Raw genomic sequence first — 70,665 nt, forward strand, 5'->3', positions numbered from 1 at the left:
TTCCCTAGAAGGGGGTGGGGGAGGGGAGGGGGGAGGGAAGATTCTCCAAACACACCTTTCTTTAAAGGATTTGACGCATCTCTGCTTTTCCCCAAACAAAACGGAATCAAACAAGAAAAATGCTTGCCCCACCGATGACTTGCTAATGGCCAAAGGAAGTCACACCTTCCCAAGGTTGGCACCTGGACCAAGGGACCACCTTCTTAGCGTCAGCGCTTCCAGCCCCTGGCGCACGTGGTCCTGCCCTGAGCCAGCCCCACCCACGTCCTGGGGTCAGGACACCCTGAGTGTGACAGAGGCACCACAGGGAACTTCCTGTTTCCAGAAGCACAGGGGACCGGAGGTGGTGCTGCAAGGCCCCTGGCCGGTGCTCCCTGGGAGGATGACGTCGCTCGTTAAGATGTCACTTCCCGTCTTTGAGTGCACGGCTTCTAACTTCTTGGGCTTAAATCACAGTGTCGTTTCACGTACCAAATAAGTAAATAACAGCTTTAGGCTTTTAGAAAATAAAAGTTGTGTTTATAAATTTAAAAAGTGAATGTTATAAAAAAAAAAGTGGGTAAACTTTTCTAGCTGAAAAGTCACTAAAGAGGCATCAGCAAATAAGTTGTGTGAACCTTAATTGAATTCTAGTTCAAAAAAATATCTAGGAAAGACATTTGGGGACAATTTGGGCATTTTCACATGCAGGGGCTAGGAGGGAGAGTTGGAAATTATGACTAATTTTTAGGTGCAACGGTGTACTGCGGTCACGTAAGGAAACACTCCTGTTAGGAGGCAAAGCCTTCAAACCTCCTAACATTTGTAACAATTTCAAATGGTTCTGGAAAAGGAGAGGGAGAGGGAGGCAGAGACAGAGGGGGACAGAGAAGGAGAGGCAAGTTTTTAAATAATTAGTATGACCACACTTGGGGGTTGTGTGTGATGGGGGGTCCGTGCCCAGGGTAGCTGGAGGCCTGGCTCCCACAGGTGAGTCAGGGATGCCACCACATGCGGAAGGGGAATCAACACTCATCGAAGGAAGGCCGGCCCCTTGGGATGTGGACACGGGATGGGGCACGTGGTCAGCATGGGAGAGCCTAGCGGCTGGGCTGCATGGGGCCTGCATCTCCTGCAAGCGGGGCTGGGGGCGGGCACACCCCTGCCTGGGATGAGGCATCAGGGGACGGAGACTATGGAGGGGGCCCTGGGGCTCCCAGAGGGGATATGTCCTGCCCAACGTCAGGAGCCCTCCCTGACTGCCAGAGCCTCGTGGTCATTATTGTGGTCACGTGTATCAACTGCTCGCTCCGTGTGCTGGAATCTTACCATCCACTGGGCTAGCTCTGCTCTGTCCCCCAGAATTTTCTTTCCTGTGTGCTCTGATTCGGCGTGGCCACAGCAGGACATTTTGTGCTCAATCTGGAAGGCTGTGCCCCAACGCACCTTGTCCCCCGAGCCGTCTCCTGGGCCACGTGTGCGCCTCGCTCCTCTGGAAAGACACCAGCCAGTCGTTCCTTCCGGACTCCTGTGGCGTCACCAAGGACCTAGAGACAGGGCCAGGCCTGTGTGGGCTCCAGCCCTCCCTGCATGTCCACAGGCAGACCCTGGACACACAGGTCCTGGACCGGGGGAGGAGAGCAAGACCCTTGGCGCCTTGGGCGCCGAACTTAAGGAGGTACCAAAAAAGCCCTCAGCAATCCAGATAGATAATATTTTAATGCAATACATTTGAAGTCAAAATTAATGCCAAAAAATCCATGATGAACAGATATCAACATTTTTAAAGAAAGACAGGATCAGTGACGGCCAGGACTGCAGCTGTGCCCAACCATCTGAGACCCTGCAGCAAAAGGTTACATGAAAACATCGGGGATCCGGGTCCCACCCCGTCAGTGAGCCCCCTCTCAACCCTGCTACCTCCGTCCAGTCACCACTCCAGCGGGCTGGGCACACACGCCAAGGGCCCAGGACCCGCCGCCCCTGCACCTGTCGTGATGGGGCCGGGCCCGTGTCTAGGAGGTGGGGAGGGAAAGGCTGCACCGCCGGCTGGATTTAAAGTGGGTTTCATTTATTAATCAGCCGAAAGCCACACGAGGGGTGGGGCTCGTGGAAGCCGCGTGCAGTGTGTGGCCTGTCCGTTGAGCTGCTAATATAAATTTGCTCAGCTGTGACACACACAGGGTTGTTCTGGCTGAGAGAAAAAATAAACACCGGCCCATCATTTTCTTGCCGATGGAGCTAAAACTCTCCCGGGCCCACTGGAGTCCACAGGCAGAGCCGGCCTCCTCCAGGAAGATCAGCTGTCCCATCCGGCTCTGTCGCTCCCCAGCCACAGGACCTTGGACAAGGCAGGGCTGCAGCTTCCCCACCTCTGGGTGGGGACAGAACCCCTGCCCACTCGGGGCTGGGAGCTGTGGTCTGAAGAGGAGGGGCTTGGGCGGGGGGAGTGGCCTGAGCGCGTGGCTGCACCCCAGGAAGCCTGGACTCAGGGCAGGCAGGCATCGTCTGGAAGGAGGGGAGCCCGTGGCGCCCATGGAGCAGGTGAGCCAGGGGCGGGGTGAGTGGGGGGCAGAGGCACGCGTCCAGGTGGGAGACGGTGAAGGCCAAGGCAGGATGGAGGGATTCTCGGGGTCGACAGACAGGAGCCACAGGCTGGAATTTAGGACATTCCGGAGGCTGTGGGCCTCAGTTGGGGCAATCCTCTCTTGCCCGCACGTTATTTTACAAGGCAATTAGGCACGTATCTGATCGGGGACTCACATCTACATTACATAAAGAACTTGTACAACTCAACAGTAAAAAGACAAACAACTCAATTTTAAAATGGGCAGAGGACTCGAATTTCTCCAAGAAGACATACAAATGGCCAACATGCACACGAAAAGATGTTGAACACCATTAGTCATCGGAGAAATGCAAATCAAAACGAAATGTGACACCACCAGGATGGTGATCATCAAAGTGACAGGTAAAAACAAGTGTTGGCAGGGACATGGAGAAATTGGAGTCGTATGTGTGGCTGGCAGGGATGTAAGATGACGCAGCCACTTTGGAAGACAGTCTGGCAGTTCTTCCAAAAGTTAAACCCAGAGTTCCTACGTGCCCCAGAAATCCTACTCCTAGGTATCTACCCAAGAGAGATGAAAGCATGTATCGGCACAAAAACTGTACATGAATATTCATAGCCGATTCATTCATAATCATCGGAAGGTGGATTCAACCCAGAGGTCTGTCAGTGGGTGAGCAGATAAACAACATGTGGGCCATCCATAGAGTGGAATATTATGCAGCCACGAAAAGGAGTGAAGCACTAATACCTACAGCATGTGTCGGTACACGTGACGCTGAGTGAAAGAAGCCAGACAGACACAAAAGGCCGTATAGTGTGTGCTTCCCTTTATATGAAATGTCCAGAGGAGGCAACTCCATAGGGACAGAAAGCGGACGGGTGGCAGCTTAGGACCGGGAGGGGGGAGTTAGGGAGTGACCGCCAACGAGTAGGAGGTTTCTTTTTGAGGTAATAAAAACGTCCTGGGGCTTCCCTGGTGGCGCAGTGGTTGAGAGTCCGCCTGCCGATGCAGGGGACACGGGTTCGTGCCCCGGTCCGGGAAGATCCCACATGCCGCGGAGAGGCTGGGTCCATGAGCCATGGCCGCTGAGCCTGCGCGTCCGGAGCCTGTGCTCCGCAACGGGAGAGGCCACAACAGTGGGAGGCCTGCGTACCGCAAAAAAAAAAAAAAAAAAAGTCCTAAAATTGATGACGTTGATGTTTGCGCAGTACTGTGAATATACTAAAATCCACTGAATGGCACGCTTCCAATGGATGAATTGTATGGAATGTGCATTTTTTCTCAAAAAAGCTGTCACGAAAGAGAAAACTTTACAGTTCATCCTGTATTTGTTATTGTTATTTTGGTGTTACAGAATTTCATCGACGACTACATACAAAAAGACGCACGGGGGTGTGAATGGATGTTTAAATCAAGTCTAATTCATTTTTCAAAGGGAATTAGGTCATCTACGTCTCTTCCAGGACTCAGGACTCCTGGGTTTGATCCCAGCTTGGACGCTGACCGCATCCCCATCCTTGGCTGTGGGACAGGGCTGCTCCCCGCACCCCCCTGGGCTGCCAGGAGAATGAATGGCGATACGATATGACACCCAAGTCAAGATGCTCACTGGAGGCGCCCCCAAAACTCAGCCCCATCAGGACCCACACATGGGGGCCAGCCTGGTTTCACGGAACAGGAGCGGGGGCTGTGGAAGGTCTGCATCACCCATCCCAGCGAATTACTGAGTCACTAACACGGGTAGGAGAACGGGGTCTTCCCTGGACAGGCTGAGCACTCGGGGGGCTCCCTGCCTGCCCCCACTGTCTCCCAGGGACTGTAGTCATGGTGCCTCTGTCCCTCATAGGGCAGCAGGTGATGGGCACACAAAGGATGCTGGGAGAATCTTGGTGTTAAGAGCGTGATGGTGGCTGAGCTTTCCCTCTGCCTTCTCTCAAGCTTTTGCTCAGACAGCTAAGAAGGAGACAAGGACCAGTCAGGCTAGTGACTCCACAGCACTAAGGGCAGCCGTGGAAGAAATAATAATAACAACAAATAATAATAATAATAAGAGTCTGGGGAGAGCACCAACTTGAACTAAGTGCTTGGCCTCAATCCTCTCCCCAGCAGGACCCTCAGTCCCTGACTCACCCACCCCCCCAGGCCCACCCCAGCCCCACAAGGCTCCTCGTGTGGGATGGCCCCCTTTTCCTGGCACCTGTGTGCCCTCCCCCACGTCTGCCTCCTCCGAGAAGCCTCTCCTGATAGACCCCACCTCTGGCTGTCTCTCCCTCCCCTTTGCTGGTGCAGGCGCTCTGCTCATTCTTGTTCTAAAGAGGGACTCGGGGCACAGGGAGGCCTCTTCAGGGGTCCCTCAGTCCAGGGACGGGACAGGACGGCAGGCAGCCATGGGAGAGGCGTGGAGCAGGGAGGCTCCCTGGCAGACACTGCTGGGCCTGGAATCTAAGACCTGGAAGGTGGACAGGCCTAGAGGGACAGGTGGGTGGTGGGGAGAGGGGCCAGGAGGGTAGCAGAAGGGAGAGGGGGGTGGAGGGGGAGGTGTGTTCAAGGTAGAGGGACAGCACACGCTGAGCCCTAAGGGAGCCTGCAATTCCAGGGGCCACAGGGGGACAGGATGGGCTGAGGAAGGTGCCCGGACCACCTGGACATGCCCAGGATTTGGTCCCTGCCCTGGATGCGGTGGGGAGCCACCACCCCACGTGCCTGTGCACCCCTGGCCCCCGCCATCAGAGATCACAGCATCTGTCTCTGCAGGAAGCCTGGGACGTTCTAGAGCAGCTGTACTGGAAGAAGCCAGGCCTGGGCCTCGGGTGCTGTCAGGTGGGAGTGGCCGGGGTCCCAGCAGCCCCCTCCTGTCCCTGGCCTGGGACGCGTCAGGCCGGCCTTTCCGCCTTGGAGTCCAGAGGCCGTCAGCAACTCAGCATCAGCGCCTGCGTCACGGGCCGCAGGGACCTCCCAGCAGTTTCTGACATACTTACTCGGACTAAACTTATTTATGTTTGTTTTTCCCTTTCCGGTGGTTTCTGTAAGCACTGGTGATAGATGGGTACGTGTTGATGGAATTTTCAATCTGCTCCCCATAAAAAGATTATATTTTCACTACTTAATTGCTTTGTGTGGTGTGTGCGATCCTGGTGTGATAATTACTGAAGGAATAGCTACGGCCCTACAACGGGTGGGGGAAGGACACCAAGGGACCCTCGGTGCCCTTCCCGCCGTGTCCCCCTCCCCTGCCCGTTTTCTGGCTTTCCAGCCTTGGAATGAGAAGGTTCCCAGGCTGGAGAGGGCGGGAGTTGGGGAGACACACAAGGAGTCCTCAGATTCGCTCTCTGGAGTCTGGAATTCTCACCAGAGGAGGGAGGCTCCCCCACCCCCGCTTCTCGACACAGGGATGCACAGCCAGAGATGGTGTGAGCACAGACACATGCACACCCCTGGTGGCCCTCCTCAGGTTGGGGTCCTGGATGCCAGCAGATCTCCTGCACTGGGCACAGGACCTGGCTGGGAGCTGAGGATGTGGGGCCACACCGAGGACACACTCGGGCTCAGAGGGCTGCCCGGGGACTATTTCCCGAGCCACAGACCCCGAAGGACCATACGCGGAAGAGCTCGTCTTGGCAGGAAGCAAGGCCACGGGCAGGAACCCGGAGGGCAGACCCAGGTGAGCCCTGGTGATGGGCCGGAGCCCTGAGAGCACAGGGCCGGGAATGCGCTGGGGGCTCGGGATGCAGGATGGGGCCACACCTGTGACGCCCACCCGCATGTGGCCGGGGACAGACCAACAGGACCCGGGGCAGAGGCTGAGGCTCAGGTCCCTCAGCCTGGCCTCACGCCTCCAGTGTCTCACTCAGCTTCCCCAGACTCACTTCCTCACCTGGAAACGTGGATTCAAAGGAAAATGATGATTTTGAAGAGGACCAGCCCTCCAGCGCTAACTCCGTGCCCGGCCCCAGCTGAGCACATTACACACATGATGTTTTTTAATCTTTGCAAAAATGCTAAGAGGTTGGCAGGCCTTACAATCATCCTCATTTTGCAGATGAGAAAACTAGGCCCAGGGAAGTTAGGGACTCGGCCGTCAAGTGCTGGGCCAGGGTTCAAACCCGGGCAACTGGATCCAGTCATTTTACTGATTGGATCCAGTAAACGTATATCAAATTACAGGAGGGCTTTGCAAACACTACGCTGCCTTCCAGAAGTGAAGGCTCCTCGCCTCCTGAGCTCTGAGTCCCAGGATGTCCCCTGAGGCTAGATTCCTCCAAGCCTCCCTCTGGTATCACTTCCCACCTAACTGCCAAAAAGCCCAGATGACTCCCCGTTTGTTTTCAGCTCATTAAAACGCCCAGAGCACTGGGATTGAGGGTCCAGCCCGGCTGGGAAACACCCCCCAACCCTGCCACGTCCACAATGTGAATGCAAAAGGACCCGGCACCCATGGCCCTGTTCACCCCCTTACCCCACCCCCACCCTAGTTCAGCAGCCCCGATTCCCCGTCACCAGCTCACAGGCCTGCCAGGGAGTTTCCGGTGCGCTGCTGGTGAATAATTTATCAGTCATCCGTGAGCAGGGGCAGGACATATAAATATCTATAGATATGGGCATGGCGAGCACACACGCCTGTGTATGTCTTTAAACCTTGTAAACCGTTCCTCTGATCTAATCGGGCATAAATTACCCGCGACGAAGGTGGCAGGTCTGCTTGCAGACGGTCCTTTAAGTCCCACTATCTCCACTAATAGCAAGGCTGCTGGTGCGCAGGCTCCATCCATCATGATTGTGAGCGGGTTGCTCATGTTTTTGCATGCAAAAGAGAAAAAAGATCCCTTTCTAAACATCACCATGCGCAAGCCCAAGTCTGGGCCTCCCGGGGGGTGCAGATTTCCCTCCTGCGGCTCTGCTCTGGGGATGCTCTAACTGCAGTGCTGCGTCCAGGCAGCCCGTGGCCTCTGCGAATCCTCCTTCTGGTGCCTGTTCCTCGCTCCTGGCCCCGAGCCCTCATGCCAATCCCTGGGGTCCGCCAGGAGCCCGACTCTCACACCACAGGTCAAAACGCCCCATCCGCTTTCCCAGGCCGTGGAGCCCTATGCCCGCCTCCAGAGTCCACCTGCCGCTGCCAGTCGGGGACATCGCTCCCCGAGGGAAGGCTGGGCCCTCTTTCCCCGGACCTACAGGAGATGCTCCGTGAACGTTCCTCTAAGGAGCACCTGCCTGGCTGAGCCCAAGCAGAGCTGGAGACTCACGGGCAGCACATCCCCGGGAGGGAGGGAGGTGCGCCTTTGCCTGGGCCACACCTCCAGCTCAGCCTGAGGCCGCTAGGACGGCTCTGGCCCGGCTCTTATCCTGGGATGGGGGCCTGGTGGTAACTACGGACCGCAGGCCCCAGACTGCTCACAGTAGATGGTGCCCCCGAGCCAGGCGTTCAGAGGTCAGGTGGCCAAACGAGACATCGCACAGAGGAGAAAGGCCGCCTCCCTCCGGGCCAAGCCCGAGTCACGGACCCGCCCTGGCTCCTGATACGCACGTGGGAGGTGAGGCCACCGCACCCCCTCCCCATCCCAGGAGCAGCCAGGAGCGGCAGTGTGACCCCAGCTCCGTCAATCACGGCTCGCGTGCCTCGAACCCTCGAACCTCACTCACTGTGCCTCAGTTTCCTCATCTATGAAATGGGGATAATGATCTAATTCAAGGGCTGTGCTGAGGATTAAAAGAAGTTAACACACAGGCAAAGCACTTAGGACAGTGGGAAGGGTGTGCATCTCACAAGCGTTTGCCGTTATTATTATTAATTATTAGTATTCAAGTCCAGTCCGCTGCTTCCTACAACAGGACATGCACACTCAAAACTCCTTAGAGTGAAAATAGCACATTTTTTCACCCTGCCACGGGGCAGGGTCTGAGCTGTGCTGCTCGGGCACTGGGCTGCAGGTGACCCTGGGTTGCCGGGGCTTTGGAAACTCGAGTTAGCCTCCTTGGCTCCAGCCTCTATGGCATTAGGATGCGGAAATTCCATCACGACGGTGCAGTTGGCCCGGCGCCGCCCCAGGAGGAGCTGCACTGCCGTTGGCACCTCCACGTGATACGTGGTTTTAAAAGAACTCTTGTTCTCACCATCCCAGTTGGACAGGTCCACACCCTGCTGACACTGCCTCCTGCCTCATTTTGAAACGGACCAAAGTGGCCCCGGATTCATCACTCCATCAGCGAAGTGCACTGGTGGGAGGTACCTGGTGTGACGTCAGCCCCAGGTGAGCCCTGCGGAGCCCTGGTGGTCCTGGTGGGTCCTGGTGGGTCCTGCAGAGCCCTGGTGAGTCCCAGTGGGTCCTGGGAAGTCCTAAGGAGTTCTGATGGGTCTGGGTGGGCCCTGAGAAATCCTAATGGCTCCTGGGGAATTAGGAAGCCCATGAGCGTGATGAGGATAGAACCACAGCTTGAAGCCCCAGCCTAGGGCTTCTGCCTACAGGTGGGAGATCTATTTCGTTACCCCAAACACCCCCTAAAGAGGCAGAAATTTGACTATTTTTAAAACCCAAGCTCCAAGGATGGGGAGAGGAGGACAGGGGCCAGAGGGACAGCAGATGGATAAACGCCTAGGAATGTGCAGTGCCCAGACCCCCCTTCGCTTCCCAGGCCCCACGCCTTCTTTCTGCCCCATGTGTGAAGTCCAGCATGGGGAAGGGAGGTGGTTTGGGTTCACACCTCTGCCCCTTGCGATCAGATGGTGGCTCAGGCCACCAGCAAGGAGGTGGCAGAGTCAAGCTCCCATCCCAGCCGGGGTAGCCCTTCCGTTGAGAACGTTCGCTAGTGATCCGGCCAGAACTCTTCCTTCTGAGTCGCTGTGGTCAGGGCTGGGGTCGGTGACACTTTCTCTGGATCCCAGAAGGAGGGGCGTTCCAGGAAAGAGCACTGAGATAATCTGTAGGGGGTCCACCTTCTTCCATTAGGGAAGCAGGATGCTGGGAGCCTCCCACACGTGGGGGAGGGGACTGGTCACCCCACTGCGCATGCCCACACCTGCCCCAGGGTGTGGCACGCAGTAGGTGCTTGTGTGAGTTTCCCGGGGCGGCTTAGACAACACAAAGTATTCTCTCACAGTCTGAGGCCAGAAGTCCAAAATCAAGGTGTCGGTAGGGTTAGTTCTTTCCAAGGCCTCTGGCCTCTCTCCTTGGCTTGCTGCCTCTTCACGTGGTCTTTGCTCTGTGCACATGCGTCCCCAGTGTCTCTTTGTGTGTCCTAATTTCCTCTTCTTACAAGGACACCAGTCAGATAGGATTAGGGCCCACTTTAATGGGGTGTGCATCTCACAAGAGTTTGCCATTATTATTAATTATTATTAATAATATTTGAACTTAATTACCTCTTCAAATGCCCTATCTCCAAGTACAGTCATATTCTAAGGTTCTGGGGGTTGGGGCTTCAACATATAAATTTTGGAGGGGACAAAATTCAGCCCATAAGCTCACTCAATAACTGTCTGTTGGATAGGTGATGACGACGACGACGATGACGATGATGATAAACAGTCCCCCTTTAGTGGACACTTGATATGTGCCTGAGCCCCAGGCTAAGCACCTTATTTACCTCACTCATTGTCTCCTCAAGTCTTAAAGAGATATCACCAACCCTCTTTCCAGATGAAGAAAGCAAAGCTCAAAGAGGACCAAGAATTTACGGAAGGTCACTACCAGGAACCAGAGACCGGACAAATCCAGGCCCATCTGAGTCCAGTCCCAGGTCTTACCCATCATGCTGGAATGCCTAACACTCTGGGACACCTCCAAAAGTAACAGCCCCAGCTGCCGACCCACTACCATAGCCTAGCACTGTCCCAGGTCTTTTATATCCTTCACTTCATTTAATGTGATCTTCCTAACAATTGTGTGAGAAGGGCATCCTTATTCCTTTTTTACAAATGAGATAATTAAGGCCAGAGACATGAAAGCATTTGACTAACTGCTTAAAAGATAGATGGAAGGATAGATGGGTGGATGGATGGGTAGATGGGTGGATAGATCGTTGGATGAGAGATGGATGATGGATGAATGGATGGATAGATGGATAGAGGATGGATAGATGGATGTTGGATGGATGGATGGATGGATGATGGGTGGATGGATGGATGGATGTCTGGCTGGGTGAATGGATGGTGGGTAGATGGATGGATGGATGGATGGTAGATGGATGGGTGGATGGGTAGATGGATGGATGGATGGATGGAGGGTGGATGGATGGATGGATGGATGGTAGATGGATGGGTGGATGGGTGGATGGATGGTAGATCGATGAGTGGATGGGTGGGTGGATGGATGGGTGGATGATGGAGGGTGGATGGATGGATGGATGGATAAGTGCCCCATCAGGTCTGTATCCTAGACCACAAAGGAGGGCAGGGCTATGGAGCTGAGGCTGACAGCACCACTGGCCAGCCTGCAGTGTCCCTGGCTCAGTGCTCCTGGCTCAGCAGGTCTTCTGGGACAGGGCTTCATGAACTGTGATGCAATTGTAACGCAGCCCGAACATCTCAATGACACGGTGGATATCCATGCTACATGGATATCCATGCTACATGCTATATGGATATCCATGCTACATGCTATATGGGCACGGTGGTGCCCATGCTACAATTTGAGTTCCCTGGAAGAAAGGAGCTCTTACATGGTCACAAACGAGTCCAGCTCACCAGGCGAAGAAATGGAAGCAGTAAGTCCTGGGTCACGTTCACCTGCGCAAGAGCTGGGCACAGCCATTTACCGTGGTTGAGTCATGAGGTTGTTTTTCTAGAAGCAAAAGACATCTTTCAGCCTGACTCCTCCCGTCTGTTGAAGGAGATCTTCCGGATGCTTCAAATAGCTGAAAGTAACCAGGCTGAAATGAACGTCTGTGAAATTGCAAGGTTGTTGGTGTGATGGTGGCAGGAACCAGCTGTGCCATGTCCCCACCACGTCCCCGTCAGCATCTAGAACAGGGCCTAGCCCAGGGTTGGCACCACTAAATGTTTGCAGAAAGAACGAGGGAAGCAGCAGCCAGCCCCGTCCTCTGTGCCCTCGCCCTCCTGCCCATGACCTTTTCTCAGGCACCTCCCATTCTGTGCTGCTGTGGTTCTGCAGAGCGGGCACCCCAAGTGGGCTTCCTTCAGTCCCAGGGTGACAGGGACAACAAAGAGAGGGGTCTTACAGTCCACCTCTGAGCGGCGCTCACGGCTGCCAAGACCCCCTTATAGGGGGTAAATCTGAGATCGCCCTCCTGGTCCTACACACAGGCTCAGGAAAAGCTCCGTGCACCCAGTTGAGAACATGGGTCGTGGCGGCTGAAGGGGCGGGGCAGCCACAGCACAGATGAGCCTCGTCAGAGACAGGCATCAGGAAATATGGGGGGAATAAAACCATATTTGCGGCATCTTGGACTCTTCCTTCTCGAACTTACTCGAAATATGTCGGTATTTGTGTGATCCTGGTTTAAGGTCTGCTCCCCGGCTGTAGCTGCCCAGAAGTCCTCGTCTTTGCTTCTCCCTGACCCCCCTCCCCCAGCAGCTGGCCCAGAACCTGGCACTTAATAAACGTATGAGGCTCAATGAGTAGATCGTGAAAGTACGGATGAATTTTGTGAAATTTATCACTAGCGTATAAGGTCTCAAGGGCAAAAACTGGGCATTTTCCGTCTCAAAATCACCACAGTTTGGTGTAGTGCTTGAAGCTTGACACCCCGTAAATGTTTAGATTCTGAATTTTATTTAAATTTAACTGACTGGCCTCGTAGAGGAAAGGAGGACATATTACTCATAACTGAAAAAAAATAAGAAAAAAAAACTTAAACAAAAATTCAAGAGCCCCTGGCTAAGCAACTGAGGGGGGACATCCGGAAGGGAGGGTTTTCATAATTCGTATCTTAGAAAGCCAGACTCACCATTTCCTCCACTTGCTCACGTTTAATTCAATGGTGAAGGATTCGCATCTACTAACAGAAGCAGCCCCGCCGCCTGGCTCTGGGAAACCGAGAACGCTTAGCCAGGGGCTCTGTGGAGCTCCAGCACCAGCCGGAAACGGGACGGGGTCGAGAAGGACCCTCAGGCTGGAGGGGAGATGCCACAGGCAATTTTCTGAGCCACGACATGAGTGGATCCTGTGAAGACAGAGAGCCGGTCCCCCAGGCCAGGCACCGTGGAGCCCCTCCAGCTTCACTGAGGGTGTGCACGCCCATATGCCCATGGTGCATGTGCGTGGGTGCACATGTGCACAGGTGTGCATACGCGACATGGGTGTGCATATGTGACGTGGGCACATGCATGCGTGTGCATGGATGTGTACTGTGTGTGCATATGAGCGTGGTTGGGCGTGTGTACCTCTGTGTGCAAGTGTGGGCATGGCCATTGCGTGTACACACGTGTGTGTCCAATCCCAAACCCTAGCCAGAGCTGAGCTTCTCACCCACGTCGCACAGACTGCCGTGGTGCCCCTCCTTTAGGCGCGGAAGACTGGCCCAGGGAAGGGTTTCATCCAGAGACGGAGCCAATATACAGGACGGACAGACTTTTACGGGGCAGCTTGGATGAGGAAGGCAGAGACCAGGTTCACAAACTTGTTTTCTGTGAAAACACACAAATTTAAGTCTAAACAGTACCGAGAGAAAGTCCAGAGGTCTTTCTGCCAAACCTGTCGTCAGACTACTTCTGGGCGGTGGGATTCAAGATGACTTTCCTTTTTCTCTTCACTCGCCTGCATTTTCTGTGTTTCTGCAATGGGTGTGGGCTGCTTCAGCTACTAGTTGAGGTTCTAGGAGTAACCACTCATTTTAAGAGCCTGTCCAGGAATGTCTCAGGAGCACAAGCAGGTGGGGGTTCCGGGTCCAAGGCGAGGCGTTTGTTGAGTGACTTTTCCACATGCTTTCTGCACGGAGTCTCACCTAGATGGGGACGGTCACGTCCACCACAAGGAGGACAGGGCAGAAGTGCTGGGAGGCCACTGCTGCCCAAGACCACAGGCCGGCAAGAGGCAGGACCTGGACTCAGGCAGGTCTGTCTCCCAGCCTGGGCCCTTGGTGGGTCCCCAGGAGGCTCTAGAAGTGGGGGATCGGCCCCCAGGGAGCAAGGCATTAAGACGGGGACTGGGGTCCAGCACACTGCCTACCCAGACACGCTCGCTGCAGCTTGGCCTCGGACGCCGCCGGCTCTCTGTGAGATCCCAGGGTCCCTGACGGGTGCACGCCCACCCACAAGGCTGCACAGGTGCGGGAAGCGGAGCCCCAAGGTGGGCACAGGCCTTGAACTTCTCCTGTCCAGAAGAGCACTGGACATTCTCTCTCACAGGTGCCCAGGGTCTCCCCAGGTGTAGACCAGCTACCAGGTGGACACCCCCCAACAGACAAGGGGAACAGAGGGCTTAGAAGGGCAGACCCATCCTGGTGCCGCTTAGGGAGAAGCGTTGCTGCCGTCGGGGTTCCTGTCGCAGAGCCCTGGAGGGCTCTCTGCTCTGCTTTCCTTCGCTCTTTCCAGAATGAGTTCCTTCTTCCCTCACCTCCTCCCACGGTCACATCCCTGTTTTCTCCTCCACCAAACCTCTGTGGCTCCACCTCGGTGACGCAAAGCAAACCAGAGGGGATGGATTTTATGATCCTAATAAAATTTCAATGGATGTCATATGAGTCTGGGAGTTTCATATCTGCACAAACCTTTGTCTCCATTGCGTCAGAAAATAAAAAATAAAAAGCCTGCTCCCTGTGGCTCTGTAGTCCAAACACCGTAAACTCCAAAGACTAAAGAGAACACGCTGGCGAGGCCCCTTCCCTGGTGTGGCTACAATGGCAAACAGGCCTCTGATTACATTTCCTGCTTGCAACTGGCGAATAAAATATTTAGACAGTATAAGCTGAATGTTCCAGGCCCAGCCGGCCCGCAGCTGTACTGCTCCGTGCAAATGGGAAGGCAGGAAGACAAAAAAATTTCAAATTAAATAAATGCCGGATAAATGCAGATGTATCGTTTTAAAAATTCATCAACACTAACACCCGGTGCAATTTATTTGGGTTTCAATTTATTTGGGTCTTTTCTTTTAGATGAAAAGACCCATCTAACGTCCTGAAGAGATGGCATTTAAGCATGAATTTTTGAGAAATCCCATTTCCCAGTGCATGAAGTGTGTCCCAGCAAGCCCCCGAGTGGGGGACCCCCGAAGTCCCTTCCGAGCCTGACTGACGGACAGAGGGGTGACAGCCAGCGTACCCCGTGGCAGCGCTGGGACCCGGGAGTCCCGCTCAAGCCTGAGCTCTGCCTTGCCCACCTGTGATCCCCCGGGCAGCCCCGGGAACACCCCAGGCCTCAGTTTCTCCATCCGTAGTGTGCGGGTTCAGCAGGAAGCAACCGAGGGTCATGGGGGCCTTGACCGCACCCACACAGGCACCCATATGGCACAGTGCTGGGTGAACGGGCATCCCGACAGCGTGACCGCCCCCGGGAGGGGAAAGTGTGCTTTGCAGGAGGCCACATCAACCGAACTGGGCGCAATCAGGCTGCACTTCTGGGAATTCCTTCCTGTTTTGCAAAAAGTGGAGCCAAGTGTGGGCCCCAGGGGAAAAGATGCTGGTCCCCAGCATCCAGCGGCCGGAGGCAGTGGAAGATGAAGGACCGACCTCGGGGGCCGTGCGGCAGGCGCCATGCACACGGTGACAAGCCCGTTCCGAAGCCCCATCCGTCGGAGCTGGAGCCTGTTCCCAGGAGACGCCGGCTCCACTGGGAAACCAGCCAACTGCTCCCCGCAAGGAAGTGTCTCTCTGTAGCCACTAATGGAGCCCTGCGTGTGCAGGATGCCGTCGGCAGAGAAGGGCATTTATAACACCTAACGCGGGGTGGAAGGGCTCAGCCACTGCACAGAGCTCGGGAGGTGGCTGCTGGCAGGGGATGGGGGAGCAGGGAAGCAGTGAGGAGCCCAGGACCCCCGGCAGTGACAGGCACTTATGGGTCTAGGCGCAGACAGCCGGCCAGGGGCCCAGATGAGCAGGACACCAGGATGGGTGGCAGGTGGAGGGACCGGAGGTGTGCAGGGGCCTGGCGGGGACACCCGGCTGTGGTCCATCATGAAGCCCCTCACTTTTTCTGGACTCATCCATCCACACTGTTCCCACCAACCGGGGCACCAAGGGCTTCAGGGAAGGTGCGCAGTGGGCAGGAAGGGAACGAGAAGCTCACCTGGCCGGTGGGCCGATTCCCTCAAGCTCCAAGCAGTGGGGGCCTCCAAGACGTGCCGGGGGCCATGCTCTGCCCCCGGGGGCCTCTGTTTATCTTCTGTAAGATGGATAATTACGGGCCCCCAGGGACTCCCTCCTGGCTCCGAGGACACTGGCCTGGCCAGGCTGCTTAGCAACAGGCTTCGCCGCTACCACCCTCCTCCTTCCCACCAGCCACGGTGGTACCCAGGGCTCAGAGCCTAGGGCAGGGTCTGCACTCCCCAGCATCGCTCAGGGAGCTTCGGTTCCACAGAAGGGGCAACTCCTGCGTCTGATGGAGCTGAGGATGGCATGGACTCAGGGTCCCCGTGCTCCGGGCCAGGGCAGCAGCCCCCCGCCACACTCCCTGGGGCGTCCCCACCAGCCCCTAAGGCACCTCTGTGTAGATGGGGCACCAGGGCTCCCACCCCAAGGGGCCACACCGAGACATTCGTGGACCCCAGCACCATCCCCGCTGTGCCTGACGGGTCTGTCCACCCTGCCCCTATCCAGCTGCCCAGCCGTGGCCTGGGGAGGTCCACCAGCTCACTCAGAGGACAGCATCACCCAACGGCCTGGGCCACGCCCGCTTGCTCATGGGCTTGCCAATGCCCCGGCCGCTGGGTCTCCGAATGGACAGGGGGTCGGGCTCATCTGGTGGCAACATCTGTGCATCTGCACCTCCCTGACCCCTTCCCAGAGACAGCAGAGCCTGGCATCAGACCACCGCAGGTCCAACCCCCCACCCCAAGGGCATGCTCTCCAGCTCCCACCCCAGCCCGAACTCCCTATGGAGTTACCTGTCAGCCTGCCTGCCCTTGGCCCTGCGTTTTCTCCAGGTCCCTGGAGGACATGGGGGAGATGAGGGTGCAGGAGAGCCTGGGCCCCGGCAGTCACCTCCAGCACAAGGGAGGCTCTGCCGTGGGGTCCCCGTGTTCGGGCCAGGACACAGGGACCGCTGGACAGAAGTCCAGGCTTGGCGACAGGATCTGCCCACCTTGGGGGTCCTGCCCTGCCGGAGTCTGCCCGCTGACAGCCAAGTGCCGTGCGCAGGTGCAGCAGGTCCCTGTCTGGGGGCCCTGGAGGTCCCGGAGGCCCCACCCACCCAGGCTTCCTTCAGCTTCTCAACGTTCCCAGCTGCAGGTGTGGGAAGGCCAGGTGCCAGGTGGGAACTGGGGTGTGAGCCCCCCAGGAGGCAGGCTGGGTGGGTCTGGGGCGCTTCTGTGCTACAGACGCGTCAACCCAACCGAGGCTCAGAGAGGGCAGAGAGCCGGTCTTCTCAGAGCCCAGGGGGAGGGCTGGTCATCTCGCGCACCACAGGGCCTGGCCGGGCCTCCCACCCTCACAGCCCTCCCCCTACACACACAGGCACACGCGTGCACACACGGACACAAGTGCGCACGCACGCACAGGCGTACGCACAGAAGTCAGAAGACACACGCACACACATGCCCTCGTCCAGCTCCATTGGGGAGCGGTCTCCTGGTCAGAACCTCATTCCTTCTGGTGTGAGTGGACAAAACCCACACTGTCTGTTCCAAGAACCCGGCGACCAGGGGTTTCTCGCCCCCTGGGAGAGGGGGGCTCTGTCACCATCGAGGTGCTGAGGCCTTGCCCTCCCCCAAGCCCTCCTGGTACCCAGACAGCCAGACAAGGGTGTGAGGCAGAGCCATCTAGTGGGCGCATCCGGTGCTGCACAGGGGGGCCGGGGTGACCACCAAGGGTGAAGCCACGGACCCCACCATCCCCGGGAGGACAGAGGACGTGCAGAGTCTTCCCTCCTGTGGCCTGCATGGACAGCACCCCAAGGATAGAAACAGCCTCTGCACAAAGGCCCTGAGAAATGCCATGATAGAGCAGCTGGCATGTAAGCCTCAAAAAACAAAAGAATGTGTGGCTTGAGTTCCGTGGAACCCCAAAGAGGCCTGCTCATGTGGCGGCAGCTGAGTGTTTGAAAGGACGGGCTTGGGGGTTTTTCTCCCTATTATTTTTTTTTTTTTTTTGTGGTACGTGGGCCTCTCACTCTTGTGGCTTCTCCCGTTGCGGAGCACAGGCTCGGACGCGCAGGCTCAGCGGCCATGGCTCATAGGCCCAGCCGCTCCGCAGCATGTGGGATCCTCCCGGACCGGGGCACGAACCCGCTTCCCCTGCATCAGCAGGCGGACTCTCAACCACTGCGCCACCAGGGAAGCCCTCTCTATTTTTAAAGATATGTTTTAAATGCCTAGCGACACCCTGGGAGCCAGTGCTGGGCGAGTGACACGTTTAGATGCAGGCGTGTCCCCTCTCTGCCCCAGGTCCTGCCGAATCGTGGCACCTTGGGCATGGGTAGGGGGTGGAGAAGGCCCCACCCTCAGATGAGGGCAGGTCAGAATGAACTGGCACGTGCAGGGTGCCCCGCCGGGGCTCTCACACCCACGATTATTCTGCAAAGAGAACAGTGTCCCTGAGTGCTAGCAGTCCATCAGCTCTTGCCTGGCGACTGCAGAGCTATAAACAACCAGAGCTCTGAGCAGTCGCCTGGGGAGAGCATCCGCCTTCACCCCGAGACGCCGGGCCTCCTCTCCAGGACCCTGCTCACCTCGATGACGGCCACAGAGTGGGGTTCTATGCACGTCAGGCACAGTGGACACCCTCAGTGGGGCTTGGGACACCCACCACCCGCTTGGACCCTCACTCCCTGTGTGAATGGAAGTTTGCTTTTCAGACACCATTGCTGGGATCTCAAATATGCACAGGCCAGCACTAAGCGGGGACCTCAGCCTTGGGGGAGGCCGGCATCTCACGGCACCAGTAGGCTCAGGAGGAAAGACGTGGAGGGGACAGGCCGGTCACCTTTGCCATCAGATGTTAAAAGCCCCCTGTCATGCTGCTGGACACAAGGAGGTGACACCATCAGACTCGAGAGACAGCCGCCTGCCTGACAAGCACCTGTGCAGCCCCCAGACTCCCCCGCTGCCTGGCACTCGGCCGCAGGGCTGGGGAGGGGGCGGGACGGCCTTTGGGGGGAGAAAGTGAAAAGCTGCTCCTTTGTTTTGGCAGCTGGTCTCCGGAGGGCCTGCACGTGCACGTGTGTGCGTGCCTTTGTGCGTAGGCACGTGCGTGCCTTTGTGTGTGAGTGCCCGTGTGCTGCGCATGTGTGTACATGCGTGTGCATTTTCAGCATGTGGGCGTGTGTGCCTTTTGCATGTGCCCACGTGTTCCGTGTGTGCTCGTGGGCACATGTGCTTTATGCCTGTGTTTGTGTCTATGTGCCTTGTGTGCATTTGTGTGCATGGTACACATGTGTGCGCCTACGTGTGTGCACGTGCATGGGAATGTCTGGGTAGCTCCAGGTGGAGGCCCACCACCCTGCCTGGGGAGCTTGAGCCTGTGAGGGCCTGAGGGCTCCCCCCATCCCCTCAACTGCAGCCCCAACCCAACCCTGATCCCCAGCAGGACAGGTGTCCCGGGTGAACCTCCCACCCACAGACGTGGCTGCTGAACCCACACTGGCCTTCGCCCCTGCAGGGACCACCCCCCCAGCCCCGCCTGACTCAGGGGCGGCCACCCAAGGACCGCTGGCAACGTGGGCGTCCAGTAGCAGAGGACAGATGGGCGTCTGTTTGCCCAGCTTCTCCAGGGACCCACACCTTCGACCACCCCCCTTGCTATCCACGCGGCGCTTCCAACAGGCTCTTCCCCCTGCTGTCTACACGGCGGAAGTGTTCCAATTCCCCGCACACCCTTCAGCCCTTGCGGGCGTGCAGACCGCCCACGGGGTCTCTCTTCTGCTCCCTGAGCTGCCATGCTCCTCGCTGAGCTGCTGCCCCTAGACGGCCCAGCCCAGTGTGTCACCACACCGACCCCCGCGAACCCGGCTCCCTCCAGCCCTCGTGGTTCCAACCCCTCCGGCAGCCTCCGGCGCCAGCCCCACCTGAGATGGACTTTGCTGCCTGCATCCCTGCCAGGGCCCTCATCTGCTCTTTCCCTACAGCTTGGCTTCTTACATTAATGATAGGTTTGAAAAGGAATCAAGCTGGTGTTCTAGAACATGCCCTGCACTGATTGTGTAAATAAAACTGTAGAATGACAAAAAAAATCAGAAGAATTGGCGGTACCCCCTGTCGCATTTCTCACATCCCCCTGGCTCTGCACCCACTCCCATCTGGCTTCCAGATTCCAAGGAGTTTCCACCCCCAGCGGCTCCACCCACCCCCAGCGGCTCCGCCCACCCCCACTCCCCAGGGCCTCCTTGGCCAGGGGCTCCAGGGTAACTGCTGGCCACTCACTCTGAGAACCAGGTTCCTCTCTGGGCTTGGGTGACTTCTCATCCCCAGTCCCCAGGTGTTGGTCCTTGTACCTCTCTGGCCCCTCCTCCTCTGTTGGCTTCACTGCCCCCTCGACTGGCCCATCATATCTGGCTTGGGTCCCCACCCATGCCCTCAGCTCAGGCCTCTCCTGCAGGCTCTGGACCCATAGATCTGGCTTCTCCTCGTCCCAGAGACCCAGCGGTCCAGACACCACCTCCCCGTCAACCCCATCCACCACCAAGGCCACCAGCCATCTCCCCTGGTCCCCAATCCCAGCCACCGCCTTCTCGCCCCGCTCCTATGTGCCTCCCCCGCCCCGGCTGCCTTTCCACCCCGACCCCTCCCACGGACCCACAGACAGATTTTTGTCACGGCACCTTCCGTGCCACCCTCCTGCCGGAAACCCTCAGGGCTGGCCCGTCTTCTTAGGACACAGCCTGCTCCCTGCCAGGCCCCACCCTAGCCTCACCCCTGCTCTTGACACCTGAGCGCCCTGGCGGTCCTGTATTCCGCACACTGGCCACACTCACTCTCACCACCAGACTCCATTCATGACACCCCTTCTGCCGGGAATCCTTCGCCCTCCCCCACCCCCTGCTGACATGTCTCGTCCTCCAAGCTTTAGCTGCAGTCACTCCCAGCGAGGTTCTCTGACTCCCAGAATCAGCAGCGTGCTCCTGGGACACGGGGCTGTGTGTGGTGAGGGGTCACATCCATCGCCCAGCGTCTCCAGTGCCCCTCAGAGAGGGACCGACCGCATCCAGGGCACTCACTGCTGCGTCCCAGCCCCGCCCGCAGCCGGCACACCTGCGCTGTGCAGACGGCCTCCAGCCCACAAATCAACACCCCTCCCGGGGGGCCAGACCCACTGAGACACAAGGGCCCCTCATCTCGCTATCCCACGGGAATGGCTGGGAGAACACCTGTGCACAGGCAATTCAGAACATAGGACAGGATGTCTGAGCCCCTGCACTGTGCCGTGGACGTGCTGGACTGTCCTGGTTCCGCCCTGAAGAGCTCTGATCAGGACTCCACCCAAGTGCTCAGCATAGCAGCATCTCCTGGGCACAGCTCTCCAGCATCCGGGCCCCGAGGAACCCCTTATTCATCCTACAGAAAATGGACGGGACTGGGGCCGGGCGAGCCTCTCTGCCCCAGCCTCAGCCTCTGCATGGCGGCCGTCTGGTTTCAACTCAAACTTCACCCATTGGTGAAGGCACCCAGGACCCCACACTAGGAATGAGGGATCCCCTCCTTGTCCAGAAAACTCGCTCAGGTTTATTTTCTTGTCCATCTCAGCAGCAAATCATCCGCTCCTTTCGTTCAACCACTTACTCCCTACCGCCCCTCCCCCTGCACCAGAGTCGTCTACTCCAGGCCGGCAGGTATTTGGGATCCTGCACCCCTTAGGCACTCAATACATGTTTGTTGAATGACTAAAGGAAAGAGTTTCGGGCCTGCAGACAGTGGCGGCCCCAGGATAAATCTCCCCTGGGCTTGGGGAGCTTGAGAGCAGGCGGTGTGGGGTGAATCCCTCGAATCCCCAGGCCTTCCCCAAGCATGGCCAAAGCCAGCTGACTGAGTCTCCAGCAAGGACAGAGCTGGGTTCCAGTGGGTGACGCCCCTCTCTGATCCTGTCTGGACCCTGCTGCCCAGAGCCTCAGGCTGCTCCCAGCGGGGCAGCTTCATCCCAGGGAGCCTCGTTCGGGAAGCCTGACCCAGGAGAGTTGCTGGTGGGGACACAGGGCTCAGACCCCTTATCACCAGTCCCTGGGCTGGAAACCACAGCTGGGGAAACTGAGGCCTGGCCCCCAGTCAGGACAGGGCACGGGGGTTCCGGTGCCCAGGCACTATGCCCTTCAGGGCCCAGGGTAAGTCCCTTGTTCCTCCCTGGAGGCCGGGGCTGCATTTCTGCCCATCTCCTCCAATTGCCCCCGCATCCTGCCCACTGCCTTCCCGGCAGGGTTCAATCTAGCAAGTGCTTGTAGCTTCTCGGGTTTACCTCCTTCCGCCAACATCATGGTCTCTGATGGCATCTGACTCACTGCAGCCAAGACCTCTGTGCAAAGTCGGGAATCAGGGGAGGCAGGGGAGGCCTGCCTTCCACCCTCCTCTCCAAGCAACTCACCCCCAGGCAGGGCCACCAGGCAATATTCCAGGGAGACCCTTGGGCGGAGGTGCTGCTGGCCCAGCGTGAATGACCCCTAAGCACACGAGGTCCCCAGCCAGGCCTCCGGTGCCACTACAGACCCTGAGGCCCTGGAGCCTGGAGGAGCAGCCGCTGCTGGATCACAAAGGATTCAGCCCTGGAGTGGGAGGCTGAGGACTCCTTCAGCTGCAGAGACCCCGGGGGGCCCACGTGGGGCCTGGAGAGAGCCAGCTCTCCCTGAACCCAGGTGAAAGGGCCTTCCTGGCCTCCAGTTCAGAGGTTCCCCAACAGCCTTCCATCCCGTGCCCAGCTGGTTGTGACGGTGTGTCTCTGGAAGTCTAACCTCACTCTCTCTTGCTGCAGCTAAAGTTCTCTCCAGAAGCCAAGATCCCCAGGAGGGCCCTGAGGCCCATGTCTCAAACCCGCGTGCACATGGCTCATGGTCTAAATGCACGTGGGGCGTGCCCATGGGGGCCAGTCCCCCAGCACACTCTGCCCAGCAGGGACATGCGGGGACGGTGCTCATGGTGAGGGGGTGGGGGCCCGAGGGGGGAGCAGCATACCCAGGGCACCGGCCTCTGGTCCAGACATGCTGCAAACATTAACCTCCTTTGGTCTACACTCATCCTTCCAGTGTTCCCGTCCCGCCTTCGGTTTGCTCAGGAGCTGAGCTGAGTGAGGGGCTGAGGAGAGAGAAGATCCAGGAGCTCGGAGAGCCTAGGGGGTATAGATTTGTGATGGTCCCCAACCCGGGGACAAGCGGCGCAGGCCCAGGGCCAGGGTCAGGGTCAAGGATGCCTCGGCCAAGCGAGGCACAGGGTGAAGAAAACACTGACTCCCAGCCGTGCTGTGCCCTTTCCACAGAGGAGAGACTGAGGCCCCCAGGCCGAGGTGGTGTGCGGGCTACCACGAGGGGGGGAAGGAGGGCTCGGCCTAGCAAGACGCAAGTCGTGCCCGTGCAGCCTCGGGCCTCCTCCCCCGCGCCCTGCCCCGTGTCGGCCCCCCCGCAGATGCTGGAGACGTAGCACCTGCTACAAAGCCCTGGGGCAGCCAAAGACTTGACCGCCCTTAAGTGTCAGGCCCTGGAGCTCCACTGCGCTCCCTCCTTGGAGCTGCCAGGACCACAGGAGCCCCCTTAGTGGGCTTGCAAAGCGCTTTTTTTTTTTTTTGGTAAAATAGCTTTTTCCTCTGTCAAAACACAAGCCAATACACTTTGAGGGGAGGGGAGGAGAACGAGGCAACACAGTCTAGCCCCACGGCTCACTTAGAGGAGGACATGAGACTTAAAAGCCTGACCCCACTGCTTGCCCAGCGGAGAAAATGTCACGACCCCAACACCCACTTATAAATATCTCTTGTTATATTAGAAAAATATATATATATATTTCCAGGGCCCACCCGGCTCTACTCCTGCACAGAAAGGGTTAACCTTCAAAATTCAACATCAGGGTCCCGGGATGGGGCTGGTAAGGAGAGGCAGCTTGGGAAGAAGGGGGGTGCTGAAAAACAGAGAGGGACAAGCCAATGTGTACCTGGGGCCCTCCAAGACCTCCAAAACAGAGAAGCGGGAGGATGCCTGTCAGAGACAGAAACCAGTGCTGTCCCAGGGGTTGTCTCACTCCTGTCCCCAGTGTCAAATGCTCTGGAGTGATCTGTCCTTTCAGACACCCCTGTGAGGTCCCGATATCAGGATGCATCCTTTCCTCTCAGTCCCAGCCCATTCAACTCACCACCGAGCTTTAAAGGTCCTAAGAGGGAGCAGCCCACCGCCCCCACCCCCCCGCCAAGTAAGAAGCGTGAGGAAAGCTGGAGGTCCTTCCTGGGAGGAGTCACTTCTGGGGTCCCCCTTCAGTCCCTGACCAGGCAGTAAATGTGGTGCTGGGCCCCCCGCTCACTGGTGGAGACCTCGAAGACATAGGCGGTGCAGAGCAGCAGTTCCTGGGTGTCTCTGTCTGTCACCACCTGGAGGATGGTGCGGTTCTCTAGGACACTGGGCATCATGTCGCACTCGGGCGGCTGCCGCAGCTTGTGCGGAAAATTCACCAGGTACTCACACATGGGTGAGCGCAGCAGGCAGTGCACGAACCTCCCGTCCTCCAGCTGGCACGCTCCGTCTCTACCTTCTCCACCACCTGCTTGCCAAAGGAGCAGCCCTTGGAGGAACAGGTGAAGGTCATGCGCTCCAGGCTCTCGTGCTGTCTGCTCACTCCACAGAAGCCGGCCCCCACCTCCTCGCCACTCGGGCCCCAGTTCAGGTCCGCCCAGAACTCGACCAGGAAGAAGGCGTTGGGGGGCCCACGATCATACAGCTCCCGCAGACCACCCTTTATCTCGGGGAACGTGTCATAGATCTGCCGGACGTCCACACTCTCGAGGGGGGGCGCTCCGGGGCTGGGGCAGTGCTGGCGGATGTGTACAAACAGGTGCCTCTGGTAAGAGTCAGCTCCGCTCAGCCTGCAACACCACCCCACAAGTATGCGGGGTCTGAGCCCCAAATTAAATCGGAGAGAAACTGCAGGAATTTAAGAGACTCCGTGAAGTCGCCTGAGGGAGCAGGGGTCAACCCAGCGGCCTGGAACCCAGGCTGGGCTCCCCCCGGGGCTGCCAGCTGCCACAGCCAGGATACCATTCTGTGCACGAGGAGGTGTCAGGAGCCGCCAACCATCTCTATCCCCGTCCGCTCCCGGTATGTGGGCAGATGTTCCTCCAGCGGCGGAGGTCAGCTACCTCGAACCATGATGCATTCGGAGCTGTGCCTCCCGCACAGTATGTCAGCCCAAAGAGGTGTGTGAGACCGTGAGAGTTCTAGTTAAACCTGCCACCCTCATAAGTAATGGCATGACTTGGTAAAGGAACAAGTGCAGGCCAGGCTGGAGCTGAGTCTGGGCTGGGATCAGGGCTCAGCCTGCAGAGGAAGAGGGCTCAGTCTGGAACTAGGGTATGAAGCGACGAGGGCTGAGCCCTGGATCGGGGCTGAGTCCGGGGGAAGGACTGGGCTCAGCAAGGGGCCCCAGGCTGAGAGGCGGAATTTCTTCTCCGAACAGCCAAAGCCCGAGCCACCCACGTGATCCTCTTCTTGCGCTGCGAGCGGCAAGATATTTTCACCAGCTGCCCGATGCATCGCCCATAAAGCCATAAAGCAGAAACTGACTTTGAAATGGCCCTTTCTCTGCCTGTATCCTCGGGCATAAATTTAAATTAAATGGCAATCTAAATGCCTGCGACTCTCGAGTTGTCCTCGTGGGGCTGTCTCTCCGGGCTGTGTGGGGAGACAGAATGCCACCCTAAACCCATCCTCCTGTGCCACACGGGTGAACGTCGGTGGGGGGTGGCAGCGGGGAGGGTGGGCGGCCCTTGGCAGATGGAGCGGACACGTGGGACCGGTGCCTTCCCTTCTGCTGATGCCGGCTCCCAGGGGGACAGGAGAGACGCTGGGTCACCCGAGGGAGGGGCTGCACCTCCGTCCACCTGGGAAAATGGGGAAATACACAGCATCTCTTTTGCACGCTCTGTGTAAGATTTAACAGGCACTGAGCAGACTCCCTACCCACAGTAAGTGTTCCTAAGTATCCTGCATGTCTCCGCCAGGTTGAGAACCCACAGGGAGTGCCGACGGGGGACTCAGCTGATCCGACTTGTGCGGAGCACTCTTCTCAAACCCAAGTGTGTGGAGGAACCCCCAGAGGGCTGGCTCCGCCCCAGGTTCTGAGCCAGCAGGCCTGGGAGGGGCCTGAGAACGTGCATTTCTATCAGGTTTCCAGCTGGTGCTGCTGGCACGGGGACCACGCTTGGAGACCTGCTGTGCTAGAGAAAGCTCGCCCGGTAGCGGTGACTCACGAGCAGCAGGTGGGTACGGGAGGGCAGGAAGACGGGGCGGAGGGCCTCGCTGCTGCGGCCCAGGCTGGAGGGGACCAGAGGGCTCCGCCTGCGTGGGGGCAGGGGGAAAGGAGGGGTCGCCATGCCTTGGTCCGCCCCGGCGCCCCAGCCCTGCACATGCAGAGCCCCCTCGCGCAGGGTACCCTGTGCGCACAGCACGGGGCAGGGCACCCAAATCAACTGCGCCTGGCCTCAGGCTCCTGCCCACGAGCTCCTCCCTCACGGCAGCAGCCTAGACACAGGCTCCACGTACCGGTGGACAAACCAAAGCTCAGGAAGGTGAGGACCCACCACGTCCTCTGGGCCAGGGAGTGGCGGCTGCTCCCCAAATCCAAATCCTGGGCTTCCTTCCCAAGCCCCTCTCCAAACTTTCTCCCTGCAAACTCGGAGGCTGAGCTTCCAGCCAGGTCCCAGGTACAAGCCCTGGCGTTTGAGGGTACATGCCAAACCCACGGTGCCCTTAATCTGGTCCCGACAAGACTGGACCCTCCCCTCAGCCTCCATCCTCTGGACGGCCAGGCCACCCTGTTCCTGTCTCCCAGTGCAGCCCCAGAGGAGGAAAGCCATCAGGACATCACGCTGTCGGGAGCAACTTGGCTTTTACGGATGGCCTTTGCCAAGATCTGCAGCCTGGCACAAACAGGCAGAGGCACCTCACCAACAGTGAGGAAGGAAACTGGCCACAGGGATGAGCTCCCGGGACCTGCAGGGGGAGGAAATGGGGGCTGATCTGGTGACATGGGTGGGAGATGCACCTCACCAACAGTGAGGAAGGAAACTGGCCACAGGGACGAGCCCCCGGGACCTGCAGGGGGAGGGAACGGGGGGTGATCTGGTGACATGGGTGGGAGGTGAGGGCAAGAGCCAGCTGTCAGGAGGGGCTACGGGCTGGCGTAAGGACAAGTGTGATCGGGTACCTGAAACGCTTCGCGTGGAGCAGTGGGCAGACGTGAGCTCAGCGACGTGTGCACTCAGCTACGTGCCCTCAGGTGTGCGCTCACAGCCACATGAGGAAAGGGCTCAGGGGCTTGTAGAAGGTTTTGCAGATAAGAGGGACTTACCGTTCCACAAGCAAAATCAAGGGTCAGAGTGTAGCTGTGGGCGGGGCTCAGGGGCTCAAGGGTCAGAGCGTAGCTGTGGGCGGGGCTCAGGGGCTCAAGGGTCAGAGCGTAGCTGTGGGCGGGGCTCAGGGGCTCAAGGGTCAGAGCGTAGATGTGGGCAGGGCTCGGGGGCTCTCTCTGGATCGGGGAGCAGTGACGAGCTAGCATCTTGTTGGTCTGGGCTCGGAGTCAAGGTTATCCCCCAGCCTGGGTGCAGAGTCCTCCATAGCTGGAGTCCAAGGCTGAGCATAGGTCAGGGCAGAGCCTATGCTGTGGACGGCTGGACACTAAGGAGGCAGGAGAACTCAGCAGGGAGTGCCCGTGCAGAGCGCAGCTGCAGGGCCCAAGCAGCGGGGCGTAGAATAGATGGTGTTCACAGGCAGTGGGGTGGGGGGGATACTCCTCCTTTGACCCAGCCACGCCACTTGTCTACGGTCTGGCTACGGTCACTCAGACCCCTCCCGGCCCGAGGTCAATCCAGTGCACGCTCTGAGGGGCTCGTCAGTGGGCCAGGCTTCTCTGACTCCATTTCCTGCTTCCACCAGGCCCACCAGCCTCCACCAGGCCCACCGGCCTCCGCCGGCCCCCACCAGCCATCCATTAGCCAAGATGAGTCCCCATCTAGATCCGTTCTACGTCACCACCGGCCCTGACCTGCTCCCTTCTCTCTGCCCTCTGCCAAACCAAACGAGGGACACCCCCCCAACCCTGCAACACACCACCCCTGAGACCGGGACAGAAGGTGGGGACTTTCGCTGGTGACGCAGGGTAATGACAAGGGCAGAAGAGGGGGCGCTGGAAGCTGCACAGCAGGAGATGCAAAGCTGACATCTGACTTCCTTTTCTAGAAACCTCTTGGTCTCCCTGGAGAAGAGCCCGATTCCAGGGTGAAGCAGGGTAAGCGCCTGGAGCATCCTGTGATGGCAGAAAGTGAAGGGGGCGGGGCATGAGGGCGGGGCAGGGAGCCAAACACAGGAGCTCCCCCTGCTGGAGCAGCCTGGGAAAAACATAAACACCGGGAGTGTTCCATTCACCCGTAACAAAGCGAACGTCTGCGAGCCCGCACCGGCATTAACAGATAACTGGATAAATAATTAAGTGGAAGAGAAGGGACGAATCTTCCCTAGAGAAGAATTCTAATTAACACATGTAGAAGGAATGAGGGGAATTGGATACCCCGTGAGCACACCGCTGCCAGCAAGACCCACTGATGGCAGCTCAAAATCATGAACAAAAGTTTAAGGAAAAGCAATGCATTGTAAAGTCTCCAATTACTTCCCTCAAAGATATTTATTAGTTATGAAGAGAAAAATAGTAACTTTCCGGTAACTTTTAAAACTAGTAACTTTGCAATAGAGAAACCTGACAAACACCGGTTTGATGGAGGGATCAAGGTTAACACCACCTAAGACCTACAGCCCTCAGGGCCTCCCCACGTGACAGCTGCGGAGGGCGCCTCCCTTCTCTCATATGCCTGCCCTAAATGCAGAGCCTCCATCTAATTGTGGAAAAAAAAATAGTTGACAAACCCAAATTGGGGCACATTCTATAAAATAACCGAGCAGCACTGTCCCGAAGGCAGAGACGTGAACAGAATGAGGGAGCAGCGCAGGCAGAGGGCTCAGGAGAGCAGACGGCAAAATGCGAGGGGGCGTCTGGGGCGGGACACACATCGGATCCTGAAACGGGAAGGACTTCAGTGGAAAACTGGGGAGCCCGCAGCGAGGTCTGTGGTTTGGGGAACAGTCTCACACGCACGGTAATATCTTCCCCTTGCTGACTGTATTACAATCAGGTAGGGATGTTAGGGAGGCTGGGCGGGGTAGTATACAGAAGATCTCTGTCCTAGTGCGCAACTCTTCCTTTTATTTTGAGATGATTTCAAGTGAAGAAAGAATCTCCTTGGCCACATTTGTGTGCTTGGACCCCAGCCTGGCCCGGAGCAGCTCAGTCTTCCGTCTGCTTCTCCCCTCCTTCCCCAACCCCCCACGTCCCCCAGCCATCCCTGAGCAGAGCTCTCCCTCCACAGGCAGCTCATTCAGGTGTGTTCCCCAGTGAAAACAGTTTCCTCCCCGACAGGAGAGCTGGCACTAGCCAGCAAAGAAAACTTTCTTACCTGAGAATTGCCAAGCAGCCCTGAGGGGGAGCCCCACACCCACTGCCCCCAGTGGGACCAGTTCCTGGCTCCGTATGCCATGCCCTGGAAAGATGACACCTGCAGTGGGCAGGCCAGCCCTGGTAGGCATCGCTGTAGCACTGGGCCAACTCCTAGCCACTGGCAACTCTATTGGTGGCTGCCTTGGGGTCAGGCATCCAACCTGGTCCAGGATGACAGGTCACATGACACAGGCTATAGCAGCCTTTACATAAAAATCCTTTTTGAAAAGAAAATGCCCGCCCAAACTATTCTATCTCCCACCTCTCATTCTACCTAAACCCATCTCATATTGTCCATTTAGAAATTTCTTCTAAAGGATTTCCCAATGCTCCCCAGTCCCTGTTTGGGGAATCGCAGGATGGCCCCAACAGCCAGCCAGAAAAGAGAAAACCCAGCCACCACTCGTGGCCTCATGTCCCCATGCTCCACCCAGAAGGGCCCCCCTTAGCCTCCGGGAACACAGAGAAACACCCCAGAACTGTAAGCCTCTTGTCCCAGCCCACGCCCCACCCCAGTCCTCCGAGAACTGCAGCGCCCAAGTCATTTCCATCCAATCAAGGCGGCAGCAGGAGGCATCTGTGAAACATGCCGTATGACTTCACAGTGGGAAATAGATTAATAAACCATTATGATCAGCCAGCTGATTATTAGCATGAGAATGAGGCTCTGGAGCTAATTGAAGCCATCCGGCAAAATGTCAGCGCCTGCTTGGGGTATGAAATATTCATCACACCCAAGCCCCAACCAGAGAGCAGAGGTTTGTACGTACCTTTCCTTGTATGGCCAATGTCAGACGGGGCTCCTTCCCCTGTGGCACGGTCAGGGCCAAGGCTCAGAGCCACCTACTTACCGGGGCAGTGGACTTCTCCAGAGGGGCATGGGGTTTGGTTACAGATGTGGTCCTTTTCTTGATCCACTTTAAGAGAGAAATTCTTGTGAGTGTAGAGAGCTTATGGGATCTCACCTGGGGGACGCCGTTTGTCCCTGGGAGGTGGGGTTCAGGGATGCCCCTTCTGTTGTATTTCAGCTGTGTTCCCTGAGGGGCGTGCCGCATCTGTTCCACAGCCTGCAGCAGTGCCATTCTTGACCGTGGAGTAGCCTTCAGCCACTTCCCTCCGCTGACCTTTCCCTCCCCATTGCTCGGCCAGCAGCCAAGAGCTCTCTCCTCCAGCCAGGGGTCTTCAGCCAGCTCCAGTCATGGTGGGCGTGCAGGACAGGATGCACCACAAGGACAGGCCGGCCCCCGTGTGATGCCTTGTCTCCACTAAAGCCAAGAGGGGGGCAGTTTCTCAGTCCCCCACAATGTGGAAAATATTAATGGCCTCTTCCCTACTGTCATAGCAACCACACTTTTTACAAAGTAGGTCTTCCCTGGTGGCGCAATGGTTAAGCATCCGCCTGCCAATGCAGGGGACACGGGTTCGAGACCTGGTCCAGGAAGATCCCACATGCCGCAGAGCAACTAAGCCCGTGCGCCACAACTACTAAGCCTGCGCTCTAGAGCCCACGTGCCACAACTACTGAAGCCCGTGCGCCTAGAGCCAGTGCTCCGCAACAAGAGAAGCCACCGCGATGAGAAGCCCGCGCACCGCAACAAAGAGTAGCCCCCACTCGCCGCAACTAGAGAAAGCCTGTGCGCAGCAACGAAGACCCAAAGCAGCCAAAAATAAATAAATAAATAAACAAATAATAAATAAAAAGTATCCAACCTTCTATTGTGTGTTGGATGTGAGATTGACATCAATTTTTCTAACAACAGCAACAACAAAAAAGCTGCTCTATGCCATTTTTTTAATTAAGATAAATTAAAATTCCTCTGGTTTGAAGATATTTTAAAGACTTTTGTGACAGCCTGAAGATCGTTACTGCCCCCCTGGGGCTCCGGCTGATTCCAGCTGCGACAGCGTCTGCGATCTGCCCTCCGGCCAAGACCCCAGGGCAGACGCCCCCAACCTGGCATGGAGACAGAGTTCCAGAACCCACCCTGAGACCTGGACGCTCCCAACTCCTGCTGGGGGTCGGAACGGATGCTGCCTTTGGGGAGCGCCATGCCCGGTGCTTATGAAAAGCCAGATTTAATATACGTGCCGCCTCCAGTGGGTGCTACCAAAGAGTGGAGTTCCGATCCATCTTACAGTGTGGGTGACCTCAAGAACAGGGTGCTGGTGGAGGGAACCAGGCACTCTCCCCCACGTATTGTGATTCCACTTGTAGAAGAGGCAACTCCAAGACAGAAAGCAGATTAGCAGTAGCCGGGGGCTGGGGCAGGCATCGGAAGGGAGTGCTGGTGGGGACGGGGCTCCTTAGGGGCAGCGAGATGTTCTCCAATCGATTGTGGTGCTTGCACAGCTCTGTGAACGCGGCAAAAATCACTGAATTGTACGGCACATGGATTATATCTCAATAAACCTGTTTTAGAAAAAAAAAGAAATCACTATACAGTAATAACGTATTTATTCTGAAAAAAGAAATGTATATATACATATACCCTCTTACCTAGCGATTCCACTTCTAGGAATTTTTCCTAAGGAAATAATGAAGGACGTGCACATAAATGCTTCCATACTTTAAAAAAGACATTAAAGTGTCAAGTGAGAGGGCTTTGAATAAATTACGGTGCATGCATTCTCTAGAACACTGCACAAATAGCAACTTAACACAATGTGGTAGAAACGCATCTATTGACATAGACGCGTGTTCACGCTAAACTGTTGAGTGAAATTAACAGGGAACAAACAGCAAATGTGGATACTGTCAAATGATATGCCTCACCCACATGGGAGAGCAGTCCCTGAGTTATACACAGGGGCTACTTCCAGATGAGGGCTTTGGGAGGATTTTTTCCCCTCCTTTCAATTCTCAGGATCATCTAGCTTTTCCATTTTGACCTGTGTTACTGGTGCAATACACTGGTATGGGTTCTTTTTTGGAGATGGCCAGAGGGAGGGCAAGTAAGGAGAAGGATGGTCTGGTCTGAGCAAACAGAGTCTTTTGGGGGAGCAGAGCAGAGCGGCCTCCCCAGCAGAGAGGGCTCTTGGAGCTGAGGACCAGGGTACCTGGGCAAGACCTGCCTCTCTGGTCCTCCGTCATGTATAAAATATATGATAAATCCCACCTGGAATCCTCGCTCCCATGCTGAGCCCCAGAGGCCCCGAGGAAGCCACTGAAGGAAGACAGCTGTGGGTACAGGAAGCCAGCCCCACATCCTCACGTCGCAGGGACCAGGCCTGGATGACGAGCTCGGGCCCCGGGCCAGCAGGTCGGCACTGTGCCTGCTCCCTTTGCCTGTGCATCATTTCCTGTTACTCAGCATCACTCAGCCCGGGAGATGCCAGCCTGGGGCCGCGCCAGCTGCTGGGAGGAGCTGCTCCCTGTTCCGGGCACGCTCGGCTGGGTTTGGGTAGCCCGGGCCTGAGCGGAGTTGACAGCGCTGTCTGCTCCATCCCGAGGAGGGTAGCTCTGGGAGCAGACACAGCAACACCCAGCGCCTGCCTGAAGTGGGGCAGGACCCCCCAGCTTAGCCCCGGGCCCGCCGCCCCTCCATGGCCCTGCACAGGTGCAGGAGGCTGTGAGACAGGACTACCCCGGACACCAGCCTCAGGTGATGAGGCCGGAGGTTCCATCGGGACAGTGGCAGGGCTGTTGCAGAGGGACAGCACGATCCGATCTGGCCCATGGCGTTAAGTGAGCACGTACTAACTGCTCTAATGGGCTGCTTCCCTTACCCCTCACACCAGCTGGGTACCCAGGCTTACAGATGAGGGACCAAGGCTCAGGAAGTTCGTTGCCCAACTTGATTACTAGCTGGGCCCAGACTTAAGTCTGCCTGAGTGGGGAAGCTGTACCCCAGGCTCCCTGCAGAGGGTCTGGGTTGCCAGGGTCGGGCTGCCCACCAAGCACCCGCAGGCCTCCAGACTGGGCCGGGGGCCTGGCAGCTCCACCCCCGTGGGGAGGCAGGGAAGAGGCTCCACCTGAAAGACCGACAGAGCAGGCGGGAAGGGTCCCGGTGGTCATGGCCTAGGGCAGCCTGTGGTCTCCAGAAGCTGCCGCAAGACAGGCAGGGCCAGGAGCCCGGGTTGGGCCTGTGCCCTCGGGGAGGAGAGGAAAAGTGGAGCCCGCCCACTGGGGGAGGGCCTGTCCCAGCTCTGCTTCCCAGGAAACAGGCTGCAGGAGCGTGGGCCCTGGAGGCCCCCCTGTAAGGAGCTGAGGACAGCAGGTGGGCAGAGAACAAGGCAGGCCTGCCGTGAAGGTGCAGCGGCCGAGTTTCCGCAGGTCACACGGGGTGGGGCTGGGGGCGGTGGTCCTGGGGCCTAGGCCACCACCTCAGAGCTGCCTGAACTGAGGTGGGGGGACAGGCCTCCACACCCACTGCATCAGGTCATCACTGGCACAGGCCCCCAAGGGGGCAGCTACCTTGGACCAGGAGGGTCCAGGTGGCCAAGAGCGGAAGGTGGCGGCTGTGAGAACGTACTGACGGCAGCTGGGACCGGAAGAGGGAACCTGGGTGGATGCAGAGCACGGTCAGGGGCAGAGGCAGCCCCCATCCTGCCCAGAGAGGGCTGGGGTCAAGGCGAGGCCCCCAGGGCTCCTATCTGCCACGGGGCCAGAGACGAGCCCTCCTGGTACCCTGAGCCTGGGCCCTCCATGCTGGCCGTGCTCCTGGCTTGTGGCTGCCATGCCCACAGGTCCTAGTGGGCCTTAGTGGCTCACTTCTCTGGCTTCCTTTCCAATCGCAGATGTCAAACCTCAGGGCACTGCCTGGGTCCCTTTCCAGAGGGAGCTGATGCGGGACAGCAGGTGATAGGGGAGGGCCTGGATTCCCTTCCTTCCCCTGTCCTCTGGCAGGACCCTCCGTGCATCCAACCCCCTACCGCCTCCCCCTAATCACAGCCCGGCCAGGAACCCACGGCCGTGCTCACCTGGTTGAAGGTGGCACAGCTCTCAACACAGCCCCTCACGGGGCAAGAATGCTACGTTCATAAAAGCAGTGTTTTTTCTCTCTATGAAGATTTTGGAACTCACTGTGTGGGAATCCAAACCACCCAGCTGAGCAGAAACGAAAAGTCTCCCCAGATCCCTACCCAGCTCGAACCTTCTGCAGCTTCAGTGCCACCCCCTCCCTGGGCCCCCTTGCAGGTTTGCAGAGGTTGAGGCATAGACCCGCATCCGTGCTCCCACTCTCGGGGTGTTTCACTCGACAGTGTGATGTCCGTCGTGTCCAGATACAGATGTGCATTCAGCCTGTCCAGTTACACGTGTCAAACCTCAGGGCACTGCCTGGGTGCCGAGGCCTCTGGGCGTGGGGCGGTGTCCCCCATTCCCCGACAGTTCAGGAGGATCGGAGAGGTGGGCGCCGGGACAGAACCTACAGGACCCCCAAGCAAGTGCAGAGAGCCCGCCAGGCCTTGGTGCCCTGGCCTGGGAAGCAGGGTCTGTTGACCGCACAGCTGCGACCACATCTGGTGAGTGGGAAAGCTCTCAGGAACGTGCGGGTGGCAGCAGGGAAATTGGAGCCGAAGAAGCAGAGACAGCCCGGCTGCAGTAACTTCTTTGCTCAATCAATAGCTATTTCCCGGCTCCAAATTACTTTCTTTTCCCCCTGAAACCATCCGAGGCAGCTACTGCCGATCAGCTATGACACGTTAAAGAAATGCTATTGGAATTTCCAGGCCTGAGAGGGTTCTCCTGACCCAGTGTTTGCTCAGCCATCCCTGGCAATGCTATGGAGAGGACAAGACGTAAAAAGAGCTAATGGACCCGGCTGAGCAGCTCGGCTCCGGCCACGGGGCAGCCAGGACCTGCGCGAGGCTCAGGGTCCCCAGAGCGGCCTGCTGGGGCCTCCACACCACGGCGGAGTGGGCGCCAGACTTCGGCAATCCACCCTGTCCCTCCCTCCCTGGGCCCGACTTTTTTTGTTTTGGTTTTGTTTTCGTTTTTTGTTTTGTTTTGCTAATTGCTTTATAACCACAACAAACTGGTACAGAGAAAGCCCTGTACAAAACAACACAATAAAGATCGAGGTGCTCCCTTAGGCAAGGCTGAAGATTTCAGTCTCTGGTGTTTGGAATCTAGGCTGCAGTCCTTGTGTTTGGGTGGATCACTGGGTATGTGGCACCGTCCATGCTTTTAACCACATTTGAACAGGAGAACGGCCACTTGGCTCAGGTAGATGTAGATGAAGTGTTTGGTTTCACGTGTCACATCACTACCAAAGTTCCTCCCCACGATGCAGTGCCAGGTAGGGCTGTACTTCTTGTCAAACTCCTTCCTGACACAGGCAGCAACGTCCTTCTCTATAGTCTATTTCTCTAGTTCCTGAGTAGCACGCTCCACCGAGTCCTGTTGCATCTCCTCTGACATATTGGCATTTTTCATCACGGCCTCTCGGTCACACGTGGTTACCAAGGGGCAGGGGCGGGCCGACTGCAACGGCGGCGCATCTATGGAGCCCCACGCCAGCCGCCGCCGCCTAGTCATGGGCCCGACTGTTAATTGCCCCAACTGCATGCCAGGCCGAGCATGGGGTACGAGCCCACAGAAATGACAGAGACGAGTGCCCTGCCCTCTGGAAGCAGGCAGGATGGGAGGCCACGCAGAAGCAACTCTTGGAGTGGCTAAAATAACCCAGTTGCGGCCGTGTGCTCACAGCAAGAGGGAGTCCATCCCCCCAGCAGGGCCCCGGGAACCCTAAGCCTCCCAGCATGGATAAGAGAGCCTCCGGCAGGCTTTTCCTGTGATGGGAACCCGTCTCACCTGTTCCCAAATGTAGTGGATTTGGGGGTTCTCAAAAGTTATGTCCGTGTCCTTACCCCCAGAACCCGTGAATGTGACCTTGTTTGGGAAAAAGGTCTTTGCAGATGTAATGAAGTTAACGATCTTGAGATGAGATCATCCTAGATTAACCGGGTAGGTCTTAAATCCGCTGGCAAGTGACCTTATGAGAGACACAGAGACAGAGGAGAAGCCACATGAAGTTGGAACAGAGACTGGAGGGATGCAGCCACAAGCCAGGGACACCTGGGCCACCACAAGCTGGAAGAGGCGGGAAGGATCCTCCCCCAAAGTCTCTGGAGGGAGTGCAGCCCCGCCGACACCTTGATCTTGAATTTCTGTCCTCCAGAACTGGGAGACGATAAACTCCTGTTGCTTTCGGCCTCCCGGTTTTGGGCAGCCCCAGGACACTCCCAGACCAAGCACGGAAAACACTAAGCCCAGGAGCAAAGCGTGTGGTTCAGGTGGGAGTCCCGGCTACTAGCTGTGTCCTTGGGCAAGTTACTTAACCTCCCTGAGCCTCAGTCTCTATATCTTAAAATGAGAATAGAGCTAGAACCTTCCAGAAGGTTGGGAGTGATTACATGAAATGACGTCTGGCACATAAGAGCCATGTGAAGGGGTCACCATTCCTAGGCCCCCTCCCTGAGGTCCCATCCTTGCCCTATCATGTCACCTCTACCTAACTTCACCAAGGCCCCCAGGGACTCACATAGGTGGGTTTGGGGGATCTCAGGAGCAAGCATGCTTCCTACCCTACCCATATCAGAAGGAAATGAGAGCCCCTCCTGTTCCTTGGCCTCACATCTCCAAGCCATCCTTCACAGTGCCCGTAGCAAAAATGGCAGTGATGATAATAGTTGTAGTAGTAGGAAAACACTTAGACATTCTTCTGAGAACATCATGGTCGCAAAGGCACCAGCACCTCATAATAGACATATAAGGTCAGCACTATAGTTATTCTCCGTTGACAGGTGAGGAAACTGAAGCATGGAGAAGCTTGTAAATTGCTCAAAGTCCCGGGAGCCGGGACACCCACCAGGCCATCTGAGCCTTTATCCTGTTGAAACTTGCCAAAGTGAATATTACAGCTGTATTTATATGATGGCGTCTGAGACTCTGGGTGTCACAGACAGTGCCTAGTGCCAAAGACATGGGATTTCATTCTGCTCCAACCACTTCTGTTTTCTATACGAAAGAAAGGAAAGGGGTGGGGGGAGGGAAGATGTGAGTCTGGGCCCCGGGTACATGGGGGGATGGGGGTGCAGCAGGGGGAGTTAAAGTTGGAAAACACCCTGGGCCCCCAGCATGGCCACACTCAGGACAGGCCCGGGCCTAGCCATCCTCCGCCCATGAATTTCTAGAACAGGAGATCCCAGCTGGGCTAGAAGCCATACTAGTTGGACCAATTAACTATGGTCTACACTAGGCAGTGTTTCCAACCTTGAAAAATACACTTAAAATGAAATAAATTAAAAGATGTAGGAATTAAGTGTGAAGGAGCCACACAGAGGCTTGGCCAGGGGCTCAGGAAGGGTAGCGTCCTGTCCAGGTCACCACTGCACCGCCAGTCCCTGAACTTGGGCAGGCGCCAGTAGTTGAGTGGCCGAGGTGGAGAGCAGGGCCCGGGCAGCTGGATGGAAACAGGCTCTGAGAGTGTGTTTCTCTTCCTTCCAACTCCCAGAACCCAAACAGCTGAGTGGTCTGGGCTCCTGGGTTTCAGGAGGTCCCAGGCCTGGGTCTCCGCCCCAGAGGGAAGTGGGTTTCTGATGCCCTCCAAGAGCACCCAGCTCTGATCAGTCGGAAGCCCCCGGGGACTTCCACTGCCCCAAGCTCCTCAGCTCGGCATTCCAGGCCCCCCAGCCTTTCTTTCCATTATCTGCCTTGTGATCAAAACCTCCCAGCCACTTCCTGATAGCACCCAAGCCAGAGCAAACCCCCCTTCCTTGAATCCCACTGAAAATCACCCACCACAGGCCCGAGTCCATTCTAAGACCTGTCGTGGAGACACCCGTGGTCCCCAAGGTGTGCACTCCCCACGACGGCAGCAATGAGTCCACCTGGTCCAAGCACAGTGTGTCCGTGGTGGCCCCTGCTGAAGTCATCACAGCACCGTATCACGTCACACCAGCTCTGGCCGGTCCCTGTTGCCCTGAAAACGCCCCTTGTCCCCCTTTCCCCTCACTGATACCTGCGGTGAATTCTTACCTGTCCTGTAGATCTCCGCTTGGACGATACCTCCTCCAGGATGCCTTTCCAACTCTCCAGACTGGCTTTGCTGTGCACGTCTGTGCCCCTGCCCGCGTGAGTCCCTCTCAGGGTCCTGGCAGGCTGCGCCATGGCTGCCTCTTTCCCCACCAGCCCCTCCCTGAGGGCGGGGGCTGGGCCCTGACCGCCTCGGTCTCTGCAAGGACCCAGGGTCCGGCCCCGCCCAGAGGAGATGCACAGGGAGGTTCCGGAGCAACCTGGTCTCGACCCCACCAACAACATTATCAGCACACGGGTCTGTGCAGGACCTCGGGCCACCAGCCCCGACAGTAATGATAACAAAGGAGAGTGGCCTGAAAACACTTGCCTTTCTCGTGTCCGCCGCCCCAGTGACTGAGTGGGTGAGAAACTGGGGGGACGGCTGGTGATGGGGGCCGACGTTCCTCACCAGTCCTCTGGGAGCCAGCGTCCTCCCAAGGGGCAGAGACCAGGGCACAGGTGCCGCCTCACCAGCGGTGTCCAGCACAGGGCAGCCTGATCTTTTCTGCAGGACTCACGGGCACCAGGCTGGCCTGGGAGTAAAACAGCCCAAGCACAGGCGTCACCAGCAAGCGCGTGAGCTACTCTCGCCAGGACATGCTGGGTTTTTAAAGAGGAGCCCTGGACATTCACACGCAAAAAAAAAACAATGTAGACACGGACTTCACATCCTTCACAGCATCAACTCAAAATGGATCATAGACCCAAATGTAGAATGTGAAGCTATAAAACTCCCAGAATACAACGTAGGAGAAAATCCAGCGGCCCCTGAGTATGGCAGGTCCCTCAGATGCAACACCAAAGGCACAATCCCCGAGATGATTGCCAGGGGCTGGGCGAGGAGGGACGAGCAGGTGGGGCACTGGGGTGGGATGTTTAGGGCAGTGACCTACTCCGTGTGATACTGTGATGATGTACATGTCATCACACAATTGCCAAACCCACAGGACGTGCAAAGATTCAATCCTCCCCTCAACCCCACTCAATTTTTCTGTAAACCCCAAACTGCTTAACAACAAAGGCTATTAATGTCAATTTTAAAAGAGGAACCCAAAAGAAAGAACGAAGCCAGAGGGTGACATTTCAGCCAGCAGGCAGGCCTTCTCCGTGGTCCTGTGCTCAAGAAGATTGCCACCGAGCTCAGGCCTGGGATGCTCTCAGTCAACTGACCTCCAGCCAGGGCTGTGGGAAGGCTGAGGGTCCTGGAGGGGAGAGGGTCCTGAGGGCCACCATGCGGGTTTCTGAGGACCTCCGAGCACCTCCTGAGTCAGCAACCGCGCCTTCTGTCATTCTCTCACTCATTCCTCCAGAACGTTGATGGCGTGATGCCGGCCGAGTGGCCCGCGCGTCAAGCCTCCATTGTTCATTATTCACAGACTTAGTCATTCATGCATTTAGTCATTTCCTTTGTCTCAAGAAGAAAGCAAATTCCACCTTCCACCAGCCCCAGCAGAATGACTGGGCACCCCAATCACGGCTGTTGGGATTAATAAGGTTTCTCAGACCCTCATTACCATTTCAGAAACGCTGTCCAAGGTACAGTGGGCAGGGGCACCTCATGCCAGGGAGGTGTTCCTTTACAAGATGAGCAGTGAGAAGGTCAATTAAGACAGGGGCCCCCCGAAGGGGAGGCTCCCAGACCTCCCCAAGTGCACAGAACTCGCCCCCAGAAATGGGTGTACCAGCTGGAATCTGGGGGTGGTGGGGGAGGTGGCAGCCGTGAGGGTCACTGCCCTGGACCACCAGCTCGAGTCCAGGCCTTCAGGGAGTGTTTGCTGGTGGCCACTATCACAAAAGCCACACGGACAGCCGGGTCTCACCTGTGCGTGTTAATGCACTAATTCACATTCATACACGCATTCATTCAGCCACGTGGGCATCTTCAACTGTTTCATGAACATCTAGTGCGTCCATCCTAAGGAGCCCACACATTTATTTATGAATCCACACGTCCACAGTGCAGGCAGGCACACATGCATTCAGTCCTGTAGGCTGTGTGGGGTTTGCAGGGGCAGACAGCCGGGTGGGTCGGGGGCCACTGGGAGAGCAGGCAATGCTTCCTGGGGAGGGGCCGTCAGAGTGCTGTGTGGGGAAGGCCTGGAGTTGCTCTAAGCCACAGCCACAGGGAAACCCCAGGCACCAACAAGGGTGAACCTTCCAGGTGGCAGAGGTCATGCCGCCATCCAGGGAGTCGGCTGGCTCTCAGAGGGCGTCTTGGTTTTGGGGTCCACACCGTGCGGGCTGTGGGCACCCCCATACCCACAGCACATCAGAACCCACCTGGCCGGCCCTACAATGCCCAGCGAGGGGGACGCTGTGGCCAGTGCAGCAATTGACAATGAAACACTCATCACTGCTGGCAGAGCCCTGACATACGGCACGGAGAGAGCAAAAAGAGTCATCTGGTATTTAGTAGTTGCGTCAACAAAGCTCTATTTGGAAGTGAATTCAACCTGATGGCATCCCAGCCAGTGAGCATGGGGACGCGGCCAACCTGTCCTGCAGCGGCAAGATGACGGCTCATTCCCGGGACATCCAGGAGAGAGCTCGCCAACGGGAGACACACCTGGGCAAGGCGCAGACTGGGCTTGAGGTCATAGCCAACGGTACTCCACTTAAGGGGAGCCCATGAAATTTTAACGACATTCTGAAGTTTGCCAAAAAGCATCCTTTTAAGAGGAGAGCAAGAAACGCCCCTGCGTGGAACCTGGGCAGCAGGGGCTCAGAGGAACTCATTCCTTCCCATCTCCCCATCACTGAGCTCCTAGGCGGGCACGCCTACAGGGCCACCCAAACTCCGGCTTCCCAGGCAACCGCAGCTCAGGCCCTGCCTCTGGCTTCATCCCCCTGTAAGCTCCTCCCCAGGGCAAAGGCACCCCTCGTCCCAAGGACCGGTGTCCTCTGTAAAGAGCTGCCTCGGGCCCACATGCCCCTCTTGAGTTGCTTTTCAGAAGTAATTTCCATGTAATGAGAGCACAGGGAAAACTCATTATTCTAGACACCGCTAATTAGGGGTCTGGGGCCAGCAGAAAGTGACATTTGCTTTCTCCACAGACAGTGCGAATTAACAACCAGACAAGATCGCAGGGACCTTTAAAGAGCCAGAAGCAGCTCCTGGCCAGCGGCTGTCAGCCGTCAGGAGAGCCCTGGGAGGGCGACACCGGTATTATTCCCATTTCACAGAGGAGGAGACTGAGGCTCACCCTGGGTCTCACAGGGAGGACCCCACAGAGACCAGAGACCACCAGGCCCCACTGCCTGGGGTCCAGCTCACTCCCCCCATGGCAGTCGGTGGAGAGGACACAGGCTCTGTACTCCATCCTCTGGCTTTGCCAAATTCCACCCCATCTGGGAGACTGGAAGGATGGGGGCAAAGGGACCCTTCTCCTTTGTAAACTGTGAGATCCTGGGGGGTCAACAGAGAGGGGCAGCTGGACCGGAAGGATCTTGTGAGCAAAGGTGTGGAGATCTGTGTTGCTGGAGTGAAGCGTCTCTGAGGGGCACACGGTAGGGCTGGGCAGTGGGAGCATCCAGGAGCCCGGCCACGCCATTCCTAAACTGCCCGGGCTCCCCAGCTGGAGGAGGTGGGGGAGGAAGCCCCCGCCCCAGGAGAGAAGGGACGGAGGCCAAACTGAGGGAGGGGTGGGAACTGGGGCTCATTTCCTGAAAATTCCAGCTCCCCCCTGGCGTTCTCCCCACGCAAAGGTCATCCCCTTGTCATGGAAAGTTGGGGGCCCCAGCCCACACTCACACTGTCAGCTTCTTACCAATCCGTCTGCTCCGCGTCGCTGAGAGATGTGGCCCCACTTAATCCCACACCCACCCCTGGGGTGTGACACCCGTGGGTGTGCGTGGATCTGTCCCGTCCCCCCTGGGTCCACAGCTAAGGAGCCATGCTTAGGGGGGTGGGGGTTAGAGACAGGAAACCTGGGAAAAGTCACATCTGCCTAAGAGGGTCCCGTGCAGGGGAGGGGTCGGGGGTGAGGGCTGCAGCGGTCCCGTGGCAGAACCTCCATCCCACCCTCCCCCCACCCCTGCAGGTGCGGAGGCTGCTCCACGGACACCAGCGGGGTCAGCAGGATGGCAGCCACGGAAGGGCAGACCGTCCACCCCACAGTCTCTCCTGCGCACGCAGAGGCAAGATCTTTCTCCACCTTCAGCTCACGAGGGATGGAATCCCCAGCCGCATGGGGTCTCCATCCTGTGTCCGTGGCCTTGAGCCCACTCCTGCTGAGAGCAGACCAGGCGAGGCTTCTGAGCCCTTGATTGGTCAGTAGCTGGTAGTCGTTGAGCTGGGAGGAGGCCCACGGTCACCTTGCCCAGAGGCCCTCCTGGCTGGGAGGGGCGGAGCAGGTGGGAGGGGCGGAGCAGGTGGGAGGGGCTGGGGGCGGGGCTCTGGTGCCGGTGGGTAGGCTGGGGCAGGACTGCAACGGGCAGGGCCAAGCAGGCGACCTGGCGCACAGGGGCAAAGGGCTTCAGGGGTCATCAGCTTACTCCTCATAAGATACTTGCTGGACACACGATGCAGCCCAGGCCCTGTCCCTCCCCGACACCCAGTCAGCACAGCAGTGAGATTTTCTCTGGACACACCCGCAGGGTGGGAGCTGCAGGGACCAGGTGGACAAGGGGGTTTAACCAGAGCTGGGGTTTTGCCAGGAGAGGGCCCAGAAGGGAGAGAGGAAGGGAGGGAGTGGGGCGATATGAAGGGCATGGTGCGGGCGGACTGGACTCCAAGCCAGGACAGAGGGCAGCGGCCAGGGAGCCTGGGGAGGAGGGGGGCAGAGATGGGGGTGGGCAGTGAGTCAGCGGGAAGCTGGGGTGGAGAAACAGGTCGGGGAGGGCCCCAGGTGCAGGCCTAGAGCAAACTGGAAATGCAGGGCCCTGTTCAAAACAGCAGGCAAGGTGGGTCATTAAAGGCATTGAGATCCAGAGCCTGGTCCTTTCCTCCACGTGATGTTTTTTATTTGCTGCTACTTAATGTCATTCAAAGTAAAGAAAAATTTTAAATGTAAATTCTTACATGAATTTTACCATTTATCCTGGTTTCTTCTCTGATTATTATATCAGAGCATCTAAGTCGTATATGGAATCACGGCAATTATTCCATTTGTATTTCATGCTCTTTCCTGAGGAATGTCTGCATGGAGCTGAGGAGAGAAGCCAAGACAGACTCAGGATGGGGAAGAGGATGCCCCCCAGGCAGGAGCTGCTCCAAGGAGCGCCCCTTCGGACCCTCGGGCAGGGCGCAGACCTGCCACCTTCCGGGCACACCCGCTCCGACCCGGCTGCTGGGTCTCCCCTCCCGCCAGCCGCCAAGGGAAGCACACACCTGAGTGCACACCCCCAGCCCACTTGATCAGTCGACCCCAGGGGCCTTGCAGCCTGCGCACCAGGACTCGGTAGGTAGTGGATGGGCGGGTGAGAGGCTCACCCCCACCAAGTCGCCGCCCAACCTGCCTGGGCCGGCGCCGTGGCTACCACCTGCCCCAGCTCCAGAGACCAGCCCGACCCCTAGTGCCCAGGCCCCTGCCAGGACAGAGGGCAGTCATGGTCTCTGGGCAGGGAAGGGTAGGGGAAAGTCGGGCTGGAGTCTAGGTGCTGACGGGTGACCCAGGTGGGATGTGGAGAGAGAAGCTTCGTCCTGTTGGTCTCTGTACGGGGGGCTGGGGGAGGGGGGAGAGAGGGAAGGGGATGGGCCCCGGGGGGAGAAGGGGGAGCATCTTTTGGGAACAAGCTTGCTCAGGGCCCTCCCTGCCCTCCCGCCAGAGCCACTCAAGGCCCGGAGGCTGGGGGAGCAGGGCCGTCTGTGGCTGGTTCTGCGCTGGCCTGGGCCCCAGCGCCGGGCTCCCCGCCAGCGTCTCCCCCGCCCCCGCCCCGAGTCCCTGTCCCCTTTGGAGGCAGGAAAATCAAGGCAGGCAGCCTGGAGGCGGTCGGGATCGCAGGCCACACCGCCTCCAGGAGCGGCCCAGACGGCACGGTGCTACTGCCTGTCCTGACCCCACCACAGCCCTGGGAAGGCTGCTTCTCGAGGAGTCGGGATATATGCAGACCCGGGCCCGCGCTGACCCCAGGCACCTGGGCTCTGGCCCCAGCGCCGCCCCTCCCCTGCCATTGCACCCAGCTCTGGACCCGTCTGTGGGCCTGGACACTCACTCAGACCCTCCCCAGGATGTCTTGCCCTGGACGTCCCCAGGCTCTCTCCTCGAAGGAATTTTCCATGAGTCTGCGGGTCACCTCCGTTGAGTCCCAGGTGACACCCAGACCTGGTGTCTGGCAATCAGTGAGCATGTGAGTCTGCATGTGTGTGCACACACACACCATGCCTTCACACACACACACACACACACCACGGGGTCTGGTCACCACACCATCCAGCCTTTCACAAGTAGAAACCCCATCTTTCTGGGGTCTCTGTCTCTCCCTCTCCCTCTGTCTGCATCTCTCTGTCTGTTTCTGTCTCTGTCTCTCTCTGTGTCTCTCCACCTCCTCCCATGTCCTTCTCTAAAGCGGGACGTTTCCATCTGGGCTCCAGCCCACCAGCGCACAGGATGGGGGGCCCGGGGCGTCACCCTCCCGTGAAGGGCGACCGCAGTGATTTATTCGACTTTCTGGCAACAGCTTAATCGAGTCTGGATGGGTACCCGGTTCTGGGCTCATCCTCGTGGCCAGGAAACCCTCAGCCTGTAGACCCCATCCCGTCCCAAGTAGCAGAGACGGTAGGCAGAGCCTCTTGTGCCCCTTGTGGCCGAGGCTAGGGCTGGGATGGCTGGGACAGTTGGGGACCACGGTGGCCTGTTCACCTACTGACTCCCTGGGGAAAGGGCCTGGTTGACGAAGCTCCCACGGGTGCAGGGGCCCTGCTTGCCCCGGCCCTCCCCAGGCACCTGACTCAGGGCCCTGCACGCCCACCCCTCCACCCTCTTCCCGAGCCTACTGCTTCCACAGACCCGGCTTTGTCTACCTCTCCAAACCGTACGGTGCCGTGGGGCACATCTCTTTGAGTGTCTCTCTGCCTGTAAACCATAAATGCCTGTGATCAGGACAGGTCTTCCTCATCATCATCTCCCCAGACACTTACATGCTGGGGCGGGGAGGGGGGGGGAGGAAACGGAAGAAGGGAAAGAAGGAGGGATAGAAGGAAGGAAGGAGAGGGGAGGGTGCTGGTGGGAGTGCGCTGGGCAGTCCTGGAGAAACTCGGGGCAGTGCAGCATCAGGACCAGACAGGGTGGGGCAGCTGACCTCACCAGGTCATTCAGACGTGGATGCCAGACGCCAGGACCACTGCATTTCCGCCTGGCGTGGCAGAGCTGAGAGGAGCCCCGGTCCCCTCGGCCCTCAGCATCCTAGGACCAAAGACCCCCTTCCCTGGGAATCGCGGGTCCTCGCCTGTTCCCATTTTTCTCGTTTCAATAATTCTTGCAGCCCATGTTGTGTAAATAAAATTATTCTTCCCCAAAAAATCATTAGCAGGGCCCGACATTAATTTCCCCTGCAATCTGTGTAATTAACTGCATGTAATACAGGGCATTAAAGGATCCATTTGCTAATCACCGCTCCTCTGCTCCAGGCACCTAATTAAATCCCTTCCTGTTTATCCATTTACAGGATCCAGGGCAAAGATACAGACCACCGGGAAAGCTGCTGTCATAAATCAGCTTTTTGTAATTGTCGGAGGGCGCAGGTCCACCTTGTGTATTTCATTTCACTCCCACCACTCAGTCCCCACCCCCGCAGTCCCCTCCCTCCCGGACTCGTGACTCTCCCCCCAGGCCCCTGCAGGGAAGGAGGACTCCGCACCTGGGAGGTGGGCTCAGGAAAGAGCACCCACGAGGTCCAGCTGAGCGCCTCGCCCGCGACATACCTACCCCCGGGTCACACCTTTGCCACTGCGGCCCCTTCACGTGAAAACTTTGTGCCACCCTCGCCTACGTCTATTAGGTGGGGCTCTGGGACCACCTTTCCATCCTGGGTCTCCTGCTTGTCTCCTTAACCACAGCAGCCGCTGGGGTGACTGGGGGTGATTTTGTCCCTTCACTGAGGTCCCCAGACAGCTGTCTCCTCGGAAACAGGGCCTCAGGAACGCAGCTGTGGCATCTGACATGAGTTTTGAATCCTGGTACCTCCTAGCCCTTGTGACCTTGGGGAGGCACATGACCCCCCAAGCTCCTGTTTCCTAGATTATCAAAGGGGCCAGGACGGTCGTGGAGGTGTGAGTAAGCCGTCGAGGGAAGTAACAAGGCTCGGCTCCCCAGGACAATCCCCCGCCGATGAGCATTGAGCACTTGCTACCCGCCGGCACCGCACGTAACCCTGAAGGACGGCCTGTCACCCAGCCCTGTGAACGGGCACGTTCAGGGTCCTGGAGGTCAGGCCGCTTGCCCAGCACCCAGGGGCTACTGGCAGAGACCTGTACAAACAAACCCAGGTCTGAGGAAGCAGGTAAACAGGGCCAGGCAGGGTGTGGAGCAACAGTTGGTGGGGACCAGGTTTCTTTTGGGGCGAGAGTCGCACAGCTCTGTGAATATACTAGAAGCACTGAATTGCACATTTTAAACAGGTGACCTTCACGGTATGTGAATTATATCACAGTGAAACATCATCGTGGCAGCCCAGGCCGGGACAAAGCCCACCCACGGACCTCTGGGGCCCCCAGCAGTTGGAGACAAGGACAGTCCCTCCCCTGGAGCCTCCAGAAGGAGCGGCCTCGCATCGTGGATCTGGACTCTGGCCTCCAGAGCTGTTGTTTCCAGGCACCCGGTTTGCAGCGATTTGTTACAGCAGCGCAGGAAACTCATACTTCTTCTGAATCAGAATCTGAATGTTATAAGATCCCCCGGGGAATTCAGTGCACGTTACAGCTTGAAAAGCACTGGTCTCCAGGCGCCTGCAACCCAGGCTGTCTCTGGGCTGAGCAAGGCTTGGGTCTGAACTCAGTACTAATAACGGTACCTCTACTCAGAGTGGGAAACCGAGGCAGGAAGTGAAATAGCTATGCCAAGGGCACACGACACAGGGCCAAGCGCCCTCCCCCAGGGCCCTTGTCCACACGGCTGTGAGAGCGATGAGGTCCCAGCATCGGCACGCTCCATCCAGAGCAGAGGAGGCGGGCGGGGACGGTGAAATCAGGCGGCCAGACTGAGTTTGTTGGAAGAGATTCGAATTCAACCTGAAAGCACCGGATGCCTGCCATGAGCCTCCAGTGCCCGGATGCCGGCCCCCCGCACATGCCCAGGACGTCTTGACTCCCCTCGTGGCTTGGTTCTCTGCACCCTGCCCCTGAGACGGAGATGGGGATGTGGGAGGTTCTCTGGGAGCCCTCTCGGGGGAGGGCCTGTCGGGTGAAGGAGGCAGGAGCAGGCAGTGGGAGAAACTGAGCGGCGAGGCGGTCTCGACAAAGGCCTCAGTCCGTCCCGCAGATGCTCGGGGCCATCCCAGATCAGGGCGAGACGCCAAGGCTTTCGGACCCACACAGGCCAGTCTGGGATGCTAGCCGCCCTCAGAAGGAGGCACGGGCTGGGGCCAGGCTGCTCTCTTCGGCCCAGGGCGAGTCTGCAGAGGGCTCGCTGAGAGCGCAGGGGGTGCAGGGGATTTGGGCAGCGTGAACCAGCTCCCAGCACCCTCAGTCTGGTGCCAGCCCCACGCGGTCCCCGCCACCCAGCTCTCCGTCTGAGTTCCCTCCCCACACAGCTGCCTGCCTCCCACCAACGTGGAGGCCCCTCTTCCTGGTCAGCGCAGAGGGCCTCAAGCCTGGGGTCCAGTGCAGAGCTTGGGGGGCAGAGCCATTACCCACCTTGATCGGGGGGTCAGTGGCGTGAATCAGCCTTCACGTGCGCGGTTAAATCGGGCCGCCTGCCGAGCCCGTCTCCAGCGATTTCCTCCTGTTAATAACGCTTCTGTTTGCCCCGTGCAGCGCATCTGTCGCAGCTAGCCCCCTGCTGGCCCATATTTTTAACTTCTACTTATGATCAGATGTGGGATATTGAGTAGTGTGAGGTCTTCTAGACGTCTACCGAGATTTCTTCCTAATAATGTCATTGTAAGGCTCTCATGGTTCATAACTTGGGTCATTACTGAAATACATATATAGCGGTGTCTCCAAAGTTGCACGCTCCTCGCCTAAGAAGGGAGTTTCAGGGGGAGAATCGGAGGTTGGAGATGACCCGGTGAGGAATAACAGAGGCAAAGACTTTCTCAGGTCCCGGCCGTGAGCCTCTGCTCCCAGGGGTGCCTCAGGTGCGCCTGCCCCGACACCTACTCCTGAGAACAGCTCTCCTGTGTCACAGAAGAGCCCTCAACAGGAGGAAGACGCGGGCCACCTCCCCTGGAGCAGGACGGTTAAGGGTTAGGCGGGCTTTGGGCCAGGAACCCCAGCTCTCTGAGTCTTCCAAGCTCCTCCCCAAAAGGCAGCATCAGGAGGGTCAGTGAGGGGCTTCGGTGTCATAAGCCCTGTCACCTGCTTACGCAGGACCTTGCTGATGGCAAGGTCACCCCACCAGCTGCAGTCGTGGGCATTGTTGTTCCCGGGCGGCAGTACCTTGTCCAAAACGGGAGCTCAGCACCGAGCACATCCCTGCAAAGAGCGGCAGAGACACCCGCCCAGCCCACAGCCCGCTCACACGTCTACCAGTGCAAGGTCGACACTGACAGCTCGAAACGACAACCCTGATTGATGGCTCTTTCCTTGCAAAACACCTTCTGCGTTCCCCAAAGACCCCTATCTTCCCTTCTACAGAGCCACTCATCACCCCTGCTACTACGCCCAGCACGGGGCGGACGCCGTTCCTTCTTCCCAAAGCAGGGCTGGTGGCAGCAGCCAGCAGGGGCCACGTCGTAGCCGTGGCTCTCAGACACACCCTGCCTTCCGACAGCTCCGAAACATCAGTCAAAGGACGCCCAAGGCGGAGCCACAGGTAGCGTCCTCGTGGCCGGTGCCCCCAGTTGATCCGCCGGCCCTTTGCTGCCCCTGAGATAGTCACCACGGTTTGCCTTCCCTCCCAGTGACACCCTCTGGCCCCCGGAGTGCTGCCTGCTCTTCACGGGGCTCTCCCCAAGACAAGAGAGTGTCCGTGGCCCACTTCCCGACTGGATGTGACCTCTCTGAGGCTGGCGGCTCCAATGTGCGCCTGAAGACGAGAACCACCGCCTGAGTGTCCATCTGCGACCCCGTGATCTGCACGTCCTAGCTCCAGACCACCTGTGCAGAGACCACCAGGAGGCTGGGAGACAACCCTGCCAACACCTGCCCCTCCCACACCTCCCATGTCCCCCCTGGAAGGGGACATGAAGAGTCCACCAAAGGTTGGAGAAGCAAGATGGGCACTTCCTCAAAGTAAACGTGGCCACGTGCCATGTTCTGCCCCCACCCCATGGCAGGGAGGTAGGGGATCCTCCTGTCACTGCAGGTCAAGTGAGGGAACCCGGGGCTGGGCACCTGACTGTCCCAGGTGAGGGGCTATGCCTGGAGCATCCCTTGTGACAGAGTGGGGAGCTGGGCTGTGTATGCCATGGCCGTGGTGCCACATTTGGGGGCAAAGACTCCAGTGGGGTTCTCTCCAGTAGGGCAGCTGGGTTCTGGTCATCTTGGAAGAGACCCCTCCCACAAACACCGCTTGGAGTGGCCAGGTGACCCCAGGAGAGGGGACAAGGGTGGCCAGCCAGCCAGCAGCCTCCCTACCCCACAGGCGAGAGATCCTCAGAGATGGGGTCTCCCAGGCCCACACAAGGACCCCGAGGAATCCGTCACACCCGGCAGGCACCAGCAGCAGTTACAAGGCACCGTCCAGGGTGCCCTTCTGCGCCCCCGGCCCCTCTCGACTCTGCTGGCGCCAGGTGGGTGGGGGAGGGAGACCAGGTAGGGCTCAGCGAATCAGCCCACAGGCGTCTCACCCCCGAAGGCTTGACCTCGGATGAATGTCTTGAGATGAGTGACTGTCGGAAAGACCATTTATTACTATGTAGCCCTTATCAGGGATGAGAAGCAGGGCAGGGAAAGTGCGCCCAAGGGAGCAAATCCAACAGGGAGGGTGAGAAGGAACAGGATGCCGTCTGCTCCCGCCTCCTGGCGCAGCTCCTCCAATAAACCAGTGACCAACTCGAGGCCAATGGTGGATGAACACAGAAACCGGATGTGGTCCATCCTTACCGTGGAACACTATTCAGCCTTAAAGAAGAAGGAAATTCTGATCCAGGCTACAACACGGACGAGCCTTGTAGACACCACGTTCATTGAAGTGAGCCAGTCACAGAAAGGCCAGTCCTGCAGGACCCGCCCCTGTGAGGTCGCTGGAGGAGTCAAACCCACAGAGACAGAACGTAGATGGTGCGGCCGGGGCTGGGGGAGGGGAGGGGAGTGAGTGTTCAATGGGGACAGGGCATCCGTTTGGGAAGATGAAAGAGCCCTGGAGACAGACGTGAGGATGGTTGCACAATAAGGTGAATGTGCTCGATGCCCCTGAGCTGTGCACTTAAAAGTGCTTTAAGATGGTATCATTTATGTTATGTTTATTTTACTGCAATTTTAAAATTTTAATAAGCCCGTTACACATGTATTTATTTTTATCAGAGCTCTGGAAGCGCGGACACCCAGCCCGTCTCTGGCCGAGGTGCTTACTTCATCTCCATCGCTTGTTCCTAAGTTTTCTACGCAAACACTCATTGTCTTTGCTGGAAACAGGTACAGTCACGTGGGCCCACCCGCTCAGAACGGGTGGGGGACAGACAGCCAGGCCATCTGGTGGGACTCAGGAGTGGACGCTGGGGTAGTGACCGCACCCAGGCCCCCAGGTCGGGGTTGAGTCTGCCCTGAGTGACCCAGGGTGTGACTCGGCGCTTAGAGAAGAAGCAGAAAAGGTCATCTCTGGTGTCAGAGAGCATGGTGAGAGGCAAACAGCCCGGTCCATTCCCCACCCTGAGCCAGAGCAAGAAAGCCTGGGGCAGAGCCCGCCGTTCAGGGGAGCCAACCAGAGGGAACCGAACCGGCGAATCACTGCCAGCCATTTGAGCAAGCGGGTTCTCAGGCCATCAATAAATGATGAGTGGTTGCCACAGCAACAGCCCCACCATATTTCATCTCCTGGAGACTCAGGAAAGCTCCAGCAGTGCTGCAAAGAGCCAGGCTGAAAGGGAAGGAGCCTCAGCCTCCCGCCTTTACGTTGGCCAGACCCCAGGGCTGGGTGGACACTGCTTGGATGACATGGGGGTTTGGAGGGAACAGAAAGGATGGGCTTGAGGCAAGAAGGGTGGTGAGCGACACAGCCCAGGAAGCAAAAGGGAGCCAAATTCGACCCCGGCTGACTCTTGATCTTTGTTGTATTGTCCAGGTCATGTGACCTCTCTGAGCCTCAGTTTCCTCATCTGCCAAACGGAGATAGAAAAAATGGAATATGATACAGTCTGTGGAGTGCTGGGTGCATGTCGGCATTTGGTAAATGGTACCTAACATCATTATTGTAGGTAAATAGATGTAAACTGTGGTTACCCACATAGTTACCATATTGGGGTTTTTATTCCCCTGTATAAATCCATAATTCTCTGTGGCATCGCTTCTTCCTGACAGACAGCTTTCCATATTCCTTGTGAGCAGGTGGTTGGTGATGCATTCTTTCAGCCTGGTGTATCCAACGAGCCTTTATTTCACCTTCATTTTTGAAAAAATGTTTTCGCGGGGTATAAAACTCTACATTGACAATTCTTTTTTCTCTCAGCACTTTAAAGATCTTTCCCTACTATCCTCTCACTGGTTTCCTATGAGAAATCCACTGTTTCCCTCATCGTTTTTCCTCTGAGTATAATGTGTCTTTTTATTTATTTACTTATTTTTGGCTGCGTTGGGTCTTTGTTGCTGCACGCGGGCTTTCTCTAGTTGCAGAGAGCAGGGGCTGTTCTTCGTTGCGGTGCGTAGGCTTCTCATCACGGTGGGTGGCTTCTCTTGTTGCGGAGCACAGTCTGTAGGCACGCGGGCTTCAGTAGTTGTGACACGCAGGCTCAGTAGTTGTGGCGCACGGACTCAGCTGCTCCACAGCATGTGGGATCTTCCTGGCCCAGGGCTCGAACCCGTGTCCCCTGCATTGGCAGGCGGATTCTTAACCACTGCGCCACCAGGGAAGTGCACAGTGTGCCTTTTTCCTTTGGCTGCTTCATCACTGGGGTTGAGCAAGTTGATTATAACATGCCTCGCTGTTGTTTTCTTCATGTAACTTGTGCTCGGGGTTCATTGAGCATTCTGAATCTGTGGGTTTACAATTTTTATTAAATTTGGACATCTGTGAGCCATCATTTCTTCCAATGACTTTTTGTTCTCCTCTTTCCTCTCCTTCAGGGCTCCAACTGCTCATATATTAGGCCACTGAAAGTCGTCCCATGGCCCTCTGTGCACTGTTCATACGTGTGAGGTTTTTTCCTCTGTGTGTGCCATTTTGGATAACTTCTAATGCTATATCTTCAAGTTCATGTATCTTTTCTTCTGCAGTGTTTAATCCCATTCAGGTGTATTTCTCATCTCAGACACTGCAGTTGGCTGTTCTCCCCTCTAGAAGTCTGATGTGAGTCTCTTTTGTAGCTTTCACACCTCTGCTCAATACGTTCAGTTTTCTTCCGGCTTTTTGAACGTAGTGACAGCAACTGTTTTAATATCCTCGTCTGCCAGTTCTAACACCTGGGCTAGTTCTGGGATGGCTTCGACTGATTGATTTTTCTCCTTGAGGGTCATATGTTCCTGCATTTTGTGTGCCCGGTAATTTTTTTACCAAATGCCCAACCTAATGAAGTTCACCTTGTCAGGTGCTGAATCTTTTCTGTTCAGGTAAGTAGTCTTGCGCTTTGTTTGGGGGTGCATTTACTTTGAAACAGTTTGAACCTTTCCAGTCTCGCTTTTAAGCTTCATTATGCAGGATCAGACAGTGGTTAACCTGGGTTTAGTTATTCCTCATGACTGAGGCCAGACCCTGCTGAGTGCTTCCTGCAGGGACCCGTGAGTCACGAGGTCTCCCATCTGGCTGGTGGAAAGGAAGCCTACTCCCAGCTCTGTCAGCCCGAGGGCTGTTTCCTCTCATCCTCTGGGTGGTTGGTCCTCGGCTAGACCTCAGGAACCCTCCTCACACGCATGCAGCAGCAGCACTCACATGAACATCGGCGGGAGGGCGGGGGGCCTCCAAGTCTCCCCTGTGCAGCTCTCTCCTCCGGGGCCCGGCCCTGTGACTCTAGATGCCTGGGTCTCCCCGGGCCCTCGGGTCCCTCTCCTCCACTCAGGGCTTCCATCAGGATCCTCCTGGGGTCCCCTCTCTGTGCCACAGCTGGAAACCCCCTCCTGGCCATGAGCTGGGGGCCATCGAGGGGCTCACCTCACTCCTTTCAACAATCACTGTCCTTCCTTGCCCGGTGTCCAGTGTCCTGAAACCTGCGATTTCATAGATTATGTCTGGATTTGGGGAGCAGCAGAGGGGAACCCTGAGGCTTTGAGCAGACTCCCACCAGGACCTCGAGTTGGCCCCAAGTCCAAGTCCAGGGGCATCGAGCCAGGCCCACGTCTGGGCAGCAGTGCCAGCAGCATCATTGTCATTGCCATTTATATTTTAAGGGGAGACAAGAAAAGGGGAGGGTCTCACACTCACCGGACCCCGTCTTTCAGCCTCAGTCTCTACTGGTCAGTAGGAAAGGCCTGTCTTTACCACTTGGTGCAAAGGCTGTTTGCAGACTGGAGGCCCACCCGTGTTTCCTTGAGGCTGGTCAGGGCCAGGCCAGCAGGCCCAGAGCACAGGAGTATACGAGCCCATCAGGAGGACAGAGCCCCATGGGCCTGGGCATCCACCCTAGGGCCAGATCAGGGGCTGGGGGGAGGGTCTGGAAGCCCCGAGAGAAGGGGGAGGGCTCTGCAGGCTCTCAGGAATCTTATTTTCATCGTTGCCACCACTTCACCTGCATACACAGGCCGCTATCACAGAAGGCCCCAGCCTGACCTTCCCTTCAACTTCCCACCCGGCCTCCACCTCTGCCCGGTCCACAGTGCCAGTGCCGGGGCCCCGCAGGGGCTCTCTCTAGACAGAGGGCGGGCTCATCCCCTGGCTCTCCTTGGCTTCCCTGAGTCCCAGGAGAGACAAAGCCGGCAAAGCCACTGACCTCCAGCCAATGGGCCTCTCGTATAAAAATCTACCACCAGACCGTGAAATGTTTAAACACCATGTTTCACTCCTAAAAAGTGAGGCAGGAGCCAGCACCTTCTGAGCCAGGATTTTCCTGGGTACAGATGGGCATTTTATAGACCAAAGCGATAGAACAAAATACATCTGACCAGCGAGCTGCTGGCGAGTGGGGAGCTCTGCCCGAGGAAGAGCCAGGGGGCAGCCTCCCTGCACTGTCCTGGCGCCACAGCGTATCCTGGCTCAGAGCACTCGGCAGACAGGATGGTTCAGGTCTCCGATTTCCAGAGGAAGAGCCTGAGGTCCTAAGAGCTCCCATGACTTGTGTAAGGCCCCCCGGCCCCATGGTGGAGACAGGCTTGAGCCCGTGTGAATCCAAACCCTGTTCGCCTGTTCTTGAGCCCCCATGCCGCCCACACCCAGACCAGGAGGGCTTTGGCCCCCTCTTTGCACACACAAGGGAGGGCGGGACATGGGGTAGTGGTGGAGAAACACAGCAACCCCTGGAGGGACACAATGGGATGGGGGTGGAGGTGGTGGGAGGGCCCCCCTCTCTGCTCTGGGAGGCTGGAAATCCGTAAACCAGACCCAGGCAGCAGCTTCCACACAAGCAGGGTCCTGCAGTGGGTTCTCCCACCCTCCCCCACCTAGGGGACCCCCAAAGTCCTCTCCAGCCCCTGCCCTGGATGCCCTTAACCTCAGAGTGGGACAGGAGACTGGCCCCCCAGCCCAGATGGCCCCAGACCTGCTCAGAGGCCACCCGCCCGGCTCAGCGGGGGGCAGGGGAAGTGAGGGGGATTACCAGATCCCCCCCACCCTGGGCGTCACAGGGCTGAGAGCAGCAGGAGGGGCCGGTCATCCACCCGTCGTGCCCTCGCACCCCTCGCGTGTACAGCCAGCATGTCCTGCGCCTACCGTGCCCCTGGCACGTGCGGGACACAGGGCATGTGGGAAGGGGGCATCTCCCGGGAGTGGACCCTACCACGCCCTAACAAACAGACAGGGGAGGGGCGCCGGGGGGCCCGCATGCCCAGGGTCCCCTGCAGACCACCTCAGCCTGTGCTGCAGCGGGTGCGTTTGGGGACAGGGCGGGAGCCCTGAGGGGATGAGGCAGAAGGCTGGGGACCCAGAACGGCAGCCTGAGCGGTGGGGAGCTTTCCTGAGCTCGGGGGCCACCATCAGAAGCTTTAGGCCGGAGGGGGTGAGAACAGGGACAGCCTGTGCGCTCCTGGGGGCAAGGGCGGGGGCACATGGAGGGCGAGCCGCGGCGGTCGGGCTGCAGGTGGAGGGAGGCGTGGCAGGGGGACGAGGCTGCCTGCTGGCCGTGTGGCCTTGGACAGGTGACCCCTCTGAGCCCAGAGAGCTTAAAGGTTAGGAATTAGGAATTAGAGGTCTTGGCCCAGAGCAGGGGTGGCTCCCCCCACCATAAAAGGGCCACATCGAATTGGCTCACACATGCTGCTGGTGTTGTCCTCAGCCATGGCCCCCCAGGGACGCCAGTCCCTCCCCTGCCATCCAGGAGACACCGACTCCCACCAAAGACTCGCCTGCAGACTCCTGTGCCGTGTGTTCTGCTCCAAGCAGCTCCTCAGAGGCGCTTCCCGAAGCTGGCGGCCCCTCCCGAGAGGCGCTGAGCCCACCCAAGACAAGCGTGTTTGCCCTCTGCCACGTGTTCTTTATGAAAGCCGAGAGCACTCCAGGGTCCCAGAGAGCCCGTCCCGGCCAGGGTCACTCACAGTCCAACAGTCAGAGTGAGTCCGCGAAGGAAATCCCGGCCTCTATTGATGCTTCTGAGAAAAACTGGAACTGATCCAAATCATCAAGTCCTTTACTTTCTTCTTTTTCTCCCACAACCCACAGATGCTCCAGGACCTCCAAGAATGTCCATCCCAGAGTCCACCCTCTGCTCCTGGGGCCTTAAACTCCAGCCGCCCCCCAGATGCTTCAGAACCCGGGGCATCCAGGAGCTGCAGCCCAGCCGGCACCCTGCCCTCACCTCCCTCCTTCCCGCTCTCCCCTCCCCCTTCCCTCCCCACCCCCTTGCCCAAGATCCAGTTCACAAAGACCCAGACTGCCCTCCCAGAGCAAAGCCCACACGCTTTCTTAGGAGGGAAGACTGGAGGCAAAATTCACAGACCTGGTCCCTGACACATCAGAGAACAGTGATTTCCCATCTGCCCCCAAAGCCTGCTGGCCCTGCCCTGTCCCCACTGGGACAGCCCTGAAAGATGAGATAATTCCAAATGGGGACATCAGGGCCACCAGGAACAAGAGGAGCCTGGCCCAGGGCCTGGGAGGGTTCCAAGACCTGCAGCCCCACCTCCATCCGGCCCCTCCTTTGACTGCGGGAGCCTCCCATCCACACCCACCCACCAGGAAGGGGGGCGCCACCTCCCTCTGCCCCTCCACACTCCCCAAGAGAGGAGGGAAGCATCAGGGTGCCCTTGAGGTCTGGCTGACCCCAGCCCCAGCGAGACCAGCCTGCCCTGCTGCCCTCCCACTGGGCAGTACCCAGCGGGAGGACTAGTTCCTCACCCAGGTCTGCCATCTCAGCGGGGCAGTGAGGCAGCAACTAATTACACTCCCCAGGGAAAGTGTCTCTGCTTTGTGATCTTTTTAATGAGGCTCTGGGCCTGAGCCTCCAACCACCACCATTAATTATCTGTGGGCGGGTCAGGTTGCCCACCTTCACGAGCCCCCTATGCTCAGGTCTCATCCTGCAAGGGGTGGGGCAGGCACGTCAGAGAGCAGAGAGCTGGCCACAGAGGGCACAGCCGGGACAGGAAAAGGAGGCCTGGGGGACCCCAGCAGGTCCCCAGGCCTCTGGATTTGAGACAGGTTGGGACCTGCGACCCTTTGCTGCAGTGCCTGCACCTGGACACACCTCTCCTCGAGCGTCAAAACACAAAGGAACTATAAGGGACTAAAAATAACTGCGTGCATGCACAGTTGGGGCAAATTCTGGACAAAAGATACAAAGAGATCAAAAAGCCCAACTGCCACTTCTGAAGAGCCGGGAACAAAAGCAGGGGGTTGGGAGCAAAAGCAGGGCACTGAGCATGCCCCCTGCACACACCACCACCAAGGGGGTGGGCAGACCTCCTAAGCCACGCCTCCGGCCCGTCCCCTGGACACACCCCTACCCTCATCCCATATAGGGAACCAGACGCCCCACCACCACCGCCAGCTCAGCGAGTAAGGGAACCTGTTACCTGTTCGTGCTGCAGCCCCAGTAGAGCCTCGCCTGAATTTCTTGTCTGGCCGCTAGTCAATGTCTATTGACTGAGGAAGGTCAAGAACCCTGGTTGGTATCAGACTGAGTGTCCCTTCCGTCGGCAGGAGACCCACACCTGACCCCCAGCCCTCCTCTGCCCCCCCCCGCCCCCGCCAGCTCAGCAAAGGCTCAGTTCTCCTCCCAGAGCCACACCTTCCTTCCCAACCCAGCCCGTCATCAGCCAGACCACCGGCCGTGCTACAAAGGGGCCTCCTCTCTGCCCTCCTACCGCCCCCCTCTGCTACCCTAACCCAATCACTTTCTTCTCTGTCCCCCCCAAAGACTGGCAGCACCATAAAGGCAGCAGGGCCTCTGCTGCACCCACTGCTGTAGACCAGTGGCCCCCAGTGGGGACCATTCTGCCCCCCAGGGGACACTCAGCATGTCTGGCGACACTTTGCCTGTCACACTGCCAGGGGACGCTTCTGGTATCCAGCGGCTGGGGCCGGATGCTGCTGAACACTTTGCCATGTCCAGGATGGCCCCGTGACAAAGGTCAGTCCGGCTCCAAATGGCCACAGTGCCCGGGGAACGGATCTGCGAGAGACTCGCCACCTGGCACAGGGCCAGGCTCATGGCGAGAGCTCTGCGACGTGTGCCCAAGAAATGCCAAAAAATGAATTCGCTGGTAACACATGAATGACGGATGACTGCTTCCCAAGCTGCAGGGAGGGGCTGATGTGTATTTTGAGACGTGCTCACACACGTACGAAGGTTCTCTGCGACAGTAGAGTTCATCAGAGCACAGGGACATTGCCCTGCCCCGGAGTGCACACCCTCCACACGCCCCCTGCGCCCCTGCCCTTCCCCAAGTCCCGCCCATGAGCTGAAGCCACACCCACCACCCTCTCTCCACCCTCCTGGGCTGCATGGACCACACCCCACAGAGGAGAAGGCTCAGTCCTGCCCTTTGGGGCTCTGTGCCCAGGGACAGATCACCATCTCCCTTGATCCTCAGTTTCCAACAATGGCCGCTGCCCGGCCACGACCCAGCACCGTCATGACAAAGGAACGAAACACTGGACTTGGAAGCACCTTGCAAATTGTAGGGTGCCACACCACCGGGAAGAGCATCCCTCCCGTGCCGTTGGGCCCTCCAGGCCCAGCCCCTTCTTCACCAGGGCACCTGGGCATTCCATGGGGCTGGAGTCCAGGGCCCACGTGTGCAGCTGGCAACCGTGCCGGGGCCAGGCAGCCCACAGGCCCCAGCACGCTCGCTCAGAGAAGAAAGGAACCAGGCAGATGGCTCGTGGGCAGGCTGGGGCCGCCACCCCGTGTGGGCAGTCAACGCAGACTTCTTTGTGCTGCCTCCTCCACACTGTATCAGGAGACACATGGGGAGAACGAGTTTGGCCCCAGAGACAGGCCTCCAGGATCTCAGCTAAGCTGTCTGTCTTCCAGGAAGCCTTCCTTGATCACCCCCCGCCCCCGTCAGGCACGGCTCTGCTGGCTGCCTCTGCACCTGTGCTGCCCTCACCCCACCCACGCCACACCCATGGACGCAACTGGTTTGCTCATCTGTCACGCCACCGGACTTTGGTTCCATGAGGGCAGAAACTACCTGGTTTTTCGCCTTTGGATCTCTCCCTCCCTGCCCACTCCCAGACCTAAACCGACTGTGTGGCTTGCTCAAGAAAAATATTTATAGAGTGAGGGGATGGATGGATGGACAGATGGATACATGGCTGGCTGGCTGGATGGATGGGTGGATACATGGCTGGATGGACAGATGGATGGATGGATATATGGCTGGCTGGATGGATGGATAGATGGACGGACAGACAGACGGACAGACGAATGGATGGACAGATGGACAGATGGATGGATGAATGGGTGGGTGGGTGGATGGATGGATGGATGGATACATGGCTGGATGGATGTATAGATGGACGTGTAGTGGATGGACAAACCGACAGACAGACGAATGGAGAGGATGGATGGATAAATGGATGGATGGTAGATGATTGGTTAGATGAGTGGATGGATGGATGGAAAGGATGATGGTTGGTTGGATGAGTGGACAGATCCCCGGGCAATTAACACACTCAGCACATAAGTAGAGGCCTAACATGAGATGCAGAAAAGCTGGAGGTGGACAGAGGCAGGGCCCAGGCCTGGAGCCAAGGCAGGAGGCCCTAGGACAGCAAGCCCAGGGAAGCAGGACCATTTGCAGGGCAGAGCCAGGAGGTGGGAGTGGTTAAGCCTGCATGCTCATCCCTGGAGCCCCAGCAGCCCTGCATTCATTAAGGTGTTGATTAGGAGAATTTCATGGCAAATAGATATTGATGCCTGAGGTGCTCCCAGCCCCGGCACCGCCAACTTCCTGATCAAGTGTCTCTCAGGGTCTCTCCGCGGCCCCAGGGCCACACTGCCTGCAGAGAGTCTCCAGGAGTGAAGGAATCCTTGAGCCCACAGGGTCCCTGCCCAGGACGATTCAAATGACCTTCTGAGGCCCCCACTTGTCCCCTCCCTCCACCAAAGAAAATTCAAAGATCCAAATACCAAGGACTTTAAAAACCGCCCAGGGACTTCCTTGGTGGTCCAGTGGTTAAGAATCCACCTTCCAATGCAGGGGACATGGGTTCGACCCTGGTCGGGGAACTAAGATCCCACGTGCCATGGGGCAACTAAGCCCGAGCACTGCCCGCATGCTCTAGAGCCTGTGTGCCCCAACAAGAGAGCCCGCGTGCCACAACTACTGAGCCCACGTGCTCTGGAGTGGGTGCACCACAGCTAGAGAGAAACTCGCGTGCCACAACAAACAGCCCGCATGCTGCAACGAAAGATCCTGCGTGTAGCAACAGAGATCCCAAGGGCCGCAACTAAGACACAACGCAGCCAAAAAAATAAATATTTTTTAAAAAAACACCCAGGGCTTCCCTGGTGGCGCAGTGGTTGAGGGTCCGCCTGCCAATGCAGGGGACATGGGTTCGTGCCCCGGTCCAGGATGATCCCACATGCCGCGGAGCAGCTGGGCCCACAAGCCATGGCCGCTGAGCCTGTGCTCCGCAACGGGAGAGGCCACAGCTGTGAGAGGCCCGCGTACCGCAAAAAAAAAAAAACGCCCAGCTCAGGCTGCCTGTAAGCATCCTGGGTGGACTTCCCTGGTGGTCCAATGGCTAAGTCTCCACGCTTCCAACACAGGGGGCACAGGTTCGATCCCTGGTCGGGGAACTAAGATCCTGCATGCCCTGCGGCAGGACCAAAAAAAAAAAAGATAAAAGAAGAACCCTGGGGGGCTCAGCCCTTCACCCACGGCCCTGGTCCCCCCCGCGCCCCCTCCCGTCTTTCCTTTCTCACGTCCTCATGTCTGAACAGGGCGCCCTTTGCGTATCCTGCTCATTTGAGACACACACAAGGCTGTCTGTTAGGTCTCTGCCTCTCAATTTCCACATGCAAAACTGAGGCTCCATAAGGTGGGGTAACTTGCCTTGGCCAAGAGGACACAGGCCAGAGCTGACCCCACGTGTGCTGTGGGCTGCCGGGCAACGTCCCCTCGGCCAACTGCACAGCAGTTGTGGAGGTTTGCCCACCACCTGCTGATGAACCTGGACGGTCCTGGCACCCAGGAGGCGGGAGGGAGGCTCGGGGACCTGCTGGAGCCAAGAGCCCAGCCCCGGAAGCCAGTGGGTGCCCGGGACTTACGGTTTCCCTACCACTTGCACACCTGAGACAGGTGTGGTCACCCTGGGACACTCCCATCCCGTTCACGGGGAAGCAGCCCAGCCCAGAGAGGTCTCAGCACCTGGCAGAGCAGGCACGGGCTTCGGGGTCTGGTCCAGCCTGAGCGCACGTGTGACCCCGGCAAGCCCCCTCCCCCTCTGCACCCCACCCTCGTCTCCCCCAGGGTGCAGGGGTGCAGACGACACCCCTCGTAGGGTGGAGAGTTCTGTTCCTGGGCTTCCCTGCAGCTCCCCAAGGCCCGTCCATCTCTGGACCTGTCTGAGCCCCACGGGGACCTTCAGTGTGACAAACAGACAAGGGCCCTCGTATGGGAAAGGACAGCAGGTTTGAGGCAGCTCAGCACGTCTTTGCTGGCGACCCCATTTCTCAACGTGCGGATGGGGGACTTCACGTCAAGTTGGGACAAATTAAAACACATTTGTCATCCGTTCTGAAGGCGTCCAGCCCCCGGGGAGTCCAGGCACCGTCTTACTCCAGCTCGCCCAGTGCCAAGTCAATTGCGGGAGCAGCGAGCTTCTGGTTGAGGAAACGAGGGGCAGGGCTGTGGTTGATCCCGGGCCCATCGCTCAGCCCGGACGGAGCCCTGGCTTCAGCTTCTCTGAAGCCTCGTCCACACTCTGCCCTTGGCCATGATGAGCGCGCTTTGGGAGGACCCTCCCTGCTTCCTCGAGGTGCCTCCTGCTGCGCGGGTGACAGCCCGGGGAGTCCTGGCACAGGCTCAGCCCCGGAACTGGGGGTGTGGTCCCAGACGGCGCTGGCGGTGGGAGTGGCGGTGAGGACCGCTGTGTGAGGGCCCAACGGCGAGCCTTCTTTACCTGGATTAACTTGTTCAGCCCTCAGAGCAAACACCGCTCCCATCAGCATCTACGGAGGGGGCCCTGCCCGTCTGCAGGGCGCCCCTCACGCGGAGCAGTAATTACATCACCCTCAAGACCACAGGGAGAAACACGGGCACTGGCAGAGCAGGTGGGCGGGGATCTAAGCCCATCGTGGGCCGGGATACGGCCCTGAGGATGTGACTGTTAAGACCGGACCCCAAGGCTGGAAAGGTCGGAGGGTCGGAAAGGGCAGGGGCCACTGAGACTGCAGGAGGTGTACCCTGGGCAGGACTGTCGGCCAGGAGGGGGTTCAGAGTGAACTCAGGGTCCTCGCAACTGCTGCACAGGCAGCCAGTGGGCGAAGGGCTTCACGGTCCTCAGAGGGACGCCCTTGGCCGGTTGAGGTGGCTGCCTGACCGCAGAGGAGGACAGATGTGCTTGGGGTGCACCCTGGGGACAGGCGGGCTGTAGAGGGTGAGGCCCCCTCCCTGCACACCTCACCTGGGGAAGACGGCAGCCCCCCCGGAGCTACTCGGCTTAAACGTGTGCTGAGAACTCGACCCACAGCCCACGGGCCCCTGCGTCACGTCCCAGCTGGGCGCTGTCATCGACTGCTTTGTGCAGGAGGGCCTTGAACCGCCCCGGGGGGCTGACCCCAGGCCCACCCCTTGGAGACGCCCCCGTCCTGTGCCAGCTCCCAGCTGTCTCTGCCCAGCCTCCGTCACCTCCTTCCCGGGAGGATCCCGCTGTCCATCTCACCCCAACCTTGCTCCGTCTCACGCCCCTCACAGCCCAGCAATGCCCCCTCCGCCGACCCTGGCCCCCTCTCTCCTGACTCTTCACACCTCAGGTTTCCCTTGCCTCCTGGAGGACTTTATCTCAGCTCCAGAAAGATGCCCAGGTGTCCTCCTTACCTCCTCCGCCCCACCCACCACCGGCCCCCTCCCAGCCCACCTCCCTGGCCTGGACCGCCTCCAGGGGCTGCTCGCTCTGCTCCTGTCCCCCCCCCTCCCCGCATCACCTTGGCTGCCCTGGCCCACCACCCTCCAGGTGCCGAGGCCCCCTCGCCCACTGCTCCCAGGCCCTGCCGTCTGCGTAGACAAGCACACGGCTGTTCCCGGGCTGGGCACCGGCTCCCCGCCCCCTCCTTCCCGCCCCCTCCCCAGGCCACCCAACCGCCCGCAGGCTCTCAGCGCCCCCTGGTGGACAGTCGCAGGCTGGCCCTCGCCCTCCCTCCCGGGCAGCGCAGGGCAGGGACCCCTCCCCGCTCCCACACAGGTGATGCCCACACCGCCGACAGCAGGAGGGCGGACGGAGATCTGAAAGGGGACCCCACGCCTGCGGAGGCGAGCGCAGCCCTGCGGTGAGCTGCTCCAGTGGGGGTGGAAGAGCCTCACAAGGGGTGAAAAGTCGGGGGCCCACACTGAGGGATGACACCAAAGGTCCCCATGGACGAGCAGCCATGGTTCTGAGGTATTAGGGCCCGGAGGCCCCAGGGCCACGGTTCACTTACTTATGCAACCCTCATTTTACCGAGTGCCGACCGCGTGTGGAGGGACCCAGCTCGGTGGCCCGGCTCACAGAACACCCCATCTGGGGGGACAGAGGCGCGCGAGTGAGCCACGCGGTCACCCAGCTGAGGGATGCGCATGGGGTCTCACAGAGCCCCGAAGGTGGGCGCGTCCCACCAGGGCTGCGGGGCGGGGTCGCACCAGGCTGGGCTGCTCGCAGGAGCTCGGGGGTCTGAGCAGAGGACGGACGTGGTCAGATTGCTGAGTTAGGGGGAGGACTCCGGCCATCCGGGGAGGACACTGCCCGGGGAGGGGACCATCTCAGGGTCCGGGGCAGGGCCGGGGGGGGTGGCAATGTGGGATGATGGGGTGGGAAGAGGAGACAGACACGTAGAGGCCGAACCGGCAGGCCTGGGTGGACTTGGGGTGAGGGGGCAACAGAGAGGACCCCAGGCCAGGGCGGGGCCCCCAGGAGGAGAGATTTCTAGAGGAAGACAGAGATGTGAGTGGGGGTCAGGGGCCGTTTAGGGGACTCTGCAGTTTCAGTGGGGAGTGGCATTGGCAGCACGGTGGGTGCTGGGGGGAGGCACACGGGACATGGCCGGCAGAGCCCCAGGGTGACCACGGGGCCTCACAGCCACCTCCTGCCTTCACGCCTGTTTACTGCTAACATGTACAAGGACCCCAGGGCAGGGAGGCTGGGGTCCCGGCACTGGTTCCCAGGCCATTTGCTGAAGGAAAGAGTGAGGTATGAGAACACGTGGGAAAGTGGAGGAATACTTTTTCCCACTGAAGCAACGTTATAGCTTCTGGTTGGCATGATCAGGGCAGCGGGTGTCTTTGTCGAGAAGATGTGGGGGAGGAAGCAGGACTCCACTGGCGGCAACCAGGCAGCATCAGCAGAGACAGCTCAGTTGCCTTCACGCTCTGCATGCGTTTCTGGTTTTCATAAACTGACCCATAGACGGCACTTTTTCCTGTGCCAGGTACTGTGCTAAGCAGATCTCAAACTCCAATTCGCTTAATCCCAGTGATAACCCTGTGGTTCAACGTCTGACTGTATGTATTTTGCCTTTTGTGGAAACGTCCAAGATAGGAGCAAGGACACTCCTGGGCCCAGAAGCCAGCGTGCTCCCTGGAAGGAGAGCAGTGCTGGGGACGGAGCAGCCTCGGGGGAGGGAGCAGCCTCCGGAAGGGGGCAGCTGGGAATCAGCCCCACCCTCCGCCACCCTCACTCAGACCCCCATCCTGGCCTCTACCAGATGAGCCCCCAGAGGGCCCAGGACCAGGGCTGGGGCGTTTGCTCCTGGATCTGTGCTCACTCTTTCAGGCTAAGTACTGGTTGCTTCTGGCCACGCTGTCTCCTTTGTTCCCCCCAGACCCCTTGGGTTTTAAGGGAAACGGCCCTGACATCCAGGTCTGCTGAGCTCCAGGCCTGGAGGACTCGGTCTCGTTGCTGGGACAGCCCTAGCCTTTCAGCCACTCCCCACCGGCCAGCTGTGGGCAGGGACCCCCGAGCTGCCCCTGACGGGAGCCGAGGAACTGAGCCCAGACGCACGGCAGTCTCACCACAAGCAGGGTCAGCCAGACCCAGGCCCCCAGGGAGACAGCCTGCACCTGCACGAGAGCCACACACAAGCCCTCCCAGGGGCACTAGAGGCCCGGATGCAGGGCCCACCCTGGGGGGAAAGGAGCCTGACTCCATCTGGGCGGAGTGACCCCAGCTGCCCTCCAGCCCCTCCCAAGCCACTGCCCCAGAGGCTGCCAGGCTGTTTGCTCCCTCAGGGGCAGCTGGATGGGCTCTGCCAGGACCTTGCAGGTGGCGGGGCTGCCCTGAGCCCAGGACCAGCCAAGGCCAGGGCTCCAGGTCCTGTGCCCAGAGCAGCCTTCTCGAGGGTCTCGGCCCTGTGGTTCCCCAGGCCCACAGCCGTGTCCCCACACACTGGGAAGCCGGTGACCCAAACAGGGTCAGCAGGACCCTGGCACCCCTCCCCCAACTCTGGGGATCAGACTTTGGTCAAGTCAGGCCATCACCAGACAGCTTCCTGGGGGCAGTAGTGGAGGGAACTTGGAGTGGACAGAAACCCTCCCCTTCCACAGGTCACTGACCATGTGACCTCGGACAGACTGTCCGGGCCCAGCCGCAGCCTGGGCCTGTGTGTCCCGCTCTGAAAATCAGGACAGTACGTCACCCGTCACAGGGGTTGAGACTGGAGCTCTGTCCTGGTAAAAGAGCTCAAAACCTGGTAGAAGAAGGGGGCGGCCGAGGGGCAGTGCATGGGAGCGGGGGGTACCAGGACACTCTGAGAACGCCTGCCGCTGCTAAGTAGGCCACCTGCCCTGGTCCCCTAGGCCACTCCAGCAGCTCTGCCCGTCCCCTTCCTCTGGGCAAGGCCGGCTCATCAACCAGATGGGGAGTGGGGTCCCATCACGATGGACAAGGACCCTCTAGAGACCGAGGGTGGGCAGGGGCCACCGCGGGCAGCATTTCCAGCTGGCCTCTTCAGGCACCTCCCAGGAGACATCCCTTGGGTCAAATAAATTTGAGAAATTCCACACTCGGCCGCTACAGCAACTCACAAAGTGCAGGGATGTATTGACCACCTGGGAAGCACAGTGGACTTCATCAAAAACGATGTTTCAGGCTTCCCTGGTGGCGCAGTGGTTGAGAGTCTGCCTGCCGATGCAGGGGACGCGGGTTCGTGCCCCGGTCCGGGAGGATCCCACGTGCCGCGGAGCGGCTGGGCCCGTGAGCCGTGGCCGCTGAGCCTGCGCGTCCGGAGCCTGTGCTCCGCAACGGGAGAGGCCACAACAGTGAGAGGCCCGCGTACCGCAAAAAAACCAACCAAACAAAAACAAAACAAAACAAAAAAAACCGATGTTTCCCAAACTTATTTGCTTGGATTCTTTTTTTTCTAGCCACACCTGTTAACGTCCCCTGGAGCCCGTGTCCTGAGTAGCCCAACTGGGAAATTCGGCCAAAATGTGTCTCAGAACAATTTAAAGGGTGTGACCTCTGGGTGTGACCTGCGCTGTTCCATGACACCCTTGTCCCCTCCCTGCCTCCACTGCATGCTCAGTAGGAGAAAGAGCCGAGTTCCAACACCCCGTCCTCAGACTCTCTCTTCTCCATTCAGGGACAGGAAATCATTCAACTAACGAAACTGCTTACATCCGTGTCCAGGAGTGGGTAGGAACCAGACGTCCACAAAATGGATTTTCCAGAAAAACAGAAATTGGCAGTCTTCCCTCAAGCTGGTATCAGGAGGGAAAAAACCATGAACAATTTAAATAATGACAGAAGAGAAAACTCACGAAATTCCCTGAATTCCCCTCTTAGGCTGAACGGGGGCCTGAGAAGTCCCAGGAAAACAATTTTAACTCTTCACCCAGCACTTCGGCACCTTGTAACCTCGTGCTGGGAAGGAGCCTGGAGGGGCCCGGGAAGCATTCCCCACCGTGTGGCTTCGGGCCAGCCCTTCCTCTGCACCCACGGCCTCAGCCGTGGACGCCGAACTGGACTCGGGAAACCGGGGAAAGAAACGCAGAACAAGGTGATTACGGGATGAGGCAGCCAGTGTGTCCTGAATTACATTGCTCTGAATTTTAACCCTAAGCAGGTATTAGGTTTGCGGGGCAGGGTTGGCGCTCGTGTCCATTTGCCATCTGGACACAGGGGCTTAGGGCAGACGAAACGTTCTCCTTCAGTGACGACACACAGTCATCACACATCCACACATGGCTGCCTTTATTGTACTTACGGATTTGTTGGTGCGTGTACTCCCCCAAGTATTGATAATGCAATAAGCACCGTTAGCCCCCAGACCTTATGGGCTCCCTCCATCCCCGCTCCCCACCTTCCTCACCATCCCAGAGATGATTGCCAGCCCGTGCTGACGTTTATTTGCTTCCTTTGCTGTTCATAAACAGTTTTATCAATCCAGAAGTATGCCGAAATCGTCCGATGTTCAGTTTGTCTCTCTGCTGATGAGATCCACCAGCCACTGGCATGGCTCGTCTCCTGCCGGGGAACCCTCTGCTGTTGCAGCACCACGACTGGCCCATCCTTTCCCCGGGGTGCTCTGCGGCACCTCCTGCTTTTGCACAAGTTGTGCACCTGTGCACACGGCCTCAGGGCGTGTGAATGTTCAACTTTGTAATATGAGCCCAAATTCTTCCAAAGTGATTGTTCAAATCTATCTTCCCACCAGAAAGAGAAGATCCTACAGACCCAACCTGGTTCACCACGTGGCAGGCTCTAGACTGCACTTAAGACGGAGTCACGGGTGCTCCTCATTTGTGCCTCATGTGCTGTCAGCCGTCTGTCTTCCCTCATCTGAGAGATGCCTGCCCATGGCTTTTTCCCATTTTGCTATTGAGTTGTATGTCCTTTTCTTATTGGTCCGTCAGAATTCTTTACATATGCTGGATCCTAATTCTTTGTCCATTATTTGCCTTGAGAATATCACCCAGTCCATAGCTTGCTTTTTGCTCTCTTTAATCGGTCTCTTAATAGACAGGATTCTTAATTTTAATATCTTCAAATTAATCTAGTTTCCATTTATGGCTAGTGATTATGGTGTCTTGCTTGCGAAATCCTTCCCTGCTTCCCCCCACCACCCACAAGTTGGGGGAGGCTGGGCACTGAGAGGGAAGAGCAAGAATCCTATGGAAGAGGATGTCCAGCGGGGAGGAGGCTGGGGGAGACCCTGAGACACCCCAGAGTGGTGTGAGGTCTCTGAGCACAGGGTGAGCTTGGGCTGGGAGGAGGAAGAGGAGGCAGAGTGACCCCCGTGGATGTGCGCGCCCAGGGCGCTGGGACCCTCTGCCTTCTCAGGGAGAACCAGGCTGTGCCAGAGGGGGCAGCAGACAAGCTACCTTCTGGCAGAGGGCCGCAGAGAACAAGGACTGACTGTCCCTGCTGCCAAGGCCTGGGCAAGCCCACATTCCCAGAATGCCTGCCCCCAAGAGAAGCTGAAGGGTGAGGGGGAAGAATTGGCCTTGACATCTCCCATCTCCCAAGAGGGGCCAGGAAAAGTCACCGGGAATGGGTAAGATTAAGTTTTGCACCCCAGATGTGCATGGGGGCTTCAGAGCCCAGTTCATTCCCAGAGAAATACTGAGTTTCTACCTTTCCCAGCTGAAATGCCCGTCTGCCCCTGCATGGGGACCTCGGCACCTGGAAGGGCCCCTGGTAGGTTTAGAGGCAGACGTGCTGGGCTTGCCCAGAGTCTGGTTTTCGGTCCTGACTCTGGGCACCTGGGTGGAACACACTCCATCCTGGGCCCACCGCCCCCACTGCGGCAGGAAGGGACCAGCCTGAGTGACGCTGTCCACGCCTCGCATATGCAGACAGGACCAGGGTGGCGTTGGTGTCGCCGCCAGGCCAGTAGTGGAGCAGCAGGAATGGCAGCCTGGGCTGGCAGCTGCCAACGGCCCCTGCAGCCAGGGCAGGAGGCCCGAGGTCTCCATCAGACACACCGACCCATGGCCATGCAGCTCCGCCCCAGCTGCGCAGGCACAAGACCCCTGTCCCTCCCAGACTGACAAAGTGCCACACGGCAAGGCACCGCTCTGAGGAACAGCACAAAGCCACGTTTGCAAAGGCAAAAAGAAACGGGTGAAGTGAATTCCGCTCATATATTGTATTTAGGCCAAACATATCAATTGTCAGTTTCAACGTGTAGCCGATATAAAAATTATTGATGAGCTATTTGCGTGTTTTTCTACTAAGTCGTTGTCAACATCAGGGCATATCAGTCACAGTGCCTCTCAACCAGATGGCCACATCTGATCAGGGGCTGGGGGCTGCCACATCAGATGTGCAGAGCCGAAAGGACACCAGGGTGGTGGATGAGAACAAGAAAAACTGCAGGCGCGCTTTTTAGAAAAGAGAAGCCAATGGTCAGTGCAGGGACTGACCAGAAAAAGGGCTGTTTCCGTGCTCAGCTTCCACCGAGCCTGGCGTGGCCATGTCTCCCGTGGGAGGGCTGAGGGCCTTAGGACTGATTTTTCTAGCATTTCAGTGACAACCACGTGGTTCTCGCCAAGCCAAGGGCATGACTGCTCCCTGCTGGACTCGCTGCTCCCTGCATCCGTCCTCTTAGGTGGGGAAATCCTGGCACCCAGTGGGCACAGCCGGCATTTCTGCAAGAGGGAAGCTCCCATGGCCGGGCTGGGGCTCAGAAGTATAGGGGCCATCGGTGAAGGGGGTTAGAAGGTACAAACTTCCGGTTATAAAACAAATAAGTTCTGGGGACATAATATACAGCATGGTGGCCATAGTTAATAACACTGTATTGCCCATTTGAAAATGGCTAAGAGAATAGATCTTAAAAGTTCTCATCACAAGAAAATTAAAATGTTCTAACTATGTATGGTGACGGGTGATAACTAGACTTATTGCGGCCATCATTCTGCAATAGATACACACACTGACTATTACATTGTACACCTGAAACTAATATAAATGTTACAGGTCAATTATACCTCGATTTAAAAAAAAAGAACAGGGCCACCTGGACCCAGTTTACCAAAAACATCAGAAATGGGGCTGGGAAAAAGCTGAGGCCAGTGAGGCAATAGAATAACTTAAAGGGGATGTCAGAAAACTCAGTAATCAAGATTTTATATATATATATATTTATTTATTTATTTAAAGTAATTTTTAAAATCAAAATTAACACTAAAATACCCATGATGAACAAAATATCAAATGTTAAATAAATACAGGATCTGACCCTCACCCAGTCCTGGAGGTGGTGGGGTCCTGCTTGGCTTTGGAGAGACCCACCTAAGCCGGCCCGGGACTCTCCCAGCTGCCAGAGGTTCTTTCTGGAAGAAGGTGGGTGTGTTAATCTGCTCAGGAGGCCATAACAAAATACCGTAGAACTTGGGGGGCTTAAACAA

General features: G+C 57.9%; 2 pseudogenes; both read right to left on the reverse strand.

The window, feature by feature from the left end:
* Positions 1-24,032: 24,032 nt before the first annotated feature.
* On the reverse strand, positions 24,033-31,368 carry LOC113619384 (transcriptional enhancer factor TEF-4 pseudogene; annotated as a pseudogene).
* A 4,019-nt stretch (positions 31,369-35,387) lies between these two features.
* LOC113619385 (dynein light chain 1, cytoplasmic-like) lies at positions 35,388-35,795 on the reverse strand (annotated as a pseudogene).
* Between the last annotated feature and the right edge of the window lie 34,870 nt (positions 35,796-70,665).

Source organism: Aethalodelphis obliquidens, unplaced genomic scaffold (genome assembly GCF_003676395.1).
Source record: "Aethalodelphis obliquidens isolate GAN/ISIS:26980383/991018 unplaced genomic scaffold, ASM367639v1 scaffold7, whole genome shotgun sequence".
NCBI classification, from domain to species: Eukaryota; Metazoa; Chordata; class Mammalia; order Artiodactyla; family Delphinidae; genus Aethalodelphis; species Aethalodelphis obliquidens.